This window comes from Tripterygium wilfordii, chromosome 1 (assembly GCF_013401445.1).
Source record: "Tripterygium wilfordii isolate XIE 37 chromosome 1, ASM1340144v1, whole genome shotgun sequence".
Classification (NCBI taxonomy): domain Eukaryota; kingdom Viridiplantae; phylum Streptophyta; class Magnoliopsida; order Celastrales; family Celastraceae; genus Tripterygium; species Tripterygium wilfordii.
Genome location: NC_052232.1, coordinates 2,286,127 through 2,353,596, shown reverse-complemented (window position 1 = coordinate 2,353,596; position 67,470 = coordinate 2,286,127). Strand labels below are relative to the sequence as shown.

The following is a 67,470-nucleotide window of genomic DNA, read 5'->3' as shown; positions in this document are numbered from 1 at the left end:
TGAATGCCTTAGATTAGAATGAGATTTAATATCAATATTGTGAATTTATAATATGTGAAATTCAATGTCATATACGAAAGTATGTATTAAAATTATGAATTATCATAAGAAAAATAAAGAAAGTCACAAGAATGACATTGACAAGGATTTTAGTTGGATAGGATATGTATCCATAATGCTCCGACAAGATTTGACGAGAAAGGAAAAGGCAAGTAACTTAACTCTGCGACTCTAAATTCTCATGCATAAGGCAAAAGAGGTAATATATACATACATACATATATATATATACACACACACAAACATATATGTTGCTTGAGTATCAAAGTCTTTATCGAATTGAAAAAGAAGAAATTACATGTGGATGGAAAAAATTCTATGCTTAGTTAGCACAATAGGTGGTAGGGAGAAGGAAGAAATTTTCCCACCTTAATCACCTTAATCCAGGATATTTTGAATTCTAAAGGATTCAAAGTCAAAGGTTCAAACCAATTGAGATTAAGATGAATCGTTATATGCGATTCAAAATTCAATAACGAGATCATGAGATAAGAAAATCTCAACAAACACACTCCGTATCAGCTATAGAAGAAGTATCCGACTTGTAAACGAGGTACGCACTAAAAAAAATTATGACTGAAGCATCTTGTCTTGCAGGTGCAGAGGTTCACCACCCACGTCACTCCTTGGAATCAGATGTCTGCATAATTAGTCGTGTAGAAAATCGCATCGACATGACACTACAATTAATTTGTTTCATACAAGAAGCATCAAAAAAAGGGGAAAAATTAATGTATAATATGCTTGTGCTTGTGGTTGCAATTTTATTAGTAGTTGCAAGAATGAGACTTTTAAACTAGGCCCCTTAACCCTTAACACACCAGCACCACCTTCTCCAATCCATTGCCCACCATCCTTTAACTGTTATTCTCTTTTTTCTTTATGACATTTATAATTTGTGGTTACTAATATTATTTGCACAACGTGACAAATACTAATATTTTTTTTTTAAAAAAGCTAGTTCTTATGTTCTTTATATGATTCCTTATGAATTGAAAGATAAGATTCTCAAGTTCAAAATACAATGCTATAGCAATTGATTAGTAGTAAACTAATTAATAACACATTAATTAAACTAAGTACGAACTAAAGTTATATATAAACATTGTCCTGTAGATGGAATTAATTTCTATGTAAGAATCTTTTATCTGAATTTTGGCCTATATTCAGCTCAGAGGGACTCACTCATTATGAGATTATTTTCCGAATGTATGTGTTTGGGTTTGATTGAATTGGAAGTATTAATTTGTAGGTGGGGTATGTATCACTGAATTATGAGTTGTACTTTTCCCTCTCTCTTTTTTTAGTAATAGGTATTCTTACCTTTGTTAAAAACATAATACTACATTGGTTGCGTAAGTGCCAACCGAGTGGTATATATGGACTTATATATCACTGAATTATGAGTTGTATTTTTTTCTCTCTCTTTTTTTAGTAATAGGTATTCTTACCTTTGTTAAAAACATAATACTACATTGGTTGCGTAAGTCCCAACCGAGTGGTATATATGGACAAAGTCCATCCTTTACATGCAACAAAGACTTTTTCTTAAGCCTAGTGAGTTGGGTTTTGACCTGTAGCGGTTGAGATTGTTCAATGAGTTGGGTTTCGGCTTGAAATAGTTGGACTCATGAGGAACAAAGTCATGCAGGCCCAATGTATATATATCCACGGAAACCGGATAAGCCAAAACGCACAATATTATTGATAGTGTATGGTAGTGTGGATTTTTGATATGATATCAGAGTAATTTGGTATTTTATATATATATATGACAGCTATGCTTAGGGTGAGCCCAAGCCCACCTTAATTTTTGAAATTTTTTTTAGTACATATATATAATATTTACAATGTGATATAAACTACACCTTTCTAAAAATACATGTAATCACCAAAAATGCTTATATTTTTCTAATAAATATTAGTATGGTTAATATAAAAATTATAATTATTAATTGATACAACTCATACACGAGAATGAATGTTGATTGATACACACTTATGCATGATGATTATGGTAGATGATTGTTTTTTTGTTATCTTGAACATCTTATGTTTTAATTTGTAATGTGTAATGTAATGACCATATAGATATCTACATAATTTAATGATTATATAGATATTTACGTATTTTCAATCACTATTCAGTAAAAGCTTTAAAAATTAAAAAAGAATAATGTCATATCTATTTTTGGTCTTTTTCACAAACTTACACAACCACATGCAATAAATGAGTTTGAGTCTCTTTTAGCCACAATAAAAAAGTTGATGCGACTGAGTTTTATATTATAATAATAAAGCATACATACTTCTTTTTCAATTAGACGCCATTAGCTTTTCCATAAATAAATTGTCCAAGCGAATTGTGTTTTTTCTAACCGTTTTGGGTGATAGTTTATTGGTGAATTTCTAAGAGGTCAAATTGTATGAAAAATTCTTGTGGTCATGAGTTAGGTTTTGCCCTACCTTACCATGTCATTAGGTAAAAAATTATGTACGCGCAAATTTGATGGGCAGAATTTAGGCCTATATTACTCAGTTTAGACTCATATCGGATGTTTAAATGATACATTTGTATGATGTCGTTTTCGATTATTAGAAAAAGTGTGCGTTTGATCAGATAAATTAATTTTTCTGGACACAAACAAACGCAATCCAATGAATTTACCTACAAAATTCTAAGTTAATATTATACCATCTTTGAAGATACAAGAAAATATAATTAATGGATTACACGCATGCACGCCAGTAATTAAGAGACATTGTTTTTGGTTGATGCAATATCCATTCAAGGATTATAGTAAATGCAATAATAAAAGGCTACAATTTTCTTTTATCTTGTAAAGAGCTACAATTTTAATGGAAATTTGACCTAGAAAGGTATATATCTCCATTGATTTTCCTTCTTTTCTTTTTTTTTTAATGAGTGAAAGGTCTCCAATTTCATTCCGAAATTAAAAATAATTGTTTTAATAGCCCTAGTGGAAACTCAACACAAACACACTTTTATAGTTCAGAAGTGGAGTTTTTATTTTGTTATTTGTTGTTCTTCCACTGTTGTCAAACCCCACCCCTTCTATCTCTTCTTCTTCTCTCTCTAAAAAATAACCTCTCAACTCTCATGCCATCGTCAAAACCAATTGGGGAAGAGGAGAGATCTAACTCTTTTCTTCCTCCCCACCTCTTCCTCCTCCTCCCATGGGTGATCTGCCATTTTTCAATCTAGATCTGTTTCATTTCTTTTAATACTTTTGTGTTAAATAAGAATTTTACAGGGTTTCTCTTCTTCGGTTGTAGATCTCTTCCATCCGACGAGAATCTTCAATCATCAGCGTTTCTGGTGTGCTCTGACAACATATATCATATTTTATAATGATGAGATTTTAAATATGAGGGAGATCGACCTCTCTTGTTGGAGGGGAAGGCAAGATCATTGCAGTAAATCCAAGTTGTAATCTATATCTCGATTTTTCTGTTCAATCTTTGTTACCCGACATAGACTAGTGGAGTACGAAATCATTCAGTGGTCATCCAGCGATATCTAGTGTAATAAGGACGGTGTTGTCCGGGAGTGTTTGGCGATGGTCGTCTTTGTATTTGTGTTTTTCAATTATTTTCTTGTATTTTTAGTTATTTTGGTTGTACTTTATCTTTATGGTGAATGCTTATGAATCTCAATTACCTAATTTATTAGGTAACTTAATACAATCACGTCTATGACCTTTTTTTAAAAAAAAAAACTACACAAAAATATGAATCTTATGCAAAGAATGGGGACATGTTATCTAGTAATATCTTGTTGCTCTCGATTAAGTTCCGGGCGCACATCGATTACCATTAGATATATCAAGAATTGTCTTGTAGAAGTTATTCTGTTAAACATTAACACCGATTCCCATAAATTGCAAAAAAGTTCTACCTTATTTGTGGATAAATATTATATAAGATATGTAAGTATTATCCACTTCAATATTAGAGGCACTTCGTACGTACGTACCCACATGTTCCTTAATCTATATGGTTTTTTTTTCTAATCAAGTAAAGTACAGTCCCAAAGCTTCACATTCTCATTAATATTCCCACTAATGTGCACAGCATATTGAAATATATATTTTCTTTAACCTTGAAACACACAAGTTGGCTGACGATCGACTACATCATGTGAAAGAAAGTCTTCAGAGGACTCCTGCAGCCAGCAGTATCCCATTATATAATTGCCTCTCCGTAGTCGCTAGCAAGGCTTTAGGTGAGTTCGAGAAGGGGCGGTGAGGAGGAGAAGAACGGCGAGACGTTGGATGGCTGATATCGCCATCGTATTCACAGGTGAAGGAGGCGGATTTGGTGAGAGCACCTTCGCGTTGTACTTTTGGGGCTTACGATATCTGTTTTGGTATTTAAAATCTCAGCCATTGGATTGAGACCCTAAGTTCATACCGCATGTGAGACCCCGTGTGTGTGAGAATTCATATATATATATATATATATGACCCTTGAAAATGTTCATTTTGATGAGTTTCCTTTTCCATCAAAAAATTAAGAGGTGACACAGAACATTCCCTATAACCCTAATAAAATTGTATGTATGCATGGACTTGTGGTGGAAGATATTGTTCCAACGTCATGCACACTCAAATGAGAAGATAACATTTTGTATATTCATCAGCAAATCGCACTTCTACCAGTGTTTTATGTTTTTATTGTCTGACTGTAGTAAACAACTTGTAAACAGTAGTAGTGTAGTACTTTGTCTCAAAAATGATATTCGTCCCAGTAGTTATGATCCCAGTTACTGAAGTGTATGGACCAGAGTGATCCCCTCTCAAAAATGATATTCATCCTAATAATTGCGATCTCAATGATCATAGTTGCTGAAGTGTATGGATCAGATTTAAAGAACATGTGATGGGCTCCACACGTACCTCAACAACTGATAACAGTAACAGAAGTTGCTCTCTCAAACTATATCCTCCAATACACTTATGGTAACCCTAAAAACTGGTAATTATAAAATTATATTACTCAGTCTTTGTAAATTAGCTCCACGTGGAGGCCAATATATATATATATATATGCAGACGCTCTCACTCTCTAGTTATGAATTATGATGTGCCATCACTAATCACTTTACTTCTCGCAACCAGTTCCTTTTCACTTGCATAAGCTACAAGATTCCATTTTGTTCCCTCAAAAAATTAATAATATAATTCCACATAACATACATCTATAGAAAGGAAAAAAAATCACCATATGAGACTAGATTTTTAGGGCTGTAAGAAAATAACCGAATAAGTGTACCTGACTGATAATCAAATTGATCGGTATGTTATTTTCTGTAATAGGCTTAATTATACCCTAAAAAACCAGTTTACTAGTGATAGGATTGTCCAATCTTATAAAGTACTTTGCGTCAACTCATTTCTCCGAAGTGGGATATGTGACAAACCATCACGCTTCCGACACCGACTGCACTAACTAGGCCCCTCAACAGGGACCATTCATCAAGGGGTCTACAGGTCCCACAAAAATTATGTGGTCCCTACTTTTGTTGTATTTTATTATAATCATTGGATTTTGTGTTAACAAAATTGGTTCACATAAGAGAATTTTTATGTACACAGAGAAGAGATAGAGAAGGACATGCACTAAACCAAACTGACTAATATTGTTAATGTTGTGCGTCCATTATCTGGATTTTCCTTTAATACAACAAAATCTTTGATAGGAATATTCTCTGAATTGATAAGTACTTAGATACGATGATTTATTTTTTGGGTTCATAGTGGGAGAGGGAATAACACAAGATTAATTAAATACACACTTCAGGGGCATTAGTGATTAATAATTATATGGAGCACCATCCACTAATTTAATTATGCCAATGCTTGTTAGGGTTTAGGGACCGGCTCAACCACCTATATATAATGTAAGCTCAATTTTATCCTTGTGGACATGCACTAGACTTTACCTCTACTTACCTTGTCGTCAGGTAGAAAATTTCGGTGTGTGCGGGTTTGAATACTCTAGTTTAGACTCATATAGGATGTCCAAAGAACAAACTTGCATGGTGTCGTTCTCAGTTATAAAAAAAAAAAGTTTAGGGATAGGCTTTTTATATTGTATTCAACAGTAAGATTTAAGAGTCAGAGTGTGTTATATAATTGGCCTCTGGCTCCTTTGAAATACATTAAAATGCCCTCATGATTCATAAAGGTTAAGTGTTAATCCATGAAGGTTATCCATTAATTAAAAGTCATCCCTAATTGGCTCAATTACACAATATTTTTCATGTGCTTATTCTCTTGCTTATTGTGTATATATTTTAAGGATTAAAATTTATTTTTTAATCTGATGAACCAAGCACATGATATGCATATGCTCTTATTTAATGGTAGTGTGGTAGGGCGAAAAACAACCCAAATCAATTTCATTTTTGTTTTTATGTTTTCATTTTGTTTTCCATATATGATTTCTTTGTAACGTTCAGGGTATTAACCCAAAAAATGTGTGGATTTTGGGTTAAATTTCAAGTATCCATTTGTAATATTGGGTCAGATTTTTTTTTATTTTTTTTTTGTATATTCTATGTAGTTTTAAAGCTGATAATGTTAATGTTGTATGGACGTTTTTTATTCAAATTTTCAACCTATTCAAAATCTAAAAAAATTGTGGGAAAAAATTTCCACGATCAAGAATTTATTATAGGGGCCACCGGCAACCTTGCAAAACTCACAATCGATGTTAGAGATTCCTTGATCGAAAGAGTTACGGCCAAGGAAGTTTCAACGATCAAGTCAATCATCTATTCTTGAGAGAAAATATAGTGTTTATAGTCCAAAAAATAAATAAATGATCCTACCTATGTCTGAGCCTCCATTTATAGTGAAAGATGGTTCGTAACGCTCAAGATAGAGATCTTGGGAATTGATTGGATTCAGAATTTTATCTAATGGATTTGATCTTTTTCCAAAGAGAGAGTAGTTGTTACGGATATGTTGTCATAAATAGTGGGTGTCTCCAGAAAATTATGAGGTGATTGATGAGAGACAACCTTTAAGGGATATGGACCAAGTAAACTAGTGAAGTCGGGTTGCGTCAGATGTAGGCAGATTAGGGATAAAGTTGAAGTAGAGGAGATGACCTGACTTATATTTGAAGGTATGGGGGTCTGCGTTATAGGCATAATGCTCGATGTCATCGACGTGGGGGGTATGATGTTGATATACTGTTGGGCCGTAATTGCTCGTCTGGGGATACTAGAGATTAGTAACAGATAATTAAAAGAGGAATCAATCGTGATTAGATGATACTTGCTATTGATTTGTGATCATCGTTAATTACTGTGAATGACGATTTTTGATCCTAACAAGAATTAGTGGATTAGTGGATTTGATTGTATTAACGAGTTTGACAAAGATATGCATGGATGGCTTTACACAACTAAAAATTTCATAATTATAACAAAAAAAAAATTAAAAAAATTTTGAGAAGGATTTGACAAAAATACCCTTCCAAAAGAGAAGCCATATCAAGCAAAGTCCAATTTCCACTTCTTAGGCAAAAAGTGAATGCAAGAAGAAGAAACAGACAGAATTTTCCCCATTGTCACTAAGCAACCTCTCTCCATTTCTCCACACGACTCTTTTTCTCTCTCTATCTCCATCTCTCAAACATGTATGTATGTGTATATATGTATTTGTATATATATATAAACCACTCTAGTCCCCCTCACAACCTCTCTAAGCTCCTCCCTCTCCCTCTGTCTCTTATTCTCTCTCTTGTTTTGCAGTGCAGAGAGGATTGAATTGAATCAAGATGGTGAAGTTCTCGAAGCAGCTGGAAGCTCAATTGATCCCGGAATGGAAGGACGCCTTCGTCAATTACTGGCTACTCAAGAAACACATAAAGAAGATCAAACTCTCCAGAATTCCCAAACTATCTAAACAATTAAACCACGACTTCACTCGCTCCATTTTCTACACCGTTCGCTTCTTCCTCTCCAAGAAATTCGTCACTAGTTCCGATAACAACACCACCGCTGCCGCTGCCGCCACCGCCCATGTCCTTCAGGTTTGTGTTTCAAATTTCCCAAAAAAATGAAAAACAGAGTGTTTTTTTTTTTTTGGGTCCATGAAGAGTGTGAGAGAAGCGGAGTAGCCGAGTTTTCGCGATTCAGAGAGATTTGGGCGTGTCAGTTTCCGGTTCTTATGCATACGTACCGCCGCATCTGCCTTTAGCAACAAAATTCAGGAGTTTGTTTACATGGGCCCACTTGTCAAAGCCTAAAATCTTGCGTCATAACCGAAACTGTTACTCATATTAGTCATATGTACAGTGGGTAAATAAGTGGGGTAGGAGATTTGAACTTGGGTATATCACCAAGTCTAATATAAACCATAACTACCTTGGTTGAGGGGTCGTTGGCGTTTGTTATTATAATATTATATAGTATGAATACATACAAGATAATCGAATATTGGGAAAATTTTGAATATTAAGCAGAGTTTAGTTTTAGACTATTAAGTGTATTTTTTGGGAAAATTTGCTTTAGTTTTGCTTTGTTTCTTGGGATGTGGCGTGGCTTATGAATCACGATACTATCGTGCTTCATAAATTAAAGCTACGCAAAAATGGATGAAAAAGTGTGAGAAGTTAGTTGTTGAATAAATTGCTAAACACCGGCCGTTCTCTGTAACTGATACAGGTGACGAGTAAAAGCATGGATAGTGATGATACGGAGGAGGACGATGAAGAACAAGGGTGCCAAACCGATCGCCTGCAATTATTGTCAGAAGAAGACGAGGTAATAATACTAAATCAAATTATATTAAATGAAATTCATAATTCTTTTACGGAAATATACCATTTCCAATTCTGTTATGATGAGAGACATGAGTTGGCACCATCGACTTGTAGAGATGTTGTCCGGTTTTGGCTAATGCTCTCACCGTTTGTTTTTTTCTTTACAAAAGACCATCTATAGTTCATAGACAATAATATTGTCCGCTTTGAATTTATCAGTTCATTATTGATACATCGGACTTGCATGACTTTGTTTCTCATGAGCCCAGCTATTCAAAAAAAGTGTCAAATCAAACCGATCGATTGATTGATTATTGTTAAACATATGTTAGTGAGGACTGTCCGAACAACCCAAAAAAACCGACCAAACCGTCAATAACTAACCGATTGGTAGGTTAAATTTATGTCAAAAATTTAGAGAAAAAAACGACCGTGAACACATACCCCTAGCTACTATGGGCCAAAACCCAACTTGCTGGCTCAAGAAAAAGGCCTTGATAGTTGTAAATGATGGACTTTACCTATATATACCACTCAATTGGGATTTACCCGAGTGATGTGGGATATATGATCTTTTAACACCGATATGTGGCATTTTATATTTCTAACAAATTCAAGTGATTTTTGTTAAGGTGAAGGGCTTCTTAGAGAGCTTGGAGGATGAGCTGAACAAAGTGAACCAGTTTTACAAGACTAAAGAGGGTGAGTTTGTTGAGAGAGGAGAGATTCTACAGAAACAGCTTCAGATTCTTCTAGACCTTAAGCAGATTCTCGACCAGCAGCCTCGTAAGCTCATACCGGGAATTCTTCCTCCATCTTCGCCTTCCTCTGATTTTTCTGGTGAGTCTTCTTCATTTTCAAGGCAGGATTGATGGTAATCTTGTAATTTCACATGAAAACGAGTTGCTAATTACCATACGTGTTGAGATACCGTTGGTTCAGCAATAGTTTTTGCTCAGGATTGTCATTTTCGATGAGGGGAAAAGTGAATTTTTCGGGGTTCAAATCGTATATATTAAAAAGGTTCTGGGTTTGATTATCACGGGGAATAATACGTTATGGTCATATGCTGAGTTTTGACTCAATTTATTTTATTGTCATGTTTGAAACTTCTGTGTACATGGACCTAACTGTCCGAGTTTAGATCCATATCAAATATTTAAAGGACAAACTTTGCCCTTTTTGTTAAAAAAATGGAAATGAAATAATTAAATCTTTTGCCTCAATTATCTTTTTTTGTTTAATCCGTATTGGAAACTCTAATTACAGTTGGACAATACAAGATATACATCCACAGAAAACATCCAGGAACCCAAGTAGGTAGACAACATATTTGTAGTTATGCACCATAAAATGTTTGTGCACACGTGGCCCTCACAACCCTTATTTTTCCATAACTGGAAAGACAAAGACTCACGTAGGGGTGGCAAAACTCACTCCGGTTTGGATGATTGAATTTGTCCGACCCAAATTATAGTTTATACATAAGTTATATGTTCGAAATATGAGTCCAAACACAAAAATTTTGTCCAATTTAAAATCGAGTATGGGTTCAAACACAGAAATCTTGTCGATTTACTTGTTCAAACCCTAACTCGGATTAGGTTGTTGTTCAATTACTTGTCCATATTTAAACCAATCTAGGTTTGATCAATTAAGAACATCCGAAATCCAATCCGGGTTACGGTTGAGACATGTAAATATTTCGTAAACACATGTAGTTACCCGATCTGGAACCGACTTGGAACCCTTTTTTTTTTCCACCCCTAGACTCACGTAAGTAATTCAAATTTATCAGAACATACCAAAAAAAGGAGTATCAAGATTGGAACAATATAATTATCTTTTTGGAACATCGGTGACGTCTGCTGACGTCTTAGTATCAAGATTGGAACAATATAATTCTCTTTTTGTATAACGAGAATTCTCCAATTTAAAGAAAAAAATTTCATTAATATATACTACGTTAATTAATTATGTAGAGAGTCCTAGGGAATCAATTGATCAGGAATCAACAGAGACAGATGACATAATATCAACATTCGAGAAGAATGGATTGAGCTTCATCAACTCTGCCTCGACCAGGACTAAAACAAAGAAAGGGAAGCCTAAAATGGCTATGAGGATTGACATTCCATCGACAACACCGACACGGACAATCGCAGCATTGACATCAATGCTTTGGGAAGATTTAGTGAATAATCCCAAGAAAGAAGGAGCTGGAGATATTATTAATAGGAAGAAAATACAGTGTGCAGAGAAGATGATTAGAGGAGCATTTGTTGAGCTATACAGAGGTCTTGGTCTTTTGAAAACTTACAGGTAATGCTAACTTCCCTGTTCTCTTTGTTTGATATGAGAATAGCTGCTCTAAATTTTAATTTATTTGCTATATATGTTTGGCAGCTCATTGAATATGGTGGCTTTTACAAAGATACTCAAGAAATTCGACAAGGTAAAGACGAATTAACACAGATGGCACGACAAATACTTGAATGAATTGAAAGTTAATTCACATGTATAATGTGGAAATTGAAAGTTAATCTTACCATGTACAGGTAGCCAACCGGCAGGAATCCGCGAGTTACTTGAAAGTAGTCAAGAGATCTCATTTCATTAGCTCTGATAAGGTAATGTGTTAAAGACAACTTATTTTGGAACTTTTGCGTTCTAATTAGCATTGCTTGGTCTTATTCTAATCGGGTTTTTCATGAATATCATATGTCGAATTTGATATAGGTTGTTAGACTAATGGATGAAGTGGAGTCTATATTCACAAAGCATTTCGCCAACAATGACAGGAAAAAGACCATGAAGTTCTTAAGACCACAACAGCAGAAAGATTCACACATGGTCACATTTTTTGTTGGTAACAATCTCTTTTTTCTCTCATCATACACAGGGAAACTTCATCGATACTGGTATAATTTATGCCAATTGTTTGCAGGGTTGTTCACTGGTTGTTTTGTATCATTGTTTGCCGTTTACGCGATACTGGCACACTTGGCTGGTGTTTTTTCTCCTAGTAGTGGAATAACGTACATGGAAACTGTCTATCCTGTTTTCAGGTGCAGATTCTATATAAACTATCTGTCAGTCTTTCCCATAACACTTGTAGCTTAATCAAAAGATCGATTCGTAATACTAAAAGTGGACTAATCTGTATGTATGTGCAGTGTTTTTGCATTGTTGAGCTTGCATTTGTTCATGTATGGATGCAACCTATTCATGTGGAATACTATGAGGATCAACTACAACTTCATTTTTGAATTTCAACCAAGCACAGCTTTGAAGTATAGAGATGCATTTCTCATTTGTACAACTTTCATGACTTCTGTGGTTGGGTCAATGGTCATTCACCTCCTTTTACGTGCTCACGGATTTTCCCCGAGCCACGTTGATGCCATTCCTGGAATTCTTCTCCTGGTAAGTGCCATTGCAATTCCATTCACTATTACTTAATTCACAGTAAAACTTAGAAAATTTTGCAGACTAAATGGTCATTGATTTCATTTTCAGATTTTTCTTGTGTTGCTTGTATCTCCATTCAATGTCCTGTATCGACCAACTCGCTATTGCTTCCTCCGCATTATACGTAATATAGTCTGCTCTCCATTCTATAAGGTACAATAACTTCAGTGAATTCAACTTAATATTCATGATGTAGCTCCTAAATTATTTTTTCCATCATTTTGTGTGCAGGTTTTGATGGTAGATTTTTTCATGGCAGATCAACTTACTAGTCAGGTGAACATTCATATAGCTGTGATTTTTCTACATTCCTTGGTTCACAATCAAATTAGAAAATGAGTCGATTTTCGAATCTTCCTATGCAGATTACTCTGTTGAGGCACTTAGAATCCACAACCTGCTATTTTCTCGCGGGAAGTTTCAAGACGCATAGCTACAAAACCTGCAACTCCACAAGATTATATAGAGAACTTGCTTATGTAATCTCTTTTATGCCATACTATTGGCGAGCGATGCAGGTAACACTCCTTAGAGATCTATTCACAGTAATTTGATCAAGTGAACTTATCAATTCAACTAACTCATTGTCTTCTAATGACAGTGTGCGAGACGATGGTTTGACGAGAATGACTCGAATCATCTAGCAAATATGGGGAAGTATGTTTCGGCGATGGTAGCAGCAGGAGCCAGAATTACATATTCTAGGCAGAGTGACAACCTATGGTTTGCTATAGTGTTGGTGACTTCTGTGGTGGCTACTATTTATCAGTTGTATTGGGATTTTGTCAAGGATTGGGGTATTCTCAACACCAAGTCCAAGAATCCATGGCTTAGGGATGATCTAGTTTTGAAGAACAAAGGCATTTACTACATGTCCATTGTCAGTTTTTCTCTCTACTTATAGTTTTGGTACTGATATAGTTCATGAAAAATTCTCAGTTTTAGAAGAAAAGATCTTGAATTCTTGATTGCAGGCAATGAATGTAGTTCTTAGAGTGGTTTGGGTGGAGACCATCACGGGGTTCCATTTTAACATGGTTGAGTCGCGATTGCTGGACTTTTTCATGGCGTCGTTGGAGATCATTCGACGAGGGCATTGGAATTTCTACAGGTATATACATTGTGTTTTTGGTAACATAAGAGTCATTTTTTAAGGCTCAAAGATTATTTAACCAGATTGGTCTTAAAACAGGTTGGAGAATGAGCATTTGAACAATGTTGGGAAGTTCAGGGCAGTGAAGGCAGTGCCATTACCATTCCGCGAGACTGATTCCGATGGCTGAGATGAAATGTGGTTGATCGTATAGAATTGCCATGGATAAGCTCATGAAGAGGAGCAGCATTCGATCAGTGCTTTCTACCACCATTGATGAAGGGATCTACATTTTGCTGGAGCTATTTGGCAAAGATTTCCCTCTGCATCCATCGAATTGATCCGTGCTTTACTCTGCAATTGTAAAGCTCATAGTTTGATGAATCTCATTACTTTGGATCTCTCTTTTATGTGATGTAAATGTACTCAATGCAAACAATATTGCATTTTTTTTACACGTTTTGCAATGATTTCCAAGTTGCATGTATGGTCATTTGACAAGAATGTAGAAATGACAACAAATAAAAACTGGATCCCTTTTTCCTGTTTCTTCTTTTTGTTGAATTTTAATTAACAGAAACCTAACCCAAACAGAGATTCACCTTTCTTGCTGGCTTGGAGGGATTGAGGTAAAGGAGCAATCCCTCATTGATGCAAATAGGGCGCACACGCCTAAGAGAGTTTCGTGGGCCTAGGCCCAAACAAGCCCAATCACAAGGAATGAGCCTAACTATCATTGGAAAATCGGCTTGTCAATGTGAGGATTGCCCACTCTTATAAACTAGACTTGGGACTCATGACTTTCCAATGTGGGGTTCACATCATTCACACCCCCTTAGAACATGCACGACCTCATGCATACAACCCATCCCTCCACATGGAAAATGCATACAATGGCCCCATGACAGTACCTCCACCCAGTATACGCCTCTTGGGGCCCGGCACGTGGCACGCATCCGCGAGCACACGCCAACACGGAGTCGAAACCTGTAACTGATGCAAATAGAGCGCACACGCCCGAGAGGGTTTCGTGGGTCTATGCCCAAGCAAACCCAACCACAAGTACTTGACCTAACTCATAATTGAAACACAGACTTACCAATGTCAGAATTGTCCATCCTTATAAGCTAGAGTTGGGACTCATGATTTTCCGATGTGGGATTTACATCACTCATTTTCCTTACTTTTTATGCAACCTTAGTAGGTCTGAACTGCTATTAGTTGGCTTACTTCCTATCATAACATGAACAGAATACGTTTTGTCAGCGCAGGAAAGGACATGTTTGATCAGATAAAGGAAATGACAATATGCAATTGTACAAAAAGTCATTCAATTTACAAATGACAATATACAAGTGCACAAAAGTTAACTTGTTCATCAGGGAATTGCATTTCTTGAGGTTGCATCTCTCACAACTATGACAAGAACTATGAGATGACAAAAACCCTGAGCTCGCTTCTGTCTCCTCTGGTGATGCGGGTATCGTCATCAATATAAGTAACTTCAAATTCACCACTTCCCCTATTAGATGGAGGCCTCAAGGCATCTGGTAGTTGAGGTATCTCTAGTGGTGGAAGTTGTGATAAGTTTCCAGTTGTTTTTACCGTGGTTTTCTCAAATGTTATTTTCACATTTGCAGATCCTGTTCAAAGCATTATCATGACGAGTAATCTCCAGTTTTACAGTGCAGGAAAATGAAGTAGTAGATTCTGAAGAATATATCAGAATTAGAGAGGCACTAACCTGTGAGTTCGAATTTGTGAGCTAGGGTGGCAGTCGCCTCAACAGGTGGCAGGGGCCATGGTGCACCTAATTGAAGTTCTACTATATTATCAAAATCTTTGCTTAGGATGTCGATCCGTTGAAAGACCTGGTACCAGAAGAACAAGAAAAGTGTTCACATAAAAGAAAACTGTTCATTTATCTTGTGAACATCACTTCAGAGAAATGCACTCAAGTGATAAACCAAGATAGTTTTACAAACAAAGTTCGGCAGGCCTGATGATGTACAAAAGCTTAATTTGAAGTAGCTACTATTAGACTGCGAGCATCCAAGAACAAAGTCATAAATGGAGGTTATTTATCACTTATATGAACAGGTGTTAAGGTAAGGTACTCAAGGAGAGACATTACCCTCAATTGAAATCACAGCACAAATTTCCTTGGCTGTCGAAAAATATGGCAATTTGTAAATAGTATTGGTGAAAAAGATTAACAATGTCGTGGATGTATAATAAATGAAAATTTCTGACGCACCTGACCGAGAGTAATAGGAAGTAGCCTCCCCGTGGGAGGTCCAGGACGGCTCCCTCCTAGAGTGCGAGATGAAAATGCACTGCTATATATCAATTTCCATTTTCCTTGAAGTTTATCAAGGTCAGTTGAGAGGTCAACTGTTCCTCCAACAGCTTCAATTTCCTTTGCAGCATCATCTGCTTTTTGTAGGTCTTCCTCATTGGCAGCAAGTCCTCTATTCAGCCCAGATACCACACTCTGCTCATATGATTGATGCACATGAGGTTAGATGTGAAGGTCATTGATATAACAAAAAAAAAATTCATAAATACAAAATCAAAGGAAAAGATTCAATTACTGACAAAAACCACAATGGTGACTTGCACAATAAAAAATCTGTCTAAATTTCAAAAGGAAGTTTGATATAATAGTATAAATTCTAGATGGTTTCAAACTCATAAAGTTATGTTGTTAAGATGGGAAATGTAGATGAAAATTACCATTCAGTATGCTCTGCGTGCAGGGTTTAGGAACAATGAAAAAATAGAGCAAGAAAGAAAGAAGATAAAGCATCACAGCGATCATAACCAAAGCATTAAATAGCATCAAATTGCATTAGTTTCAACGCAAGGTCTCATCTTCCACACAATAACCGTAGTTATATGTTAGTAGCTGAATATGATATCACTTGTTTTGAGAATATCTAGGTGCTGTCTCTAATTCTTAGACCACTCAAGAGTTCTTATGTGTTTTCACGCCCCCTTGAAACCCCAAAAATGGACAAAGTTCCCAACACGTATTGTGACTATCATTAGCAGCCTTTGTTTGCTCTTTCACAACCTTTTGACTCTCATCAGCTAGCCATCAACACTCGACACATCATTCTTCTCCTCCATCTACGGAAACTAATCCCCAACAAAGTGAAGTAGCATGCTTAATTTACTGTAACAATTTAAACTTTCATGGATAGTTTTCATCGAATGACTTAATCTTCAATCAGTACACATGGCCTCTAATTATGCCTAGATATTGATCTCAAGTCTTGTCCCCTCTTACCTACTACCAACTTTTAACATTCAACGGTATCTTTATCTGCCAAAACAATATCATCATGAAACCTTCCAATAACTGCCATTGGAATTTTTTTCCATGATATCAGTAAAGAAATCAGGCTTTTAATTTGGAATGGGCGACCCCAACATAAATTTTACAACTTTATTGTTTCCCAAACCCATTAATAAACTTATAAAATCAAACAAGTCTCACTATTTGCATTTATGTGGGAGCCATCAGAAGAAGAATCCATTTTGATGATGCAAATTAAACAAGAAAGGAACCCATCCAAATTTATCAACTAGGGACTCACAGAAAGATGCGAAGCGCACTGTCAACTATCAACCAGTTGATTTTAGTGTCATAAGCAATAAGGAAAGTATGCAAGCCACCCCACTCCAACCTCCCAACCATAATCAAATACAAACACGCAACTCGCAAGTGTTGTCCTTTGCATATTCCCTAACAAGATTAAAGATCCGATTTATTGAATTCATTTTGATAGTGTTACAGTGTATCAGAGAGTCAAAATATACATTTAATCATCTGCAATGAAAGCGCATACAAAACACCCGCCAGCACTAACCAAAACTTCTGATCAATCCAGAAAGAATGATCTTATATTGCCGTCTATTGCAATAAAGAAATGGAAATTCAAGACTCAATTCACTGCAGAAACCCATGGGCAGTGGAGTATAAACAAAGAAACAAACTTCAACGAACAGAAACAGCTTAATTTCAAAGCAGCAAAAGCAGGGCCTAATAAATTCGAAGTTCATAAACACTTAAGCAGGCACCTAAGTTATTGAATTGAACCAAAACCTTGAAGCAAGAAAAGAAGGATTCCACAATATCTGGTGGACATAGATGCATAATTGACGGTGAGAGCGAAAATTAACATAAAACAAAACCAGGAAGATAAGCCAAGAAAAGGCACATACTTGACCACATAAAAGCGCTTAAACACATAAGAGCAATATATAATTCTCGCTCCCGATTAAAATTGGGAAAAATGGACGATAAGTGATCAACGAACCAGTAATTTGATTTTCAGAGAAGCTAGTAGCTCGGTCTTTGCTTCTTTGGATGGAGGAGGAGGATCAATTACGGAAACCCCGTCCAGAGCTGACTTCAGAATAACCCTTCTCCTAGAGGACCCATCTCTCCCACTGAAACCTAATCGTTTTGCTAATTGTAGACTGAGACTAGCATCTCCTTCCGGGAAAACTTTTCTGGGAACAATGCAATTGACAGGACAAGAAGAATAAGAGAGAGAGAGATAGCTTGGAGAAGCCATGGCCATTGCGTTTTGTGCCATTTCCCCTCAACTGCCTCTGTATTCCTCAGTCGTTAAAAGAGGAAGAAATCAAAAAACAAAAGATGGATGGAAATAAATATCAATAATATACATATGCATTACAATAAATCGGAAACCCACACTCAGAGGTTGTGGCCACTGGCCAGTGGCCTTGTGGCGCAAGCCTTTAGAAGGCTCTAGTCCAACTAAATCTCCACCATACAAAATAGAATACAATAAAATAGCCAGTGTCTTATGCTTTGCTTTGACCATAACCCAACTATGGAATTTCTAGGAAGAAGAATAATGCTTGGAAATTATTAAATTTTCTTGGTTTTGATTTTCAGGTATATTTATGTGAAAAGTGGTGAAAATGCCTTGTGTGATCATTAAAATTTAAAAGTGTTGGGCTAGTTTTGGGCCTAGGCATGGACATTTTTAACTCTACAAGATTACTTACTACTTAGTATGGTATTTGTTGTTGGGTTTGACAACATAAAGCCCAAGCCCATGAGGGGGCAAACTTTCTAAGCCAATCAAAATAGCCACAATAAAAAAAAAAGGCAGCTTAGAGTTGAAGGAAGACAAAAGTGGCGTGTGATTTTGAAGGAAAGGAGAAGACTTTTTGCTAAAAGGAAAAGTGAACCAATGGGAAGCAAGTGGGACCGGAAAGAAAAGAATAAAGAAAGAAAGAAGCCTTAGTGCAATTCAAAAGTTTCATTAGGATCACAACTACAAAACTTCTCTGAGAAGCTTTACAGGGAAAGATTTGGAGAGAAATAGAGAACGCGGAACGAAAGGACTCCAAAAAGGAAAAGAATATCAACAAGAGAAAGGAGTCTCATAGGGTTTGAAGGAAGTTTTTGTGGACAATATAAAAGGGAGTGAGAGGGCCGCATTCTCTAGAATTTTTATTTTGGTGTAAACCTTTTGATGTAGCCGTTTTGATTGTGTTTAATGATATTGGTTTGATTATTTTTTATTTTTAATTATATTGGTATGATTAATTATTCATTTCTTTTGATTTCTTTAAGCTATGTCAAGTGTAATTGTTATGCTTAATTGATGATTGAACTGTGATGCTTAGCTACCATCTATATTTGATCATTTTGATGCAATTTGTAGTAGATGCTCATACTCAAATTGAGAACAACTTCTGCAATTTAACACCATATTTGTTAAGACATAGATGTCATATACTAGAACTTACGTGATCGTGATATAAGTTGTCATTGTCCTTAATGCGCTCTTGTTTGTTAAACTAGTCTAGATGTCATGAATACTTGCAAATTAAGAATAAATGTATTAAGTTAGATGTCATGATTATTACATGAAGTAGGGGACTTGGTCTTTGACATATACGTGATGAAATTGATAATTGACAACTAAAGGATTTAAGTAAAGACGGTGAAGTCGAAACCCTAGTACTTCCATCAATTTAATTTCTCTTTTTCAATTTCATATTCTTTAAACGATGAACAATCTTTTCTTTTTATTTGGTGATATTTATAGTGAATTTTGAAATTATGAAAGATTAATATTCAATCCTCGAGAATTCGACACGTGAAGCAGCTGCCATCAATTGGACTTTTTTTTTTTTGAATACCGCAGAAGTTAAAATCAAACTTTGGGCACACATACGCCTAACCTAATCGATCACCAACTGAGCAGCTACTCGTTGGACCTTATGGCATCGTCTTTTATAGTTTATGTATTTCTTATGAATGTCAAGGGTATTTTGTCTAAATTAATATGAGTGACCTATTGATAGGGGTGTCCATTCGGTTTTTAACCATAACCGAAATGTCCAAATCGATTCATATATGATATTTTAGAATCCATAATCGAACCATATATGTTCGGATAACCAAACTGAAATAACCATATTTTTCGGATCGGTTTTCGATTTTTAAAGAAATGGAAAAAGTATGAATAAATCTCAAATAGAGTGAGAAAATAGCCAATGATCGACTCCGACTCCAACTCCATCTAACAAAGTTTGATAAAAATTCATGATAATGATAATAAATATATTATTTCATCACAATTAAAGAAAAATAAATTTACAAGACCGAGAGAAATAATGTGATCAAGAAAAAAAAAAGAAAACATACATAAAGATGTCCCCACACTTTCGCTTTAGCAATAATCAATATTAATTTATATGAATTTTAAAATGATAAATATATTATCTCATCACAATTAAAGAAAAATAAATTTACAAGACCGAGAGAAATAATGTGATCAAGAAAAAAAAAAGAAAACATATATAAAGATGTCTTCACACTTTCGCTTTAGCAATAATCAATATTAATTTATATGAATTTTAAAATGATAAAGCCACCATGAGTTTCAACTAATCAATCTTAATTTATAATTTGTATAATGATTAGGTTAATTGGTATCTAAATTTATAATTTGTTATGAAGATATAATCAGAGTTTTACAAATACTACTTTACCTCTCATAGTCTTGTATTCCAATCTGTAACTTATATATATATATATTTATATATATATATATATATATCTAATCTAATCTAATATATATTTATATAATATATATATTAATATTATTCTGTTTTTTCGGTTATAACCATAATCGTAACCGAAAAACCCATAACCGTAAAAATATCCAAACATTTACTAAAATCATAATCATATCCAAAACCATAACCGAAAAACCGTATTCGAAAATCAAATAACCACGGTTACGGATCGATTTCTCGATTGTGGATCGGTTGTGGACACCCCTACCTATTGATATGTTGGTATATAAGTTTGCAATAAGAGACTTGCAGGAAAGGCGTAAATTACTAAGGTCCACCCTCATGAAAAGAGTGGACCATTTACCCCTTTTAAATAAGTCTATGAAGGTCATCATAGTCTTTTCACAAGTGAGCATCTAGAATGTATTTTTGAGATCCAATGATATTTAATAGGGATGGACGGAAAGGTGGAGCTCAATGGGGGTGGACTTAAGAAAGTCCTAGGAAAGGCAGGGATTTCCCATTATTTTTTGTTTGTTGAAAGGAAAATCTGTAATTTATTAATAAGAAAGACAGAGTATCTCTCAATACAACTTCCGTGAGCCAACTAAGCTTCAAAGGTGACCTCCAAACACACATGGGGAGGACCTTGATAAAGCAAAATGAGCAATAGAAGAACATAGAGAAGTACACATTTGGCCGAAAAGACTGTAAAAAAGCATGGCATTTACTAGGACCCTCATTAACGGTTTTTCATCTGGTATTCTAGAATGCTTGCTTGGTAAGTTGGTATTCTATAATTAGAGACCCTTTGTGGCCTGTGAGGTATTATGCTTTCTCTCCAATTCAATCTACAAGTTAGGGTTTTTCCTCAATCCCATGGAAGCATCACGGGCTACCAAACAACCCATGTCGAATTCATGCGACCATGGCACTGAAGAGGTTGATTTCTATTTGGATCTTTCTTTCGCTTTTTTATTATTTTAACTTGTGTGGTAGTTTTGTTATCATATCAACACAGTCAAACTATTTGCCTTCTTCCCCCTTTTGGTGGGTGAAACCCACAAAATTGAAACGAAAAAAGTGTTGGTATTTTTGTGGACTTCCTATTTTCTGATCATCATAATGACTCATGACAAGCCTTACACTCCCAGCATGTAGTGAAAAATGGTGGAATAGAATATTCTGACAAAAGTTTTTTCTTTTTCTTTTTCTGGGAGAATCTTTGATTTCATGGTTCACTGCAATTTTTTTACTAAAATTGTATTGAAAGCAGATTTTGTTGTACTTGGCAGAAACCCAATCCCATAATGGTTGCTAATTATTTTATGGCATTATCAAAAGAGCCAAACATGTGGTCATAGAGTATTTAGGGTGCTATCAGCTACGGAAGAACTTCAATTTGTTTCTGATTAGATATGATTCCTGTTTCAAGACTTTCTTTAAGTTGCATTGAATGGATCTAGTTATGTGATAAGTCTGAATTCATTGCATATTTGCAGATTTTTGGTGAGTCAAGGGTTTTGTAAGCACCTTAGACCCTTTATGTGATGATTTTTTTAATTTTTTTTTGTTTTAGGCTATATTTTTTATTGAAGCAGTAAGAAATGAGTTTCTGTTTGTATTTTTGCAGTGACACATTTGCAAGCTTTTCTTAGGCTTTGTTGGGAGAGTGTATTTTGCATCCATTTTTTTTCTTAAGCCCTGGATACATGCCACTTTGAAATATGGATTTCCAGAAGCCAATATGATCTTGTCCCATCTATGCGATGTATTGTACTTATGTTGTAGACTGCTGCTGTTGCTGATCAATCTCTTATTTGCTTCTTTGAATTAATTTTCCTTCTCTGCTCCATTCATTCTATGTTATCTGGTCAAAGTACGTGATCACAGAGAAAATTATTTTCTCTAATTAGCCTCTAGGAGACTGTTTCCTGTTTGTTTTGTGTAAAGGAAACATGGTTTTAATTCATTCAAATGGATGCTCTTGTGGCACTTAATTTAGCTACTCTTTATGAATACTCTTTTTTCAAATGTTTGCAGATAAGTATATATTTTAAGATCGTGAAAACTATTGCTGCAAGAGTTAAGAGATCTGATACCATCAACGATGTCAAAAAGTATTTGCATGAGAAGGAAGGTATTTCTGAAAATCTTCAAGAATTCTTCTTTGCAGGCAATAGGCTCAGTGGTAGCGAAAGGCTAGTTGATTGTGGTATTCACGATAACTCCACTGTCCGACTTATTCTCAAGCATGTTGTTCTGTTGAAACTATTTGTCGAGATACTATCAATTCAGAAAACCATTACTGTGGAAGCAAGACCTCAAGAAACTGTCCAAGATGTCAAGTCTATTATTCAAATGAAGGAGGGTATCCAGTCTGATGCGTTCACTCTTTTTTATGATGGAAAACTGCTGGAAGATGATAGAACTTTGGCCTCCCTCAATATGAAAAATGAGTCAACTCTCTATTTAATTTTCAGTGTGAAAGATGAATTGACACTTCATGTGAAAGCACCAACTGAAGAGACAGTGAAACTACGAGTTAAGAATTTGTTTACCGTTGGTGATATAAAAGCGATAGTTGGGAGCATGACAGGCGTCTCTTATGCTGATCACTATTTGTATTATTCACAAAAACAGCTTGAGGATTGCAAGACCTTGTCTTGTTATAACATCATAGAGGAATCCATGTTGGAGATCATGCGTCCTCCATTTCAGATATTTGTCAAACCTTGGAGTGGGAAAACCTTGACTATTGATGTTTCGTTCTTTGATACCATTAAAGATGTGAAGAGCAAGGTTTTGAACAAGCTGAAGATTCCTGGGATGTACCAGTCTCTTGTGTTTGCAGGAAAACGTCTTGAGGATTGCAGGGATTTGGCAAGCTACGACATACAGAGGAACTCCACCCTGAAAATGGTTTTGGAACCCTCAGCAGTGGTGCGTAAGATAAGTTTAAATGACATTGGAGTTTCCCGAAAAGATAGCATTCGTACTTTAAAGGCTAAAATCAAGGATGCTATGGGTGTCCCAGTGATTACATTGTTGCACAAGCAGGTACAATTGGACGATGAACGTTCTCCAAAATTTTATGGTATTTCTAAGGAGGAGAAGTTGTTGGTTTTCTTTTAGCGGGTGCGATCTACCTTCATTTCCATCACTGCGAGTTGCACATAGGTCTTGAATTTTCTACTTTTGTTTTGTCATTGTGGTTATACGTTTTACATATTTTGGGAGATCTATATAATTATGAAGAATGATGCTTGAAAATTTGTACATTCCTTTTTGAGTCCGAACTTGTGTGTCACTGTCACGCAATATATGTCTTTATGACTGAGCATCAGAGGCATAATATTTGGCACCTCTTTAGCCATTTCTGTGTTTCACTTTGTTAAGGGTTGCAAGGTTACTTCCTTTATATGTATTTGGTGTCTATGCATGGCTGGTAACTCAAGGTTACTGTTAAGGTCTTTATATGTTTTTTTTTTTAGGTCTACTTGGTCAAGTTCCCTGTAGAATGTTGTCCAACCTTATTTTATTGTGTTATATTATTGTTGTGGCTGTAATGTAAGTTCCAGGGTCTTCTAAAAAGATGTAATAGCCCTAGTCTTGCTGTAATGGTGTACCAGATGAAGTAATTCTTCGAGTTGTTTTCGTTTGATTTATGCGGCGCTCGCACGAGTATCCGATTTATAACACGTGATCCAATTCTCAAATTCTCTAAACAATGATATTGAAATTTTACAAAATGCAATGACATGATTACTAGCCTTATGTTTCCTTATGAGAAAGGGAAAGGGAAATAGAGGAGATTCTTTCCTCGTTGCTTTAAGAAAGTCTAACATGATTTAAGGTTCTTTCTAAAATTCATGCTTCTGTCATAATTTGATACTCATTATGGAATGATTCCTTTTATCAAATCAATTCACTCGTCTGTTGTTATTGGATATGCAAGAAATCTTGTGTTCTTTGGTTTTGTATCCTGAAAATTGCTTTCATTGTGCATGTTTGTGAGGTTTTGGATGCTTCATCTTCATTTATAAATATATATATATATATATATACAATAATCATGGAAGAATTTTAGTCCAGTGACATGGACAGGACTACGTTCAATCTATATAAATTTTTTTTTTGGACTCCTATCACTTCTCTTCTTCATATGTTTCCAAAACTGAACTTAGTAGGTCCTCTTTGCTTTTCAATCCTTCCACAGATTCAGTCACAGACCCAGGATCCGACGTTTCAACCGGATTCTGTCCCTTTGATCTTGATGACCTAGACGACCCTCCTGATCCTCCCTTGGATTTTTTCCGACGAGATTGTTTTGGTATGGCAGGTTGTTCATGAGAAGGTGATTCCAAGCCAAGACTTGAAGTAGTCTGCTGCCGTCTTGAGATTCTGGAACTACCAGATGAGTCTCGAGACGGGGAGTCAAAGTTGGAGTTGTGATTGCGCCTGGAAGGTCTTGGTGCATCAGAGCTCCGTCGCGTTGGAGAGTTTAGAGCTGAGCCAGTAGTACTGTTTGTCGATCGCCTTGATCGATGCTTTGGCCTCTCATTTCCATTCTGGTCTATTTGATGCACATCTGTTCAAAGATAGCAGCAGCATCAGCTTCAATACCATTAACAAATATATAGTTACAGAAACAAAAAAGGCAAACCTTCAAGGGACAGTTTATTTGTGAAAGGGCTCTTAGCTTCTCCGATCAAGTTCAGCGGTTCAGAAGCCGAGAACTCTGGAGCAGATTTAAACCCATTCATCTGCATAAATATCAGAACTGTCATGCCTGATGAAATTCAAATGAGATGAAGCCATTATCATCCTATGAGAATGAACGGAAAACGATGTCAGATGATTGTGTAGTAGTACCCAGCTCGGTGTATTTGCAGATGGTCCATCCCATCCAATATGCGCTACATGCTTTACATCGGTGGGAAGACCGATTTGCATCTCTGGTTCTTTTTCATCTGCAACAGTTTCAATAATCCGATACAAAATTACCGTCTTTCGATCACTTGTAGATAGGCATTGCAATGATAAGAATGATGGAAGTGATGAAGTTGACAGCATGAAATCATACCAAACATCTGGGAGATGTATCTAAGGCCTTTCAAAAGACCCTTCACTTTTGTTCCCATTATAAGGCAATTTCTTGGCTATTTGCCCCCACAAATCTTCAAGTGTAAACAAGCGAGGATATAATCGAAAACCTGATGCAAGAAAACATGAACAAATTTTGAAGATTTGATCATTATTTGCATGATTCACACCATTGAAGGCAAGAATACCACACCTTCAAAACAGAAGCCAAGATAAGACCATGACATATCCTTCCATGTATTCATGCCATCTGCCTTGGTCGATCATTCGAAATGATATACGATTGCATCAATCTAGCAGTGTCATCTATCTCTGCAGAAGTATTCGATGATTAAGAGGAAGAATTTAAGAACCAAAAATGTAGATTTGTTTACTCATTACAATTCTTGATTGAACGAAAATGCAAACGGACAATCCGATGTGTTCAATCAAGAAAAGAAGAGTGGAGACTGGATTTGGGAAATCTCGAAATTGAAAATTGGGTACATTGGAGACTTTTGTTTGACTGATACGCGTTGTCTGTTCAATCAAGACCAGTAGCTCCTCGATATTTCAGGTTTAAATCAGAAAAATTAAATTAAAGGGAAAATAAAAATGCCAGAGATGTGAAACCAAGAGAGCACCCTAAGTTTTGATGGGTTTTCTTTCTAAGGATCGTTATTTGATGAACATGCGGGAAAAGCGGTTAAAGAATTAATGTACGGCAACGGTTACTTTGCCATTTAGGTTCCTAAATTAAGGACCCGTTTGGAAGATTTTGAATTCTAAAGGCAAAAATGGTCCTCATTTGTTATTCATGACATGTTAATGTGTAGCGAAAATGATTATTCTCTTGCGAATAGCAACTCACAAGCATCACTTATACATAGGGTGCGTATAAAAAAAATGTTTGACCAAGGGAAGCATTATGATATCACCGCAATACAATGAGTTCAAAGTTGAAACCACATAGAGTTGCTTTCACTATTGATGCAACTCGATTAACTGCATTTTTAACATCAAAACACAATTTTTTTCCCTAATTTTGCTCTCAATCAATTTTGTTAATCCATTTATATTTTTACAAAAAAAAATTCACCAAAAATTAATTGATATCAATAAAAAATATTCCATTTTGACATCACCCCACCCCAATATTTTAAGTGACGCGGTAAACACTTTTTGTCACCGCAAGTCAACTAACCTCACCTCATCACAAGAGGTCAAAACAAAACGCACTCACAATCGGACCCGTAAAATCAGAAAGGGTTTGCATTCCCATCAAACCACAAAATTAACTTTAGGTTTTGGGACAATCAAGGAGATACAATCAGTCAAATATCACTGAAATAAAATGGGGATAACATAAAAGAGATTGGCGTCATGGATAGGTCACTGCTGATATTATCAGTGATTTCGGGTTTTAAGGGAACAACAAAATGTTTAACAGTTCTAAATTAGAAAAAAGAGGAGAAAGAAAACCACAGGCATTCTCAATGCACCTCTCCAGTTATGAAGCTTTGAGACCATCCAAACCAACACTAGCCTGCATTAGAATAATCAAATTGGTGAGGCATAACGACAATGAATTCAGCGTTCAAACACAGTTAATAATTTATAATTATACTCTGTGAATTGACGATATGTAAGCCCCAGTATTCTCACCAAGTGCGTTAAACATTCAACCTTTTACTTCCTTTCTACGTCTAACAGGTGAAATTTTGGCTACACAGGACACAGCTGAGCTGCTGTTCCATCCACATTGTGACATAAGAACAACATTTGAGCCCCAGTTGTCTCCGACTCAGGTCTATTAAATCTTTTACCCCCACATTATGACTATACAGTGGAGCATAGATCAAGAAAACCGACTTTAAAAAAGAGAAATGCGTCCAAGTTCCAACAGCTTCCTTCCCAGCATTTTTTATAGTTGCCAGTGATTTCACGTTATGGAGAAAATAGTCAGTGGTTGACTCAACACAATAGCAATACATAGAACTCTGATCCAGTCAAGTAAGCTCTTGCACAAGTTCTTACCAGAAATTTGTGATTCTCTTCCAAAAATGGCGGAAAGTCAGAGCAAAATTTCTCCATATCAGCAGCAATATCGCCAGAGCCAGTAATAACTTCCATGAATTTCTTCCTATCCGGAGCAAGCTTCATGGCAACCTACAAAGGAGCATTGAAAAATAAGTCAATTCTCAGTGGTGCAGGTAGAGGTCCAGGTTCCCAGGGCAAAGAACTTGATAATTAGCAGGAAAGAACTACCAAAACAGGAAATGACTTCATTCCTTATATGCCGAATACAAGAAATAATTGTAGGTGGACTTCTTTTACCGCATTAAATTTCATAGGTCATGGTTTCTTGAGGAACAAAATGACAGGCTATAAAAGTACATAACATTTTCCTCGAGTTTCCTTATCAGAAGGAAGAGTAGAAGGGGAAAAGACGGAGTGATATGGCTCTCTTATTATCATTTACAGCTTTTTGAATGGTACTTCCCTGGAATCGAAAAAAGGCAGAGGGAAGACACAGTTGATTTGATAAGAAGTCGTTTCAATGCCAGCACAATAATATTTAGTTTGCATCAAAAAAATATGAGAATTATCAAAAGAATAATGTGGAATATAAAGCATATATGCGCAAAAACCTAACACCGGTAAGAGTCTAGAAACTCTAGCACACAAAATGTAGGGCAACATGCTGCAAGTTACCATAGCCAACGACATCAACTATTGTGAAGCAAAGAATGTTAATGAGGTACAGGACATTACAGTGAAACTTGAACTTGCAAGCCAGCCATGCCATTTTTTCAGTGTCTTGCCATAAGAATCTGTACAGGCTTGAGACATTGCCCAATCTGGATGCGCAAGCAAGTTACGGAAAAGTTCCACCAGAAAATCCATAGCTCTGAAATATCAAAAGGACACAATGTATAAGTTATTTGTCAGAATTTGGAAACATTATATGAAATTATGAATCATAAAATAATTTATAATATCACCAAATTCTCTTGCATTACTTGCTTGAATATAAAGAAGATCATGTAAAATGTCCTATGATATCCTTTTTATGTTCATGGAAGCACACATCACAAACACTCCAATTATAAGTTTATTCCACCTGTTAAAGTGCCATAATAAAAAAAATGTCCAAACAAACAGCCATATGAACCAAAAGTTGTGAACATGCGAAACAGATATCAACAACAATATGTACCTTGTTAACCACAGAAGACCATTGGTACAACTAGAGGATGATTTTGCCGTTTTAGCCTCAACCTCTTCCTTCACCATACTATACAAGTGTTCGTATTTAGATGGATTTGATTGATATTTAGATTCTAACCTCTACAAGGAAAAAAAAAAAAGAACTGTTGGCACACAAATGAAAAGTGAAAGGATGGCCATACACTATTTCAATTAGATGTAAAAGGTATGGATGTCATTCTGTAACAAACTTATCCTCAGAAAGTAAGGATACACAAGGCAAAAACTTAAGAGAAAAAAATTATTACCGATATATTGCCACCAATATCAGACTTTACAAGAGCCATAGCAGCTCCAAACTTATCTGGCAAAAAAATAAATAGAAGAATAGTTTAATAATTTAAGTCTAGGCCTGTAATTGTAGCTATATTGAAAGCTTAATCATTGAGAAGAAAGATCTAACTTGCAATGGCATACTAGTACATAACCAAAAATATCGTACTGGTCTGAGGTCAAGAACTCAAGAAATGGAGAATGTAAGATGTAGTGTGCTATAGCAAACTAAGGACAGTTTTCAGACTATAATAGTGCAGCCTCTTTCAAATGACTATTTCAATGTGGAGTAGCAGGAGTAAATATAGTTCTGTTTGTTATTCGTGAGACATAATGTTGCATCCTCAGGATTCATTGATACACGGTTCTACTAAGGTACCATCAACTATATATAAATCCCAGCAATTAATTTACTGAGCAGATGGTGGCTCAACTATATCAAGACAGATGCTTCTAATTAGTTCTGTACCTTGGAAAAATATAAATATCTAAATGACTTGAAACTAAAGCTTAGATTTTGAAGAAGTTCTAATCTAATTTTGGATAATGGTCGAGGGGAGACAAGTTAGACACCATGTCAACAGTTCCAACTTTAATTTTCAGCTGTTCACAAGTGAACATGTGGCCAAGTGGTAGAGTTGTACGGGTGCAACCTAGAGGTCACATGTTCAATTCTTAAAAACAACCTCTCCACCTATTATGTGGGGTAAAGTTTGCGTACATCTTGCTTGTCCCCGACCCCGCCCAATGCTGAAGCCTTGTGCACGGTAGTTGTTGACCTTTTTTTTATTTTTTTTATCTTTTTATTAGCTAAATCAGTATTGAGCAAGCTAAGGTGCCTTTTTATCTACTGAATTCTGATCTCTAATGTGCATTAAAATAATAGCATAAACAGGATATAATACCCATTTTTAAGAAATCATTTCTATATACAGTTATCTGAATAAAACATGTGAAGAGGCAGGTTATCATGGGATATATAGCAAATAAAATGTTCCAATGCAGGCCCACATTCTAAGACTCAAGTAACATCCACCACTAACAAAAGAACAATGGAAAATGTCCTTATGCATATGTGAAGAACCAGGGGAAACAGATCCAATGCATTGAACATGGCCCCCGAAGGGCCCGAACTAAAAATCACTGATATAACTCGCATCCCCAGAGAACTACAAAAACAATAACACGGGCGTTCTTGCATAGATCAAGTAGAAGTTGTTAGCTAACAGAACCAGGAAAACACACCGATAATAGGCAATATCATCTTGCACACATCCAAGAAAGGCTTAGTCAGCATTTCCCCTTGTTCAGATTTCACATGCTTCATCCCATCCAATGCCGGGGCAAACACAGTCCCCTCCATTTCTACTGTTCTCTGCAATAGCCAAAGCACCCCAAAAAATCATTTAAATTCTTAGCGATCCAGACATCGGAGTAAGATCATCCATAGTTTACCAGATCCACACAATTTCATATAAAACTTAATTAGTTAAGATTTCGTTCAAACTACAGAGAAATCGAAAAAAATTTGGTCAAGATCGGATACAAGTTATAATCAATGATGTAAATTAACAGAAGGAATGAACCGAATTTGATCGGATCTATCAAGAATACAAGATCAATAAATACCAAACGAAATGCTAAAGAGATAAAGTGAGAGATCCATACATGGAGAGAAGATTCGAGCACTTCACAGAGGAATGAAAGAGATCAGAGAAAAAAAAGCTGTTTGAATAAGAAGATATCTCTAGAGGATCAGATTCTGTTCTGTTTTGTTCGATAAACGATTGAGGCGTTGAGCTTTCGAGGCTTTATTTTACGGAGTAGTAAAATAACAAAATTAACTGCGGATAAAGTGGTTGTATCGGTTACCGGGTCCCGGGTTTCTGATGAAACCTTGAAAGCCTAGATAGTTTTTTTGTCTAATCTTGCGAAAAGATAGAGAAGATTTGAAACGTATCTCAGGTTTTTTTTTTATTATTAATATTCGATACCTTCATGACAATACTAACCAAACTTATACAGCTTGCAAAACCTAAACATAATCAAATTATGACTCCTACTTGTACATAAAGTTATATAGCAAACAAACACGTTATTAAATATCAAATATATTTCCTACTATAAATATAACTGTGCTTCCTTAACCAAACTCAACCACTTTGACTTATAATTGCTTCTGCCTTATTGCCCAAACTATCGTCCATGCAAGTATTCTGGGCTCCAAGCTCATTAGCTGTCTGACTTGACTGGGCCCGATCAATCCTCAACCTATACCTTCGAGCCCGATTGTATGCATTCTTGAGTCTACGCCCTTGATCTTCATCATTCTCATCCCCTTCAACAACTTCTTTGTCCTCAAAGCTGAATTCGGAAATTGCAACTAAAACATGGCCTGATCTTCCTAGGTAGCATCCTCATCAACTAATGACTTCCATTGCACCAACAACTCTCTCTGGAATCTATTCCCCCGCTTTACCTGCTTGCTATCCAGCACCTTGCAAGGCTACAAGATAACGCACCCATCAGAATCCATTAAAGGTAACTGATGTTCACTTACAACCGACTCTCTCCAAAAATTGCTTAAGAAAATCCGATCTCTATTTGAAACAATAGATCGTGGTTGGCCATGTAATTTCACCACATTAGTTACAAATAACTGGGCTACTGACCTAGTCGTATATGGATGCACAAAAGGTATGAAGTGGGCGTACTTTGATAATCTATCCACCACTACGAAAATCCTATCAAAGCGTTAGACCGAGGTAGTCCTTCAATGAAATCCATAGATATATCGTCCCATACTTGCTCCGGAATAGGTTGTGGCTGTAATAAACCCCCTGGCCTTCGTGAGTCACTTTTGATACGTTGGCATGTATCGCAACTAGCTACATATTTGTGCACATCTTTCTTTAAACCAGGCCAGAAAAATAAGTTGGAAAATTCTTACCCATGTACGATAGATACCAGAATGCCCACCAACCACTGAGTCATGGAAATGACTAATAATTTTTGCCCTCAAATTCTCTTGCTCGAGAACCACTACTCGATTTCTGTAGTACGGCAACCCACCTTTTGATTCAAAATCCAGCACTCTATCATCTCCTTCCTCTAGTTGCTTCATCACATTAAGACACTAAGAACATGATTTGGTGTGATCACGAACCTCCTGCCAAATTGCCCAAACAGGGCCCGATATTGCACATAGCACAAACTCCCGTATCCCTCCGCGATAATGCATCGGCCACCAGATTTTCCTACCCGGTCCATACTGAATTTTGAACTCAAACCCCGACAACTTCGCCACGAATTTTTGTTGGTCCATCGTAATTACCTGTTGCTCCAACAAATGCCTCAAAGGCTGATGATATATGACAATTAGGAACTTCTTACCTAGCAAATACGGTCTCCATAGTCGAACTGCCTCAATAACTGCAGCATCTCCTTTGCATAAACCGACCACCCTTTCTTTTTCGGTCCAAGCGCCTTGCTTAGGAAAGCTATTGGCCGACCTTGCTGAGACAAAACTGCACCAATTCCCCGCTCACAAGCGTCTATATGTACCTCAAATGTTTGCTCAAAATCCGGCATTGCTAACACCGGCGTGGAAGACATTGCCAACTTGAGGTTTTCAAAAGTCATCTCCCCCTTAACGGTCCAATTGAAGCCGCCCTTTTTGAGCATATCTGTAAGTGGTTTCGCTATCACACCATATCGCTCGACAAACTTTCTCTGATATCCGGTCAAGCCCAGAAATCCCCGAAGAGCTGAGACAGACTTTGGATTCGGCCAAGACTTCATTGCTTCAATTTTTCTTTGGTCAACTTGTATTCCATGCAGCGAAATGATATGCCCCAAATATTCCACTTCTTCTTGGCCGAATGAACGAAATGATATGCCCCAAATATTCCACTTCTTCTTGGCCGAATGAACACTTGGAGGGTTTGATGTAAAACCTATGAAAAGTTAAAATTCAAAACACCACTCGCAAATGCGTAATATGATCCTCCCATGATTTTGAATACACAAGTATGTCATCAAAAAAACCAATATAAATTTTCACAGATACGAACTAAAAATAGAATTCATCGTGAATTGAAAAGTAGAAAGAGCGATGCAAAGGCCGAAAAGCATTACCAAATATTTATAGTGCTTGTGGTGCGTCCGAAAAGCTGTTTTATTAATATCCGCTTCTCCTACCCTAATCTGATGGTATCCTGCTCCAAGATCAATTTTTAAAAAAATAGTGCCCCTCCAAGTTCATTAAGCATATCATCAATAGTAAATAATTTCTTTGCTTAATCTTGAGAAAAGACAGAGAAGGTTTGAGAAGAATCTCAGGTTTTTTTGTTATTAATATTTGATACCTTCATAACAATACTAGCCAAGCTTATATAGCTTGCAAAACCTAAACATAATCAAATTATTGATAGCTGTATAGCTGTGCTGATAGCTGTATAGCTGTGCTGTATAGTTAGTCAGATATGATAGCTGTATAGCTGTATAGTTAGTCAGATATAGCTGCTGTTAGTTAGTCAGATATAGCTGCTGTTAGTTAGTCAGATATGATAGCTGTATAGCTGTATAGTTAGTCAGATATAGCTGCTGTTAGTTAGTCAGATATAGCTGCTGTTAGTCATAATATTAGGCTTGTATTATGGAACAATATGATATTTAATAAGAGGTACTCTCACAAGGAGAGGGGGAGCAAAATTGACAGCAATATTGACATGGTATCGGAGCAAGGTTTCTGAACTACTTTGCTCTCTGATTCTTTGGTTTTCTTGGCCTTTTCTTGTGTTTAGCCCTTGATATCTGGGTCTCTTGGATTTTGGCTTGTCTAGGCTTGCTGTTGGAACGATCCTTATCTTTCTGTTCAACAGCTCTTTGATTTTTAGATCTACTGCGATTTGTTTTCTTGGTACTCTTGGTTCTTTGGTTTTCTGATTTTCTGGGTGCTGGCATAATTCCAAGCTTGCATTATTCTTGTGTTGTCAAATCATTGTTTCATCATGTCTACAAGCAACAATGATTCGTTCAATATTCGATTCACTGGTAAGAACTATTCCTCCTGGGAATTTCAGTTTCAATTATTTGTCACAGGGAAGGACTTATGGGGTCTAATAGATGGAAGTGATCCAGCCCCTACAGATCCTACAAAGTTGGCTTCTTGGAATGTCAAAAATGCTCGTGTGATGACATGGATGTTAGGGTCTGTTGATCCTCTTATTGTCCTCAATTTGAGGCCATATAAAACTGCGAAATCCATGTGGGAATATTTAAAAAAGGTTTATCATCAGGACAATTCAGCTAGACGTTTTCAATTGGAGTATGAGATTGCTTGTTACTCTCATGGCAACCTCTCCATTCAAGATTTCTTCTCTGGTTTCCAGAATTTGTGGGCAGAGTTTACTGACATTGTTTATGCTACAGTACCCGCTGCATCTCTCTCTGATGTTCAAAAAGTTCATGAGCAAAGTAAGAGAGCTCAATTTTTAATGAAGTTGCGATCCGAATATGAGGCCATTCGCTCCAATTTGATGAATCGTGACCCACCTCCATCCTTAGATGTTTGCTTTGGAGAATTACTTCGTGAAGAGCAACGTCTTCTCACACAAGCCACTCTTGAGCAGGGGAGGTTGGGTACTAATGCTGTTACGGTTGCTTATGCGACTCAAGAGAAAGGCAAAAATAGAGATATGCGGAAAGTGCAGTGTTACAGCTGCAAAGAATATGGACATATTGCTCTCAATTGTAAAAAGCGATTCTGCAATTATTGTAAACAACAAGGGCACATCATCAAAGAGTGTCCTACTCGTCCTCAAAAGCGCCAAGTCAATGCCTTTCAAGCTGTAGTTGGCACTCTGCCTGATGGACAATCTCCAGAAGGGCACAACTATCAATTTATTGCTCCAGCAGTGTCTACAAGCACTCCTACGGGTGCTGGGTCAGCAGTTCTTACTGCTGATATGGTACAACAAATGATTGTTTCAGCATTTTCAGCCTTAGGGCTGCAAGGTAAAAATAATACATCCTCTCAACCTTGGTTTCTTGATTCTGGTGCATCAAATCATATGACTAGTTCATCTCATATGCTTCAAAATGTGCGTCCGTACAATGGTTCATCACATATTCAGATTGCTAATGGAAGTCATTTACCTATTGTTGCTGTTGGTGATATTACTTCATCTTTCAACAATGTTTTTTTGTCACCGGGACTTTCTACTAGTCTTCTTTCGGTTGGTCAGCTGGTTGATAATAACTGTGATGTCCATTTTTCTCGTGATGGTTGTTCTGTGCAGGATCAGGTGACGGGGACGTTAATCGCGAAGGGGCCTAAAGTTGGGAGATTGTTTCCACTACATTTTTCCATTCCTAGTGTCGTATCTTTGGCTTGTACTACTGTTAAAACTAAGGGTGATGTATGGCATAAACGTTTGGGTCATCCAAATTCTCTTGTTCTGTCTCATGTATTGAATTCTGGTTTGTTGGGCAATAAAAATCATTTCACTTCCCACAGTCTTAAATTTGATTGCTCTACATGCAAATTAGGCAAGAGTAAAGTCCTTCCTTTTCCTTCTTCTGGCAGTCGTGCTAAACACTGTTTTGATATTATCCATACTGATGTTTGGGGCATTACACCTATTATTTCTCATACTCACCATAAGTACTTTGTGACATTCATTGATGATTATAGTAGATTTACTTGGGTATATTTTCTACATTCCAAGTCTGAGGTCTTCTCTGTTTTTAAGACCTTTTTGGCATATGTTAATACTCAATTCTCTTCAGGTATTAAAGTATTGCGATCTGATTCTGGTGGGGAATATATGTCTCACGAATTTCATGAGTTTTTGAAACAAAAAGGCATTATCTCACAACGCTCTTGTCCTTACACGCCACAACAAAATGGCGTAGCGGAACGCAAAAATCGTCATCTTTTAGATGTTGTTCGGACATTATTAATTGAGTCTTTTGTTCCATCTAAGTTCTGGGTTGAAGCTTTGTCTACTGCAGTTTATTTAATTAATAGACTGCCATCTCAAGTGTTAAACTATGATTCTCCATACTTTCGTCTTTTCCACGAGCATCCGAGTTATCATTCTCTACATACTTTTGGTTGTGTTTGCTTTGTGCACTTACCATCTCATGAGCGTCACAAACTTTCTGCTCAGTCTATTAAATGTGCCTTTATGGGTTATAGTGTTTCTCAAAAAGGTTTTGTTTGTTATGATCCATGCTCTAACAGATTTCGTGTCTCTCGAAATGTTATTTTCTTTGAGGATCAATACTTCTTTCCTACTCACGTTGAGTCATCTCCTACAGCAGCACTTCTTCCTACTTTTGATGACTTGCCCTCTCCTCCTGATCGATTCAAGCCTGGCTTTGTGTATAAACGACGTCAACCAACTTTACCCCTTCCGGAGATTGATCCATCACCTGAGACTGTTCAGACAGCTCCGCGACGATCTACCAGAGTCTCGCATCCTCCTGATAGGTATGATTTTTCTCACACGTCTCTCACCGCTACTTTATCCAATATTTCAATTCCTTCATGTTACTCCGAGGCTGTCAAACATGAGTGTTGGAAAAGGGCGATGCAGGAGGAACTTCACGCTCTTCAGGAAAATCATACATGGGATATCATTCCTCGTCCATCTACTGTTAAGCTCATTGGGTGTAAATGGGTTTACTCAGTTAAACTTTGTTCTGATGGGACTTTGGATCGTTATAAGGCACGGCTGGTTGCTTTGGGTAATAGGCAAGAATATGGGATTGACTATGAGGAGACATTCGCTCCTGTGGCAAAAATGACTACGGTACGTACAATCATTGCTATTGCTGCTTCACAGAGTTGGCCACTTCACCAAATGGATGTCAAGAATGCTTTTCTACATGGTGATCTCAAAGAGGATGTTTACATGACTCCTCCACCTGGTCTATTTTCTACCTTTACTTCAGAAGTGTGTAAGTTAAACCGGTCCTTGTATGGATTAAAACAAGCTCCTCGGGCATGGTTTGAAAAGTTCCGGTCTACCTTACTTAAATTTTCATTTGTGCAAAGCCAATATGACTCGTCTTTGTTTATTTGCAAGACCTCCGCTGGTGTTGTTTTCCTACTCGTTTATGTAGATGACATCGTGATCACTGGTACAGATTCCTCCTTGATTGCTCACCTTCAACAGAAACTTCAAGACTCTTTTCACATGAAGGATCTTGGTCCTCTTACGTATTTCTTGGGTTTGGAGGTTCATACTGATACTTCTGGGGTGTTTGTGCATCAACATAAATATGCCCAAGATTTGGTTGCTTTGGCTGGTCTTCAAGATTCTTCCTCGGTGGATACCCCATTGGAAGTCAATCTTAAATACCGTTGTGAGGAGGGCGATCTTCTCCCAGATCCTAGTATGTTTCGGCAGTTGGTTGGTAGCTTGAATTATTTGACTATTACACGACCTGATATCTCTTTTGCCGTTCAGCAAGTTAGCCAATTTATGCAGTCTCCACGACATCTACATTTGGCAGCAGTTCGTCGTATCATTCGATACCTGCGAGGTTCTTCGAGTCGTGGTTTGTTTTTTCCTGTTGATACTCCTATTCGTCTTGATGCCTTTAGAGATGCTGATTGGGCAGGATGTCCTAATACTCGTCGTTCTGTTACGGGTTGGTGTATGTTTCTTGGAGAGTCCCTAATATCTTGGAAAAGTAAGAAGCAAGATCGTGTTTCCAAATCTTCGACTGAATCCGAGTATCGTGCTATGTCTGCAGCGTGTTCAGAGGTTGTTTGGCTTCGTGGGCTACTCGCTGAACTTGGCTTTCCTCAATCTGATCCCACTCCTCTCCATGCTGACAACACCAGTGCTATTCAAATTGCTACTAATCCAGTATATCATGAGCGTACTAAGCACATCGAGGTGGATTGTCACTATATCCGAGACGCTGTGGATACTCGTGTGATTTCTCTTCCGCATGTTTCCACCAACCTCCAGATTGCTGATGTGTTTACCAAGGCTATGACAAGGCAACGTCATCAGTTTTTGGTTGGCAAATTGCTGCTTCTTGATCGCCCAGCATCAATTTGAGGGGGGATGATAGCTGTATAGCTGTGCTGATAGCCGTATAGCTGTGCTGTATAGTTAGTCAGATATGATAGCTGTATAGCTGTATAGTTAGTCAGATATAGCTGCTGTTAGTTAGTCAGATATAGCTGCTGTTAGTTAGTCAGATATGATAGCTGTATAGCTGTATAGCTGTATAGTTAGTCAGATATAGCTGCTGTTAGTTAGTCAGATATAGCTGCTGTTAGTCATAATATTAGGCTTGTATTATGGAACAATATGATATTTAATAAGAGGTAGAGAGGGGGAGCAAAATTGACAGCAATATTGACAATTATGACTCCTACTTGTACATAAAGTTATATAGCAAACAAACACGTTATTTAATATCAAATATATTTCCTACTATAAATATAACTATGCTTCCTTAACCAAACTCAGCCGCTTTGACTTATAATTGCTTCTGGCTTGTTGCCCAAGCTACTGTCCATGCAAGTATTATGGGCTCCAAGCTCCTTAGCTGCCTGACTTGATTGGGCCCGATCCATCCTCAACCTATACCTTCGAGTCCGATTGTATGCATTCTTGAGTCTACGCCATTCATCTTCATCAGTTACACTAAACACAGTTACACAGAGTAAGAGGACTGGCTTTTATTGTATCTGTATTCTGTATGGGGTGATGGAGGAGTCACAGGCTTACAACGCATCATGCCCATACATATGATTACATGTGGCGAGATCTTACTTAACGGGACTCACCAACACAAGATATTTACATTTTAGAGTTAGGCTTGGAGCAAAAAGTAAGCTAAAATCATAGGGGTAATGTAACTTTGTGTCAACAAAGTCAACTCGATCACCAAATATTTGTTAATTTGAGAATTTAAAGTTGAAAATTATTTTAATATGCATATTTTGATAAATTTTTGACTTTTTGAACAATTAAACTGTTAATGTGACACAAAACACAACAATTTATTTTCTTGTTGGTGTGGAGCAAAAAGTACACTAAAAAATAGGGATGATGTAACTTTTGGTGTCGAACAGGTCTAACTCTGACCGAATGCTTACTAACTTGAGAATTCAAAGTCAAAAATTTATCGGAATATTTATCAATATACATATTCCGATAAATTTTCGACTTTTTGAGTAGTCAAATTGTTAATGAGGCACAAAAAGTCAACAACAATCGATTATTTTGTTGGAGTGGATGGACCATGGTGGCATGGGAAATAAAGGAATTTTTTTTCAAAAAATTGAGATGAGAGGAATAATCAATCAAGTCAATCGAAGCCACAAAGGAAACTGTCCAATTCTTGAGTGAGATTTTTTTTTTCTTGCTCTCTCTCGCCAGCAAGTCAATCCAAGCCACGGAAGATACGTCCATCACTTCCATTTAACCTCTCCTTTGTTAGAGAGTGAGCAAAATAACTCCCAATTAAAAATTAAGAGATCTTAGCATAATCATATATCAAGATGAAAACACTAACACAAATAATTGTTTTTTTTTTTTTGAAATAAGGTCATAGATTTGATTGTATTCATATACCCAATAAATTAGATAAGAGAAGAGGCCCGTAGGCACTCGAGCCACAATAAAGATGGATTACAATCAAGAGGACTAAAAAAGAAAAAGAAAAGCACAAACACAAACACAAACACAAAATTGGTCATCGCCGGATATCCCTGGATGACACCGTATACCACTGGATATCGTCGGAAACCAAATGATATCGCCGGATCAAACAAACAAACATGAAAAGAAAAGAAAAAACGACATGAACAAAGTAGATATGACCGTTTGAGAACTCCTCCAAATAGATATGAAAGTAGATCAATTTCAAGATCCAAATCCAACTCCACGTATAGTTCACTGCAACCTCTCAGTTGGGTGGAAATTAAACATATTGTTTTTCCAAACTCATATAACAAAATTTGGTATAGAACTAAAGAAAAAGAAGGTTCTCTTCTCTTAGAACATCTTTGGTGGCCGGGTACTTGATAGAATTCTTAACAATCTTTTTAATGGCAGCATCAGCAAGATCAATGCCACATATATCAGCCAACCTAATAAGGTATAATAGCACATCAGATAACTCTTCCCCAAGATGCTCCTTTTCAGATTCCTCCCAATTGGCCAACCCTTTCTCCACCTCTCCTTTCCACTGGAATATTTCTGATAGCTCTCCTACTTCTCCAACCTTACATAATAAAAAAGTGACATATTAATGAGAATATGAAGATAATTTTACTGCCGCAGATGGATGGAGTAATTTACTACTGCTGCAGATGGATGGAATAATTTACTACTCTGCTGCCAAGGAAGATTAATTACATACCATGGCAAGAAGAAGATTTCTGGGGCTGTGATACTTCTCCCAATCTCTGGCCCTGGCGAATTCGTCGAGCTTCTTCGACAGATCTTTGAGACTAATGTCTTCTGCGTTCACTTCTTCATTGATCTCCTTTCCCTCTCCCATGCTTAGCTTGTTATAATATGCTTAGTATAACAAGCTTAGTTAGAGAGAACAGAGAGAGAGAGAGAGCTCTTACCAAATATATCCCACAAAGGGGAAGAATTTATAAGTGCAATCGTAGTGAACAAATGAAAGAAAACTCACATGCATGGTTTACTACCTTAGATTCCTTAGCAGTACCCACCGTTCAAAATGGCCAACATGATCAAATATTTAACTAATATTCCATTTCTAAGATTTGGGTCATGCTTATCTTTTGGTACAAAAAAAAGTTTTGAGCAATTCCTAGGATTGAACACCACTAAAGCTAGCTCATTCATATTGGGAAGAAGTCACATTCATCAGGTGATTCAACTACTGTTTTTCATTTAGGTGGCACATATGGAAACACCCAACTAAAATCTAATAACCACATAATTAACACGCATATACTTTCTATGGATATGATTTTTGCATCCAAGGTATTGTGCGCTCTAGTGTACCTCTACGGCCCTACGAGTACACTCTCCCCTCAAGGTTTTATTCTAGGAAAATATCTCGTCTCCGCTACTCGAGCTAATAACTTCTTTAGATTGGTTACTTGGATACTCACTTTCTCAATTTAATTAAAGAGGTTATATATGAGTACGAGCTAGTGGGGGAGATGAGATACTTTCTTGAAATATATTCGTGAGGGGAGAGTAAAAAGCCCATAGAGGTACCCAGAGCAGGTGCAATTCCTTGGATGCAACACTTTCTATTGGAGTCCACATAGAACTAGCATGCTTTGTTTGCCACTGCTCAGTGCAAAACTCCATTATTGTATTTGAATCTCCCGGTAAAAAAACATTCATTCCCATCAAACTCTTCTACCTCTGACCATGGGTAGTTATAATAAAAACTTAAACCATAAGAGTGGAGCATATAAAGTGGAAGACTTTGCAAGTCCTCTTTTCTTGGAGATAATATAAATTATGTTTGTGAATTATATTTTTTAAGCACATAATATCATAAAAAATCAATGCAATGATTCCAAATAAAATTCCTCAGATTTGTTCATGTATTCTATAATCATAAGTCCCTCACAATTATATTCCCTAGACTAATTCATATGTAATCACAAGTCGATCCAAATGTAATGAACAAAATGAGCGTTAGTTTAGATTGATAAGGAGGTTTAGCTCCATTTTTTTTAACCGAGAATGACACCAAGTTTGCCCTTTTGAAATTCGATGCGGATGTAAAATTGAGCCATTAGGTTTACGTGCACAGAAACTTCTTACCTGACAACGGGATAAGTTAAACTAAAGTCTAATGTGTGGCACAATGATATTACTCCCAGTAAAAATTGAACTCAATGCCTTCTGAGTCTAAATGGCTTGGCCCCAAGAGGTTCTACCTCCACTCTGACATATAGGATTCAAAATGTTCATTTTGATCCGAATCCTTATAAAAACTATTATTAAATGTAAACAAAATGATACATATTTGAAAGCATCCACAGTGAAGGCTCTTATGCACACTCTGCATATGCCTCTTAACTTGTGCACACATGATCATATCAAGTGCTTGTTTCCCTCACACCCACAAACTCATTCAACTACCAATTACCAACCTAGAAATGATGGAGGAGTGGGTCCCGCTTGTACACTATTCCCTTTCTAGAGAGTACTTCTTAATTGGTGGAGTGTTATCTAATTTTTTAACATTTTTCTAGTGTCAAATTATCCTCATTGTGGGACTCTAGCACTAAACATCTCCATAAAATGCAATTTTCAAGTGATTAGATATAACTCTCACCGTGGATGCTAGGTATAACACACATTTTAAGAAAATAATTGAATATATTAAGAAGATTTTGCTTTTAATTGGGACTCTACATCCACTATCTTTGTACTTTCACTAAATAAATTTAGTTGTGCATACAGCTCACAAAGAAATTAATTTTTAGACTTCACCTCAAAGAGGATTGAAGCATGATGGGACAACATGACTAATATACTCTTAACTAATTAGACCATCATTGAGGCCGCACTAAGAGAATTTCTAAGATCTATTGTCGCCCTAGTGAAGCAATATGTATACAAACAATTATTATATTTTTTTAGTGCAAAAATACTGTGAAATTAACAAGAAATCTATTTTAACACTTTAAAAAAGAATCGATAATAGTAATAAGTAGGGTTAATTATCCTTTATAGTACCGAAAGATATGAGTTGTTACAGTTTGGTCATCGAATTTGCATTTGTTTTAAAATCATCATCCAAAGTGAAAAATGAGACAAAATTATCACCCGACAGCTTTCAAAATAATAATAATAAAAAATTTATTGGGCTTGCAGTTAAATTTAGCGCAAACAATTCCCCTTGATTTGGCAGCCATTCCACAGTCCATGTTAAAGTTGTTACAAAGTAATCACTCGAAGTTCAAAAAACAAACAAAATTTTCATTCATTAACATCCAAATTAGCATTCACACCATTGAAAGTGACTAAGCCTTTACCAGAAACGTAGCCTAGAGGAAGAATCAACAGTTACCTCACCACAAACATATACCAGAGAAAGAAAAGATTTTGGTTAAGCTTTGTTCTCCGTCACTCTTTCTTCAAAAGTCGTTCCAGAGAAAATATTTTCAGATTGTGGTTTGTTTCTTCTAGAAGATTGATGGGTTACCCTAGAAGCCACATAAGCATGTGCTAACATGGAAGACAAATAAGTAACCAAGTTGGCATATTTTGACCAACATACCTTGACTTAGTGTTGCAAAAGTCGACCTAGTCGGCCGACTTGGTGGTGATCGGCGCTGGCCGCCGCGCCTAGGGTGTAATCAGGTCATTTAATCGCTGACACGATTAAGCCCTGACTAGTCTGCCTAGTTGGGGCTGGGCGATTTTTTTTTGGTAACTTGCATGTATTTTTTTTTAAATCATCCAAAACGACGTCATTTTGGATGGATTTTTTTTTAAAAAAAAAAAAATTCATCCAAAATGACGTCGTTTTGGATGATTTAAAAAAAAATACATGCAGCCCTAGACCTAAATCACGACAAACAGCTGAATGTTCTTCTTCTTACTCTCCATTCTCGCGACAGAACAAGCAGGGCAGCAGTAGCAGACGAACACAAATCGATTTGTTTTGTCATTAATAAGTGGCTTAAGATCTCAATTTTTTTGGTGATGGAAATTTCAGCTTGAAACATCTTAGGAGTTCCAAAAAGTTGCTAGCAGTGACGAACGCAAATCATTCATTGAAAAGCTTGATGAGGTTAGCCTTTTCTCTAAAAATGAAGTTATGGAAACTCCACATTTGCCTGTAATAATCGCTAATATTTCCTTTTTATTATCCTTGACAATTGAAAGCACGGTTGCTACTTGCTAGGGCTTGGGTCAGTAAGTGCTTCTTTGATGCTCTGTCTTAAGAAAACAACAAGACCAAATAGCAGAAGTTAGCAAGCATTAATATCTTTAAAGTAAATTGTTATACTGCATTATCATTATATATGTTGGTCTGACATTTTGGGCATATCTAAGACTGATTATATGTCGTCCAATGTTGGTGAAGCAAATCTTCTGGCTCTAGCTTCGCAAAATCTGTCTTTGAAAATTGAAATTCTGCTATTTTGGTTGTGTATTTTTAGGGATATGGTTAGTTCATTAGCCGCTGCTAATTCCAATGCTGGTGAAGCCACAAGTGATGTGAACATTCAAAATGCATTGAAACGTGCATCCGGTGATATTGGTTGGGAGTTTGACGAACTTGTTGATGCTAGTGCATTAGATAAAATCAAATGCAAGTTCTGTTTGAAAGTTATGTCCGGAGGCATCTATCGGCTCAAATGTCATGTAGCCGGTAGGTCAGGCAATGTGAGGGCTTGTCATAAGGCCAATAAAGAGGCAATAAAGGCATGTGTTGAGGCACTAGATGGTAAGAAAAAGAAAAAGACAGAGAAGCAAATTGAAGAGTCTGAACTTAGAAATGAAGTTTCAATATCCGATAGTGCTACGGAGATGGATGAGGATATGAAAGTCACGGGATCAAGGAGGAGAAGATGTGATCATGGGCCTATGGGTAGATTTGTGGAGATTAATTCACAAGCAAACAATGATTCTACAAAGTTTACAAAGCAAGCTAGTTTGGTTGCCTTGATGGACAAGAAGAAGGTGATCGATACGCAACAATACATAACACGGTAGGCCATTGAGAATGGTATTGCTTTCAATGTCATTCAAAGTGACAGTTTCAAGCTAATGACAGAGGCTATTGGGTAGTTTGATCCAGGACTACCTACGCCGAGTCGGTATCGCTTGGGTGGTCCATGTTTGAAAGCGGAGGTTGTGAGAGTTAAGAACGTCCGAAGAAGATGATGGATGTGACTTTGAGTCTGATAAAGAAAGAGATGTGCCTCTAGTGGAGGAGCAATATGAGATTTTTGAGAATGATGATTGATGAGTGATGCTTGAATGGATTTATGATTTCAATGGATTTATGATTTGTAATTTGTGTGTACTATTGGATTTGAATGGATTTATGATTAGTCTTGACTTGATTTTTAATTTGCGTGTACTATTGGATTTGATGGAGGAATGCCCCATTTGTGATCAGGGTGGAGAATGTGATCTTCAGGATCAGTGTATGGCATTTGGGTCTGAGTAATTGATACATCATACATTAATTGGATTATCATGATACATTGATTGGATGATTTTTTTCATTTATATTGTGTTTTTTACACATTTATATATGATATGTATTGCATATATATATATATATGTATATCAGTGGGTCTCCTATGCGCAGACCCGTAATTGGCAAACTATGCGGGCTTTCAACTCATGCCGTTGGATCATTCGAAGGGCTTAGATTAACATAGCTAATAAATAAATAAATAAACCAAAAGTTTAATTTTGCTTCCGTCTTGCACAGCTTTGCGACTTCTAGATAAGGTTTCCAATCTAAAGTAATGAAATGAAAACTTAAAATTGATTTCAAAGCTCAAACCTTTTCTTTCTTTCTAGGCAACCAAACACACAAACAACACAACTATTGAAATACTACATACTCTTGTGATTTTCAGTTGCAAACAAATGAAAGACCCAGACGAGAACCGGACGCGAGGAAGACAAAGGCAACCAAGACGAGACCCAGACGAGAGAGTTGAAATCGCAAGGAAGACCATGCAAAATTAGTGGGACGATGTGATTTCGAGATGGAAGAAGCTTCGTTGCAGAGTGTGCGGGAGATGGAAGGAGTTTCGTCGTGGAATCTGTGGGAGGCGGAGCTGCCAAAGTCACAAAGCTCTGTCTTCTGTCGAGATGTGTGTGGGAGACATAAGAAAAACGAGATTTTTTGGGTTTTTGAATTTTTATTAAAACTGAAAATTCCAGCCGTTGGATTGATCTAACGGTTGGTGTTGGAAGCCCGCATAATTTGCCGAAGACGCAGACGCGCACTTGAGAACCCTGTATATACATATATTTTAATTAAAAAACTCAAAACGATTAATCCAATTAATCTCCGATTAATCCCTAGTTCCCGTGAACCGTCTAGCGGCCGACTAGCGATTTTTGCAACCTTGCCTCGACTAAGTGCCACATCAGCGGCCCCCTAATCAGATTTGTGCGAAAGTTGCCCAAGTGACATTTTTATCTCATTTTTTCACTTTGGATGATAACTTTGTAACAAATGCAAATCCGGTTACCAAAATGTAACAACTCCTATCTTTTGGTGTCGTAAAGTATAATTAACCCTAATAAGTATTAACAATATTACACCCAAGCCACTAGTTGGAGTGGTAAGAATGATATGCATCACCTGGTAACCAGGGTTCGAATCCCCCATCGTTGTCTAAAAAAAAAATACCAATATTAAAATAGTAATTTATTATGGGTGAAATGTTAAAAAAATGAATAGGATTATTTTATTTATTTATTTGATATCTATTATCCATGTTGAAAATTTACTTTATGTAGAAAAAATGTTTATAAATTATTCCTTCGTATCCTGTTTCTTCCAGAAACCAGGCTAGAGAGCAAAATGTACGGGCGGGCCAAAAGCCCAAAACCGCACTCAAGGATCCATTAAACACGGGCCACAGGCCCACAACGGTTCAAGCCCTCCCCCAAGCGAACTATAATTATAATATAAAACCCTAATTTCTTCTCCCCGTTCCATCTCTGCAAACTCTCCGCCTCTGTCTCTCGTTACACACTCCCACACACTTCACAAGATCCAAAATGGTGAGTTCTTCTTCTCTCATTTTCTGTAACTGTAGATTTCTCTGTTTCGATCTCCCTGCACGCGATTTTCTTCCCTTTTGGGTCGATTGGGTTTCTTTTTTGTTTTATTTTTACCAAATTTTTTTATTCTGGTGCAGCCTTTCAAGAGGTACGTGGAGATCGGGCGGGTGGCACTCGTCAACTACGGGAAAGACTACGGCAGGCTCGTTGTCATCGTTGATGTCCTCGATCAGAACAGAGTAAGTCGTTCATAGATACATGTTTTTTATGAATCCGTTAGTATTCGTATCCATTTAGTTGTATATTTATAAAGAATACTATATAAATTCCATATAGTTGTCGCGTTATTGTGAAAGTTGAATTTTTTTGTTCAAAAAATATTTTATTTAAGTAACAGGGGGTGCAGCCCAAATAGATTAATGGATGAGATTTATATTTTATACGATCAAAAACATTCCCGGATTATGAACTCCAAAACTTAAAGCACTCAATCCAGCTATCTATGAAACTGTCTATGGAGAATTCCTTGTTTTTGAAGACTTTTATTCCTTTAAATCCAAATCATCCACGTCACAGACAGTAGGATCAGCTGAATAAAGTTCATTTGATGCTTGTCCCTGCCTATTGGACTTCCAAGTCTATTAATTCCTTATCCAGTGAAGAGTTTGTGACCCAACAGATGCTCACATCATCTAAGCATTTACCCAAATTATTATGGACCATGGGCAATGCAAGAGATGACTTATTAATTCCAGGTATGCTTACATAAACAACATCTATTCACCAGAGAGTAGCCCTTTCTTTGCATATTGTCCAGTGTTAAAATTCTACCCCATACAATCTCCCAACAAAAGAAAGCAGATTTAGGAAGAGTCTTGGACTTCCATATCCACGGCCAAGGAAAGCAAAAATTACCAAGATGCTCTGATCCTTTAGAAGCTCCTTATAAAAGGAACTCACTTAGAACAAGTTGTTGTTTGCTGGCTTCCAACATAGTTTGTCATCAACCATGGGATTAATTTTTGTATTATAAACAAAGCTCTAGAAATTTGTGAACATCTTCACTTGCCAGTCTTGTGAACATCTCAGATGAAAATAATGTTCCATGAGGTACCACCTGCAGAAGGCTGGTGTAATTGACTGATGGAAGCCTCCTTTAGAGAATCTAGAGTGTATAAGTTAGGAAATGATTCTCTAATGGTTGTGACCTGTCCAATGGTCATTCCAGAAGCTGATTGAGTAGCCCCTACCAGCTTGAAAATGAGTTGGACCAAACCAAACATCCCACCTTTCTTGATGATTATCCACATACTACATCATATCTCTGTTATGTTTTGTGGTCCAGCCATTGTTTTCTGTGCCATACTTTCAAGCAATGACTCTTCGCCTTTTCCGTGGTGGCAAACCTCCATAACTATTTAGCAGTTAAAGCCTTGTTGAAGGTGATCATACATTTGATCCCGAGGTCTCCAACTTCTTGGAACTTGACACAGTTCCAATTCACCATAGTGTTACCTCACAAAAATCTGCACATGATTGATTCGGTTCTTGCCGTGATGATGGACGGGATGGGGAGAATAGACATCATATAAACAGGGAGGTTAGAGAAAATAATATGGAAGTTGGATTATTGATCTTAACTTATATTAAGATGACATGTAGAAGCTCCCTAGCTAGTGCTAGTTATCTATTGCTGTGTATGATTAGGAGCCCCTTTTGTGTTCTGCACTGAATCGTGTATAATGATAATTGAAGCAAATTTTATGCGGTCCACACAAAAACATTGATATTTGGAGATACAGTAGAAGTATACTCATCAGCTCCCCTTGGATTACTTGAGATTGTAGTCCATGGTAGCACCGTGATCAATATGCTCTGAAGTAATATGTCCCTCTTTATGCAGTAAGAAAAAGTAATATGCTCTCAAGCTGTATTAACATGTTGATAATTATTGGAGGCTGGGAGATGTCTGTGCATTGTGCTATGTACAATGAAGTGGTGCTTTTAATTAAATGGTACTCTATCAGCCATTTTTATGTTTCATGAGTATGTTTCTGTTGGCTCTATGTCTGTTCTGTCAGCGTTGCTGCTCAAAGATTTTTACACTACTTTTCTTTCCATGCTGAAAGTGTTTTTCATCTTGTCATGAATTTTATTTCCCGTCTGTTGACAGGCCCTGGTTGATGCTCCAGATATGGTTAGAACCCAAGTTAATTTCAAGAGGTTGTCTCTAACTGACATCAAGATTGAGATTAACCGGGTGCCCAAGAAGAAGAACCTGATTGATGCTATGGAGAAGGCTGGTTGGTCCAATTAATCTTTTAGTAAGATTTACATACATCTGTTTCATACTTCATATTTATTTGATTTTGCATTTCTTGGACTGCAGATGTTAAGAGCAAGTGGGAGAACAGCTCTTGGGGTAGGAAGCTCATTGTTCAGAAGAGAAGGGCATCTCTTAATGACTTTGATAGATTTAAAATTATGTTGGCCAAGATCAAGGTATATCCCTTTTGTGAATTTGCGTTGTAGAGATTTTTGTATATTTTAGGGTCTTGTACGCAAGCTTATACATCTTGTAAACTTGTGTGCATGTGCAGAGGTCTGGATTGGTGAAGCAAGAACTTGCGAAACTGAAAAAGGAAAATGCATCCTAGTCGACATTTATAAGAACTTCCCAGTTTTGTTTGCGGTGTTCCTTGAGATGATGTTTTTGTATCTTACTCATTTTTCTTGTTTAATTTAGAGAGACCATCAATCTGAGAATTTAGCAAAAATGAGATTTTGCAACCTGTTTAATGTGACCTATTCTGTCATGTGGTTCTTGCACTTCAACTTTATGTGGTGGTGATGGCCTTTTAGCATTTATTTTATGATATTCTTATTCCTCTTCAAATTGATTATTCAGCTTTGAAGACCTAGTATTTTGTTCTAATATATTTCCTAATCTTGATACTGCTCAAGTTCAGAAAATTGTGCTTTTATAAGTGGTTTAAGTCTGTTTTTGTTTGAATCCAAAGTTTGTCATTGCTATGGTGTGAATTTTGTGGAAGTTTACAGGTTATCTGTTTGGAGTTTGATGCTGAATGGTTTTTCTTATTCCCTCAGTGAGTGGGTTATCTAGTTTGTACCATTTTGGAAGCTGTTGTAATATGATAGTATAGCATTGTTACACTAGGTGTGATTTGTAAAACTTGCTGCCTGAAATATTATTTTACTTTGAAATTGGTATTTTAGACAAATTATATTACACGAATTAACCTTTTGAAAATGTATTCTTTGTTTTGCAACCATCAAGGTCATTAATGCCCTGCTTGTTGGACTTAATTTCGTTATTTAAGTTACTGAAGCTAAAGTCAATCTGCATACGATATGTAGAATCATGCTCATATAAATGTATAAGGTATTTCCAGAAGGAATGATTTTGAAAGTACATTGCTTAGAGTAAGCATGGTTCTATGTGACATTTATTTTAGAGAATTGTCACAGTAATGATTATTTACATTTAGGAAATCACTATTCATATCTCTAAAAAGAAAATATATTTTCACATCTCTAAAAATAAGATATAATCTCTCCTCTATTATTTTAATGATGAAGAGAATATGATAGATAATATGATGTAGTGTTGATTGGATAAAATATTTATAAATTCATAAAATAGACAACATTGTCATTATTTGAATGATGTATAGAATATAATATATAATCTGATGTTGTGTTGGTTGAATAAGGAATCTATAAAATAAAGAACATTGTCATTTCACCTAGGAAACTGATGCAAATGCTTTTAGATACAAAACATGTAAAGCAGCTACATATGATCAATATCCACTTAAACTTTTCATATTCTCTTAAACGGGCAGCTACATTTGATCAATATCCACTTAAACTTGAAATATCCTCTTAAAAGGCGCATAGATATTATCTATGTTTGAATTCCATCTCCTCTGGGCTAGTGTTACTGTTTTGTCACACGAGTGACATAGTTAACTTTGATGGGTTATATTCATTATTCACATACCAAAAGCTAAACCCTCACTAAGTAAATAGCCTGCTCTCCCCAGGTAAAATATTTGCAAACTCAAAATTCTTTGCCAAAATACATGGCAGAAAGACTAGTGAACTCTTCCATGTCAACATTCCCAAGTTTTCTCATCAAACTATCTACCGTGGCTTTCACATGTCTTTTTCCATCAGGGTCACTCCATAGAACATTAAGGATTGCTGGAGGAAAGACAGGGGCAGGGACAGCAACCCATCGTCTGCCATCCACTACCAGTCCATTTAATCTGGGCATAACGTCAAAAGCATATCAACGCAAGATACGAAGAGAAAAGTGTACACGGATTTTATGAAAAGGGGAATTCTATTACCTGTTAAGAATGCTCGACATGTTAGGCCATTCAGAAAGCTTGAATTGCACATCCACGAGGCCCTTGCCTCTCCAAAACATGTTTTTGACCTTCCCATGAGAATTGCAGATGAGCCGGATATTCTCAGACCGTTTTTTGATGTTTGAAAGCCGAATAACTGTTGTTCTAGGTACATCAATTCTGAATATAAAGAGCTGCTTTCCAAATACTGATATGGAATGTTCTACAATTGCCCTCTCCTTAGCATCTTCTGTCTGCCAAGAGGAAATCAAAAATAATTGACAGCTTTGTATTTATACGGACTATAATTCAATCAATCTTAACTTGTGGCTTTATGTTTGTATGTATGTATATTTTAGTTATTTTAGTTTTAAGTTTAACAAGCACATCCAACTCAAATAACATGCAATCCTATATATACGAATTAAGCTGCATACCCTGACCTAATAGAGATGCTTCACAAATCATGGTAAGAACAAGGGATAAAAGGCTCACCTCAAACTCCACATAAGCTACAGAATTTGAGGATCCCAGGATAGTTATACCACTCCCACAGAAAGAGAGAGCTTCTATCAGCTGATGTGAGCTTATATCACCAGTCCACTGCTTAATCTTAACTGTTTGTGTGGGATTCTTGACTAGTTCAACTGGAACATCAGGATCACCTATCAAATTGGGGATAGAAATTTTATTAGGGTTGCCTTCCAATGATGAGGGCGCTTCCATGAAGGCGTCTGTACTCCTCACCAACAGATCAGTTTTCTTCAGAGCTTTGCGCAATCCTTTCCTTCTCTGCAAAAACGACAATAGATAATTAGATAGACTCTCCACTATACATTCAATATACATTCAATGTTTTTCTATGTCAAAATCTGATTGCGCATCTCGCTTTCATGTCAGCGGGGTAATAACATACTTGTCATTTCAATTTCAGTGCCAGGGAAACATTTAAGTCCCCCTTTTTCAGCTTAGATTTTAGCAGATTTCTAACAAAATTATTTTTTCCCGCCGTAGGAACATGAAGAGACATCATGAACAAAGGAGGATTCCATGGTAATATAGTGAAAGGGCACTTTACCATTTGAACTATGGTTCTCTTCAACTAGTACCAACCTTGAAATATACAAAAGCATCCTTGAATTTGCTATCTTTGAAAGACCAAATTTCTTCAATCTTCAGGATGGGCCCACAATCTGTGAAAGCATTCATAATATCATCGTTTGTGACTGAATGGTGCAAAAGTCTGAGCAAGACTCTGTTCTGCATATGCCCTCCAGTGTCCATAGTCTGATTTAGGTTTTCTTTGGTAGTGGAAGAATGTGAAACTAATTCTTGTTTCATGAGATCATGAGCTCGAGTGTTCACATCTCCACCCTCATCACCCCTCTCAAACTGGCTAATGGCATTTGTGCATAGCTCCAAGGGTATTTTCACACCTGGTTCTTCTATAACTTTGTTCTCATTATACTGTTTATTCTCCTTGCTCTTAGGATGGCCGTGAAAAGACGTTTGTCTTCCTTCAATAACTGCATTATGCAAATCAATGCAGCTTTTGATTTTTTTCCCCAAGTCTTTTGTGCCAACCTGACCAGTTGTGGGCCTTGTGGCAACAATTCTGTCCTGAGACTTACGTGACGATTGCTTTGCAGGAAGTATCTTAATGCAGTCAATTAAATCTTTTATATTTTTGCCTACATCTCCCATTGACGTTTTACTGGAAGTTTCCAAAGAATCACTAGGTGTCACAATAGCACTGTTTTCATTGGTCATTTCTGCCAGATTTTGACCATTGGTTTTCCTAAGAAACAATTCCACAAACTCATTGTCCTTCTGAGAACCATCAGATGATAACAGTATTTCACCCTCGTTGGAGACAGCAGGAGCTGTTTGCGGCGAAGTGACAATTTTCTTTTTGAGAAGTTTCTCCATTTTAAATGGAGTAAACTTAGTCATACCTTCTCCAACAGTTTTAAAACCTTCGCGTGGTAGCTGGGCTGTTGGAGAAGACAACTTCTCAGCTTTCTTCTTCTGATTCCTGTCAACTTCCACTACAGCGCATGTCATTGCTCCCTCAAGCTGCTTATATCCATTCTCATTCTCATTCTCATTCCTGACTTCCAATGATTGAACAATACTATCAGGCTCACTAAGTTCAACATTGTCAGTATTCTTATACATCTTTATAACATCAGAAGTTGTATCATCAACTGAATTCTCAGAAGCTGTGGTATCAACTATATTCTCAGAAGCACATTTCCCCGTTAAATGTAATGTACTACTGGTTGTAACACACTCCTTGCTGTCTACAGACTGAAATACAGCATGGGACTTCCCATTACAAGTTGCATCTGGCTGATGTTGCATCATAATAACCTCAGATGCTTTTGAATCAACCTTGGACTCTAAAGTTTCATTTGTAATTTGCTTCTGAAATTGAGGTTGTCTCGTTATCTTCCCCTTCCATACTGTAAAAATACCTTTCAGAGAGTTCCAAGACCCAACCACTTTGCTTTGAACGTGTGTAGCTTTTGAGAAGACCCCTGAATGTATTTCCGAACATCTGAATTGAAATTGTAAAATATACAGCTCAAAAGACATCAAATCAGGAATTTGGAAGTATGACAACCATGAATATGACACATAGAACCATGTATGCTATAAAATTTAAAAAGTCAAAGTATTGGCACAACCACAAAAACCTTACACTCAAATTCTTATGAAATCATTGACAACAACAGCAAGAAAAAAAAAAAACACAGCAGAACACCAGATGGAAGGGCAATGATTGAATGTAAGCCATGCCAGTTCTCATCAAATACAGAGACTATAATGAACTAGAAGAGTGCCTTTAACAATGGAAGAGGCAAGTCAAGGAAGAAGAAAAAGGAAGAGGGTAAAGGGAAAGCTAGTCAGATGAATAAGAACATTGCAGAAAAATGCAGATATTAAAAAAGAGAAAGTCCACTACACTAGTAGAATTATTTATATTGTTGGTAAAAGGTAAACAACACCCATGCATAAACCTCCCGCAATGAGCGTGGTCGAGGATAGGCAGGAAGTATGCAAACCTTACCCCCACATAATATATGAAGATGTTGTTTTCAAAAATTGAACTTGTGACCTCTAAGTTGCACCCCTGCAACTCTACCATTGGATCACATGTTTGCCTACAATTCTTCATATTGGATCACCCTAGCTTTTGATTGACCTCCCAAAAAAAGCTATATTATGGTATGGGTACATCTCACTCATCAATGATAGCCATCTACTAGGCATCACACCGTGATGTGCGCAACTGCTTAAAAAAAGAGTAGAACTGAATGCAAGGAACCATTTGGCAATCACAATCATTGCAAAGGAACTCCGTTCACGCAGGTTACCCCAACCCACACTTTTTTGCTTTTCCTTTTTCATACACAATAAAATGATAGCCATCTACTAGGCATCACACCGTGATGTGCGCAACTGCTTAAAAAAAGAGTAGAACTGAATGCAAGGAACCATTTGGCAATCACAATCATTGCAAAGGAACTCCGTTCACGCAGGTTACCCCAACCCACACTTTTTTGCTTTTCCTTTTTCATACACAATAAACATAATGATGCAATGCAGCAGAATAAAATGATGAACAACTTAAGACTTGCAAATTGTAAAAAAGAAGCATGTCAATTTAAACTTTTCGTTTATTAGCAATAGTGGTTCTCATATATAAAAAGACAGTTCATTTATAGACCTTGGTCTCTGTTTCTTTCTAAGGCTTAAATGCAAGGAGATGACCTGCAGTATTTTTGTTCTTTAAAAATCCAAGAATTCTAGCTATACTTTCTCCTGTTTGATAATGACATTGAGATGGTAAAAGTGCAAATGAACTAATAGAAAATAGAGAGATGTATAAACTCATGCATGCTAAGTCTTTCAACCTTCTATTTAGAATGGGTAAAAATAAATTTAGTAAAAGGCACCAACAAGTTATATGCATCTGCAACATGGTAAATCAATCACATCCACAAGCATAGTTTCATCCACCTCACTTTCCTGCATGCCAAATTCGAAAAAACAACAACCATCTAAACCTGATTACCGAATCAGTGACTCCTTTCCACCAAAAAACCTTTTGTTTTCTCCTTCCATTGCCCCCTGTCCTTTCTCCACAAAAGAAAATTTTGTTTCTCCCTCTCTAGATTATCTACAAGATGGCTTTGGGAATAAAAGGAAATTTCTTCCTTGCTCCTTGTCTAAATCATGAATGACCAAGCACTAGCTCCATTTAGAAGAAACCAACAACCAGCCTAGACAATCCCATTATGTATGATGGCATCTTCCACAATTTTCTTTCCAACTACAAGTCTACAATGGAAGAGGATGTAATTTGATGACAGCTCTTCTCTTTAGAAAAAAAACACCAACAATAAGATCTCCTTTATTTTTAGACATTATCAATAATATAGACTATCTACCCTGATGCTTCTGCCAAGTTCACAAGAGAAAATTTTGCTCCACATTTCCAAATAGATTACAATAACTATAAAACAATCCAGGTATACTCATAATCATTTCGCAATTCTAAGTCTTTAAAGTTGATCAATAGCACATTAATAACAACAATTGAAGCACACAAACAAGCCGACAAACAAGACATTCCGAGATTCCCATATATTTGCATTCAAATTAACTTATCCGTCAAAAACATTTATCGAAATTGAAAATGCGTAGTCAATAGAACTTACTTCTTTGAAGACGAATCCACAGAAAACTCTCCCTTCTCCTCCAGTCGCTCCAAGTGATTGGGATTGGGCGCCTCAGTCCCGCCGCTTAAAGAAGAGCAACTTCTTGTCGACATTATAAGCCCTGAAAAACAACCATCAATTAATTGTACTACATGTTACAAATTGTTCACACCGAAAGCAAGAAAAAAGCACACAAAAATGACTTCGGTGAAGGATTATTTACCTCTCGTGTTGGAACGAAACCCTTGTTTTAGAAGTAGAAGACGAAAGAGGGCCATGCGTTCTCTCTTTCTGCGGAGAGCCGAAGAGGAGAAATGAGAAACCCATGGGGTTTTAGCGAGGCTTAATGCATGACTCTCTCACTACTTTTGTTTTCCTTTTTGTCTTTTTTCTCCTTTTAAGGAAATCTTACATTTTCTGGGGGCGTGAGATAATAAATAGGAAAATCTGGTAAAATACGCCAGAGTGAGGAATTTCTTCAATCCCACCCCTGTTGCACCCAATTTTTTAATTTTTTTTTAAAAAACAATTATAAGTGTGTAGTATTCCGACTAACTAATCGAAGGATGTATTTTTTTTTGTTAAAAAATCAAATTTATCTCAAAATATAAAATATTTTGAGTTTACATCCAACAATTCATTCAGAATTGTAATTTTTTTTTTATATTGAATTTGATTTTATTTTCAACAAAAAAAAATAATATTCATGAGAGCAACTCCAATATAAGCTGCTAAAACCCCATTTTAGCACCTTGAATTGTGTAATTGTGAGGTGTTATTATATATGAATTCCAACCATGGGTGCTAAACTTTTTTTTTTTGGGCCAAGCCCATTTAGATTAACTCATAAATATTATACTTTCTCTAGAGAGATGTTGGTTTTAAAATTTATATTAACCGTGTGTCTTTTTTAGGATTGTTATGGTATCGGTAAAATACTGAATACCGTATCATTATCAAGCTTTTGGTTATCGAAAATAATACTACAATAGTGTATCAATTTTTTGATATAGTATTTTTACCGCTAACTTCGATATTGGTACGGTAATCAAAATTCAGTATCGGGCATTTTATCGATTATCGAAATATATATTAAATATATTTTAATATTAATTTGGAATCTTTTTATCTATAACCGTTGGATGGATCATTTGGAAAAGAGATCAGACCATTGAGTTTTAGGGTTTTATTATTTGTTTCTTCACCTCTATGTTCCTCAGCCTCACAGCCTCTCAATTTATCATTCTTGCAAAAAGGATGTTCTTTGAACAAAGCCTCTCGTGCAGGCGCCATCAAATCTACAACCCTTGCACCTGATTGGCTGATTTTGCGAACCTCAGAATTTAACTACTGCAGTTTCTCCAATCTCTGATTGGTGATTTCGTGCCACCTCTGTAGGTTTTCGAACTTGAGTTCCTTCCTGCCTTGACTAGATAGATCTATAACTTCATGTGTTCTTTTGGAACTATTTGAAGCACATATTCTAATTCTCTATTGTTCACCCATATCTCTCGGCACACATCGGGGGTCCATAGCTAGCTAGTCCTTGGCAGACATTAGTGGATCCATAAGAGGTTTCATCGGCAACCTCCCTTGAAAAACCCCCTCCTTCACAGTCGTTAATCCGGTAAGAGCTCACCGCCGTTCCGTCCGTAAGAGCTCCGTTTGACATAACTTATTTATTGTTAAAATAACTTAACCTATAAGTTGTGAACAATAAATTTACTTATAAGTTGTGAAATAAATTCTTTGGTGTTTGACGAAAGTTAAAACATAAGATAGCTTATAAATTCTAAAAAAATCTATTTGAATTTAATTTATTTAAAAGATAAAATAAATATCTTATAATATTATATATAATATTATCTTAATAAAAGAAATGAAACAAAAAAAATGAAAAAAAAAAGCATAAACTCTAAAATAAGTTTCAATTTAAAGCTTATTTTGGTGTGTGTTTAACAGAGCGGTTATGTTGATTTAAGTTTATTTTTTTGGTATGTGTTTGGTAGAGCGATTGTGTTGATTTTCAATGCTAACTGTTAAGCAGTGAAAAAAATCTGAGCTTAAACCTCATAAATAAGTTGTGAGGCGTTTAATAAAGCTGTTAAATATTGTTAACGTTTAAGTTGTGTAAAATATATTTTGTTTGGAGCCTTTTCATTTAGGGAGTTAACGTCCTGTTTTGTAAGCGGTAACGCCCAACAGTATCACCATGTTTGATGAAGCAGGCCACGAAAACGGGTTCACTATGCAGCCTGCTTCACCAAACAAAGCCTTGGAGTTTATCAGAGCTTATAAACTAACTTATAAGTTAGCTCATGTGAGATGTTTAGCAGAACTTATTTTGAAGCTCATAAGTTAGTTTATAAGTTTTAAAATAAGTTTTACTAAACAGGCTAAAGGTTTCGTTGGAGTGTCGGGCAAATTGTCCAATTCTTTGGGCCTTTCCAAAGAGAATTCTCATGTCAACGCTGCTTCTAATTGGTTGGATTCATATGATTTTAAAAAAAAAATCCACATCATTAAGCCACATAAGCCAAAATGTTTAAAATAGAAAATCAAACGCCACGTAAGTAATTTATGGTAAATGGCTAACGGACTTTCATCGATTCAAATGGGTAATAGCACTTTTGGGTACTAAATAATCTGAATCTAATTCAACTCGGGAACTCATTTTTCAAATGATTTAAATTAAGTATCAAAAATTCAAACTTATTTCAAATTACCCACACGGACAGTCAAACTTGTGATATGGCATTAAAAAGTCCAATTTAACAGATTTTTATTGATGTGGTCTGACAAATTAATGACTTGGATATTTATTATATATTTTTTTTAAAAATAATGACACATGGAAAAAAATCCAAAAATTAACACATAGAAAAACAAAAATAGAAATCAAAACTGCCATCAAAGTCGTCGCCCATAGTCTGCAGCATCTGAAAGCAAAGGCATAAAGCATAATCAGATCATCTAGTTGCTAGGTACAAAACCATAGCAAAACGAAACTCACGCCAACGATCATAGCAAATCAAAGCTCATGCCAACGAACCATAGCAAATCAACCCGTAGAAAATCGCAGACACAGGGATAGGGAAGAATGAGATCGAAGCAGTTACAGACCTATATGCATGACTATGAAAGGGAAGACACACTAACTCATGAGATTGAGGGACAGATCGAACTACCAAACCTGCCTAAATCAAACCAGATCAAGCTGGAACCACCTGGGGGTGGATATGCCATAATGGGCTCCCTTGATTTGAGCGCAACAACAGTTCAATCGGCATTCTCGTATCTCTTTTGAAGTCCCATATGTGAATACCATATGAGTCTGAGTTTTCTTTTGTTGTTGTTATGGCTTCTTTGGATTCAGATCCTCCATTTAATGCCCTATTTTGGATCTGGGGAAGAAGAAAAAGAGTTGTTGAGAGAGAGGGTTTTGATACATTTTTTAATTTTTAATGTCACGTATTTTTTTAAAAAAAAATTTCAGTGCCACGTAGATGATATGACTGCCCAAAAAGGTAGAAATTTGTCCGTGTGAGTAATTTGACACAAATTTGAAATTTAGATACTCAATTTGAAACGTTTGAAAAATGAGTTCCTGAGTTGAATTGTGTCAAATTATTCATTACCCAAAAGTACCCCATAAAAATCTCAAAAATGAGTAATGAAATTGACTTTTTTGAAAGAGAGTGACTAAATTGAATTGACCATGGATCCGTTTGGTAGAGCTGTTGAGTTGATTTTCAATGTTAGCGGAAAAGTTGTGGAAAAAAAGCTGAGTTTAAAGCTGTGTAATATATTGTGAGATGTTTGGTGAATTAAAAGCTGATACTAACAGAAAACTATTAAATTAAAGTATTATAATATTATATTTTATGATTTTTGTATTAAATTTATTAATCTAATAAATATAAATTTATTAAAGTTAATTTATGCATAATATTTTCATTAATAAAATAAGTAAATTTATTCTATTATTAAATATCATATTTTATGAAGTATGTATTTTAAATATTTTAAAATAAATGTTAATTGGATGTCAAAATGTTAAAATTAATTAACAGGGAATAATGTTAAAACGTTTAAAAATGTTAAAACATTAACTGAATTATTTTTAGTAAAATTAATTAAAAATTGTTAACTGATTTATTGCCCAAACTTGGGCCATCTATTTTTAATCAAAAATAACTATTTAATAAAAAGGTAGGACCCATGCCCAAAATAAATATTAAAAAAGGGTGCTGCAGCTTTTTGGACATGATCCCACATCAAATGTTGTAGCCGCTCAAAGAAAAGCTCCTACCCTGAGCTTTTTTTCTGCTACTGGAAATGTTGACGTGTGAACATTGTTTCTGCTATTGATGTTGTGCTGTTTGGTGACGCGTCCGACGTTAGCGTGTCGTAAAGCGGAAGCGCCGACTGAGACACCTTACCAAACAAGCGGCATGATAAATGAGTGACTAAAAGTGATGTTAATTTTCTCTCAATAAATACTTCGTTGATGGGTTAAAAAGCCGCCCTTTGCGCTTCAAAGGCTACACAAAATATTTTTTTAGGGAAGAAGAATTCGCCCAAAAATCAATACATCCCGGAACTCATTTCTACATAGTAAATGTTGGAGACAGTGGTATGATTCAACATATATTTCAATTTAGTTGTAAATATAAATCTAAAACATGGAATCAAACTCGGGTACATACGCTTAACCTATATGTATCAAGCAGTGGCGAACTTAGGAATTTGAATCAGTGGAGGCACAAAAGTGTTGCGGGGGTCAGGGACACGCCCCTAGAAATTGTTTTTTAGGTTCTATGTGTAATCGATTTACGATTATTGATCGCAAAAACAAAAACACATTAATAATAGTTCAAAGCAATAAGAAGATACATTGTAATTATCACAATTATTTTCTACGACTTTTCATATTTTGAAAACGCAATATTACAACATAATTAGTAATAGTTCCAAGCAACTCATTTTCTATATAACATGCAAGACAATCATTCAAAAATTGATCACTCATTCGGTTGCGCGAGTAGAGTGGGGTGGGGTGGGGCACGCGGGCTTAGGGCTCTTATGCACAATGAGAGTGGTATTGAGAGATTGAGAGGATTTGTGGGGCTTGGGTGTAGGTGGGCTTGATAAATGACAAAATAACTTAGGGCCTAGAATTTATGAGGTTGGGTTGGGTCTAAATTAGTTAGTGGGCTGGGTAAAAATTGATGGATTGGGGGTATCAAATTTTTTGATTGGGGGTAAGCTTTATTTGGTATGTAATTGTAGTATATTTAGTACTAAATTATTTCTTTTTCACTGGGGGCACGTGCCCCCAATCCCTTCCACTTCAGTCCATCACCGATACCAAGATTCGCCCTACTACCCAGACTACTCTATGGGGACCACAAAAGAAATTCCTTACACGTTTAGTGAGAGACTGATACATATTCTGTGAGAGGTTGAGAGAGGAGAGGAATGTGAGTTTATCAGATCTTGAGAGATTCTAAATAATATCACAAAAGACAGTTATTGATAATAGTAAATTTATAATTTTTCAGACAATTAAAGGAGGAAGGGGTACTGAGTAGAAAATCATTTTCTCCTTCCATAATTAAGATATTTTCTTAAAAATTTATCCCAATGAGTTTTCTTTAGTGACAAAATAATTGTGTTTTTTAGGTTTCATATAAATAATGATGGATGGTTAGAGAGTAAGATATGAATATGACAAATCGCACTTGAATTATCCAACTAAAATGATTAGACCACCCAATTGGTTAACTAGTTGCAGTTGGGGATGTAGCTTAATGCACAAGAATCATTAGGGAGATGCTAATCAAATCAGCCGAAAGTAAAACATTTTTTAGAATCAAACATGTATTTTGAGAGAGCGTTTTGAAATTTCGTTTAATGTAGAAAGGTAATTTTAAAGAAATGATATTTTTTTTATCCAAAAGATAAATTTTAATTTTGTCCAGTCATATGGTAAGTTAACAATTGTTAAATAGACATGGGATTGTCAATTACTCCCATTCCTATTTCTCGTGAATTCCCACATACCAAACATTGGAATACATCGTTCACGCCACAATTCTTTCACCAACCAAACATTGAAATTCTTGGAATCCCCATTCCTATTCCCATTTCCATTTATGTTCACATTCTCATTCTCGTTCTTATTCCTATTCCTATGATGAGCCAAACATAGCGTTGGAGTTGAGACCTATTGGGTAGATCAAGAAAACAGTAGCAGCAGCTGCAACAGGAGCTGAATATGCAACACCAATCCAATGTCTCAATACCCAAACGGGAACTAAGTTACCATTCACGACCCATTTAACAAGCTACAACAAGTAGAAGAAGTGTAAAACAATTAGCTCATAATTAAGGACCGCCATTGTATAACCATTCATCAACGGATGCCGCTTCCCAGATTGGGTAAAAGTGCAAACTGATTGCTTGCAGAAGTAGCAATAAAAATAATGAAACAAAGACACAAATCATATCAAGTTTGGTGCCTAAAATGATGTGCCTTTTAGGGCACATACACATCCAAACTCTAAAGTTCTTCACAGAGATAGAGAGAGTTTCAAAGCCAAGTCCACCTCTATAGAGCTAGATCTGCTACCACTCTCTTCTAGGGCAGACGTACCCACAAAAGGGCGTTCCAGTTGTTGAATGAACAGTCTGGTGCCATCACTATAAGGCTCTTCCACCACTGCATGCTGGGTTTGTAGGCCAGAAATTGGTCTGGGTCTCAAAACACTCTGGTGTAGTTCTTGGTGCATCAATGAACCATACCCACTTGGACTTAATGAAGGAGACACTGACATAGCCGCCATAGGAAGGGTATTGTGATGGTAATTAGGGTAGCAAGATTGATGGGTTCTTGGAATAATTGGTGGTTGCCCCATTAATGTTGAGGTCATCCGATCAGTACCATCTTCTTTCATATGAGATTCAACATGGTTAATGAGAGCCCTTGTGTTCATAAAAAGATGATCACAAAATCTACAAGCAATCATGGGTGGTTGTGGTTGTAGTTGAGGCCTTTGTGATCTACCATGGTTGGATTCATGAACAATATTGTTACTTCGAAAGTTCAAAGGATATCCAACCATGGCTCTAAATATTGAACCCACAAATCTAGAGAATTTATTATGAGAGAAAAGATTAAGATCACCAAATACATATTTATATAGTGGATGATTAAGACTAATTTTGAGAATTAATTAGGGAAATGATTATTTTTGGCTCATTTAATCATAATAATCTTTCCAAACTATCAATGATGTAAAATTGAAATTTAAACCTTCCAGTTGTGACAATTCATTATAATAATAGCCAACTAGATCACTGCTGGGTGGTTTATTAAGGAATGAGTTTAATTTTTTTAAAAAAAATTCAAATATGGAATGAATGTTATTATTTATATTTAAAAAAATTTCTATATTTTAAGGATTGGATTAATTATTATGGAAGGTTTTAAGTAATTACCTATTATGATGAAAATATAATTTCTTGGACCACAACTGGGGTATCTATATATTCATATAAAGAAAACTGAGCAATGATATATAGAGGATGAAAAATTGTATAACTAATTTTTTTAATTTTTTAATTTTTGTTAGGTAAATGAATGGATAATATCTTTATATTGCCAAATTTTCTAACAATTTTATGATGTTTCTATTTATTGTTAATGTATTATATATTATTTACCTCATTTATTGTTCACATATTCTGGAATTAATATCAACAAATTAATAACATATGAATTGACATGTTTATATATCTCAATATGTTAGCATTTAATGTTTTGACATCTATTAACCACAAGATTGGTATTTTAATTAATGGAATTATTTATGGTTTAATTCGACTTTTTTTTTAATTAATTTGATAAGTTGAATATAGTTTATTAAACAAAATTTATTGACGATGATATTGTGTTATGTGAAATTGAAGAGGTGCATGGTTTATGAGGATTTGGGGAGAACCGGTGCACCTATGCGCATTAAATGAACAATTTAAACAGTGAAAAGTAATATTGATTTATTAAAAGTTTAAGCAAAAAAAAATCCCAAAAAATTAGAACAACTATATATAGTTAATTAAATAAAATAAACACGATTAACTCCTAATATAAAACTAATAGATCTACAAACATGTTATTTTCAATCCTACCTTACCTCAGTATATAGACAAGAGTCACTCTAGTGTCCGTTAGCACCAGTAGATTTTAATGTGTTTCGATTTTGTCAATGGGTCTTCTACGGTTTACCCATTTGGTAAAAAAAAAAATGGCCACTGAATGTGATACTCTATATTGGTTTTTTACTAATGCAATCAGGTCTTCTGAACTTCTCTTAAAAAAAAAAAATTTGAATAGGATAAAACTATTATAATCCAAATAAATAATTGCTACACATGCCAAATATGCCAAGAGATACTAGGCCGGTAAGCCCCAATTTTATACAAATACTTTGATTTGTAATTTATTTATTGTTATTATTTTTTTTATGCATGATTGAAGCAGATATAGGGATTGATTGCTCAACATTAACAATGATTTGTGCTGCATACTCTAATCTTCTTGCAGGCCTCAGTTACCCTTCTTCCACTTAATCCACACAATAACAAATATTACTGATTTTATCATTTATATGTACACAAAAACCTTTCATCCTTATCTCCTATCACACCCTAAAATGACTATTTTTTTTTTCTCTTTTGGCCATATTGATTATACATACACTCGGCTCTGCTTGTTTACAACTCTGTCACTAAGACAAACTAGAACCCTGCATGTACAAATCCATAACTACCAGAGTACACGCCCCTAATGTCAGAACAATGCGTCACTTTTGAAACCTCATGACTGTAGGACTCAATTACTTTCTCTCCTATATTTACACAAACAAATGCGTCACAAGAAAGAGAGATGAATCTTGTCCAAAAGTTACGGTGCTCGTGGAGCAAGAAGAGAATAGATGAATATGCAGTTCAACACGAGACAAAATGCTGCTTAAGAATTTGGAACCTCTCAGTAATAGCGCAGTCCAACCTTAGACGGCGAGCTTAAGTAACACCATCAGTCAATTTTTTTTTTTTAAAAGAAGACCAACCCCTACAACAAGAATAGAATGTTAGAATTACACCATAATAACACAGACATGGTCCAAACTTAACCAGTTCCATTAACATCATGACTCGTTGCACTCTTGACCAATGGCCAAGCTACAGCATGCTGGGTGACCATGAATATATCCTGTACATACACAGCGCCAAACTTATAATCGTGTCTGAACAACAGCCAGCTCTTCATTGATCGATGCACAGGTTCACTAACAACAACATCCTCCAGACACCTGCAATTAAAATGCATCAGTTAAGCTACGTCTAATTTGAGCTGCAATATCCAAAGAGTTTTTTCACATATAATTTGGATAAAGTACACTGTACACTTCGTTTTCATTAAAATTCACAAAACAACTAACAAGCCAAACAGTTTACAATTGCTCCAGTACTCTGTAGTAGCTCACTTTTTTCCTTCCCTTTTTGGATGGTTCAGTTGGGAGCTACAACAGCACAAGAACAGAAACAGAAACCACAAAGAAAGCACCTTCCGATAGCCAAGAAAACATCACACAGTGACATTGGCGAATTATTCAAACCATATATCAATGTGCTTGTGTCTGTGATGCTCTCATGGCTTGCTTGGATTGATGTTTTAGAGAGTTAAGTGAGGAGGGTTAAGGAGGGTGGAGTAACTTCACTTTGCTTGGATTGTAAAAGGGAGAGTTAAGTGAAGTTAAGTGGGGGAACTTTCCCCCTCACTTTAACTCTCCAACTCTACATTTTGTAACCTCTCAATTTGGGGGGTTTGTGAGGTGAGAGAAAATTTTGTTAATAATTTCCAAAATCAATGCATAAATTTTTTTCATTCATTCCAACTTAACTCTCCTTAACTCTCCTTAACTCTTACCTCCTATCCAAGTAAGGGTGAGTCAAGGTAATCCCCCTCCCATGACCCCCCTCACTTAACTCTCCCTCCATTAACTTACTCTACTCTTCATTTTACAATCCAAGCAAAGCCTCAGGATCCTCCAACACGCCACAGCGTCAATATTGCTTATGACGTCATATCTTATGCAGATTGCTAATGATAATTAACAAGAGGACTTTCCTTTCACTGGAAGATTCGGCATAATTCCTTTCAAAAATAAGAGTACAAGAACTTGAAAAATGCACGCAAAGAGTCTATTGAATGGTAACAAGAGTGACGACACATCTAAAGTATGAAATCACCATAAAAATGATTTGTTTCCTTTGCAAAAGATTAATCAAACTAGATTTTTAGATTTCCTTGGATAGTAACTCCGTATAACATACCAAATTCATTTAAAACGGTGCCTCAAGCGATTCATCCCAGATATCTCCACTTCCATTTGAAGCATCTTCTCCATCTTCTTCCATAGATAGTCTTATATATTCTCTATGTGCAAAACGATCCCATTCAGTCAAGGTAGGATTTTCTCGTTCCTGTCATTGCATTTCTTCTTACAATCAGCACAGCAAGAAGTAAAATTCCTCAACCCAATTCTCTCAATAGATAAAACAGCCACAACTCAATTCTTTCAATAAAATTGCAAAGTCAGAAGTTGCACTAACCTGGCGAATAAGAAAAGGATCACGGCTTTCAAAAGCAATGAACTTATTGAGATTGAAAAGAATATTGAAAACATTTCCCGATAGTTTGCAGCCTTTCAGATCATAAAGGGTGACGTAGCCCTCATTCTGTGATCAAGTATCAGGAAGTCAACGGCCATGATTAATAGATACAAAAGTTCAAAGCCAAAATGTAACCAACGTAAGAACCAAAAACTAACCTCCGGTCCAATCATGTCAATAATTTGGCATAGTATATCCTCAAAGAGCACTGGCTCTTGGGCCATGCATTCCATCCGGTGCAACTGCTCCTCATAGAAGAACTGTAATTCATTTAGTGTGAGCACCCCATTGCCATCCAAATCAATGCATCTGAACCTGACTCATCAATTAATCCAACAGATCACATATAATATTAACATAAATAACATACAGACTAAGGCCACTATTAAAGAGCCATAAATTCAATCCACACAAATTACAGATGTGACATAAAACTCAGTTGCCAAATGTCATGACCAACTTCTGGATTTTCATAAACAAGAAGCTGACTACGAAATATTTACAAACTCTAATAGATAACATTTTACAATAATTCTAGAGGAAGTGTTACGTTTAAAAATAAAAATAAAAGTTGGTATAAACTCTAATGACAACATTTGACAACTTTGTAGATCCTCTAGACAAACAGAACATATGCACATAAATTGTTTAAATTCAACGAGGAAAAAGTGTGAAATCAAAAACACCCGATGCAAAAGGCCATTGCAGTGTTTCAGGCGTCTAGAAAGGGTTGGCAGCATTACCCTTCC

At 36.2% G+C, this 67,470-nt stretch overlaps 10 protein-coding genes across 10 annotated transcripts in view; 4 read left to right on the top strand and 6 right to left on the bottom strand.

Moving 5' to 3' along the window:
* Positions 1-7,813: 7,813 nt before the first annotated feature.
* On the top strand, positions 7,814-13,972 carry LOC119996846 (phosphate transporter PHO1-like). Its single transcript, XM_038843638.1, has 15 exons — positions 7,814-8,127; positions 8,762-8,860; positions 9,492-9,699; positions 10,842-11,181; positions 11,266-11,314; positions 11,418-11,489; positions 11,599-11,728; positions 11,807-11,927; positions 12,036-12,285; positions 12,379-12,483; positions 12,562-12,606; positions 12,696-12,848; positions 12,932-13,210; positions 13,305-13,441; positions 13,523-13,972. The coding sequence occupies exons 1-15, from the start codon at positions 7,873-7,875 to the stop codon at positions 13,611-13,613; spliced, it is 2,334 nt and encodes a 777-aa protein (XP_038699566.1). The 5' UTR covers positions 7,814-7,872; the 3' UTR covers positions 13,614-13,972.
* Positions 13,973-14,680: 708 nt separating this feature from the next.
* On the bottom strand, positions 14,681-18,117 carry LOC119985278 (plastid-lipid-associated protein 6, chloroplastic). Its single transcript, XM_038829568.1, has 4 exons — positions 17,749-18,117; positions 15,681-15,917; positions 15,168-15,294; positions 14,681-15,066 (listed from the first exon to the last, which is right to left on the bottom strand). Exons 1-4 carry the CDS (start codon positions 18,028-18,030, stop codon positions 14,852-14,854), a joined length of 861 nt encoding a protein of 286 aa, XP_038685496.1. The 5' UTR covers positions 18,031-18,117; the 3' UTR covers positions 14,681-14,851.
* Positions 18,118-21,195: 3,078 nt separating this feature from the next.
* On the top strand, positions 21,196-23,792 carry LOC119995026 (polyubiquitin 11-like). Its single transcript, XM_038841387.1, has 2 exons — positions 21,196-21,439; positions 22,541-23,792. The coding sequence occupies exons 1-2, from the start codon at positions 21,377-21,379 to the stop codon at positions 23,630-23,632; spliced, it is 1,155 nt and encodes a 384-aa protein (XP_038697315.1). The 5' UTR covers positions 21,196-21,376; the 3' UTR covers positions 23,633-23,792.
* A 794-nt stretch (positions 23,793-24,586) lies between these two features.
* Positions 24,587-25,707, bottom strand: LOC120013316 (CRIB domain-containing protein RIC7-like). Its single transcript, XM_038865442.1, has 4 exons — positions 25,584-25,707; positions 25,373-25,470; positions 25,164-25,263; positions 24,587-25,088 (listed from the first exon to the last, which is right to left on the bottom strand). The coding sequence occupies exons 1-4, from the start codon at positions 25,639-25,641 to the stop codon at positions 24,646-24,648; spliced, it is 699 nt and encodes a 232-aa protein (XP_038721370.1). The 5' UTR covers positions 25,642-25,707; the 3' UTR covers positions 24,587-24,645.
* A 1,122-nt stretch (positions 25,708-26,829) lies between these two features.
* LOC119987410 (glycolipid transfer protein 1) lies at positions 26,830-30,952 on the bottom strand. Its single transcript, XM_038832352.1, has 7 exons — positions 30,794-30,952; positions 30,371-30,500; positions 29,101-29,156; positions 28,803-28,933; positions 28,358-28,493; positions 27,620-27,751; positions 26,830-27,128 (listed from the first exon to the last, which is right to left on the bottom strand). Exons 2-7 carry the CDS (start codon positions 30,486-30,488, stop codon positions 27,093-27,095), a joined length of 609 nt encoding a protein of 202 aa, XP_038688280.1. The 5' UTR covers positions 30,489-30,500; positions 30,794-30,952; the 3' UTR covers positions 26,830-27,092.
* Positions 30,953-34,137: 3,185 nt separating this feature from the next.
* On the top strand, positions 34,138-35,147 carry LOC119995165. Its single transcript, XM_038841577.1, has 2 exons — positions 34,138-35,072; positions 35,120-35,147. Exons 1-2 carry the CDS (start codon positions 34,138-34,140, stop codon positions 35,145-35,147), a joined length of 963 nt encoding a protein of 320 aa, XP_038697505.1.
* A 4,571-nt stretch (positions 35,148-39,718) lies between these two features.
* LOC120003148 (dCTP pyrophosphatase 1-like) lies at positions 39,719-40,686 on the bottom strand. The gene is made up of 2 exons (XM_038852069.1): positions 40,526-40,686; positions 39,719-40,387 (listed from the first exon to the last, which is right to left on the bottom strand). Exons 1-2 carry the CDS (start codon positions 40,664-40,666, stop codon positions 40,133-40,135), a joined length of 396 nt encoding a protein of 131 aa, XP_038707997.1. The 5' UTR covers positions 40,667-40,686; the 3' UTR covers positions 39,719-40,132.
* Positions 40,687-46,741: 6,055 nt separating this feature from the next.
* Positions 46,742-49,799, top strand: LOC120016915 (60S ribosomal protein L14-1-like). The gene is made up of 5 exons (XM_038869933.1): positions 46,742-46,878; positions 47,016-47,117; positions 49,052-49,181; positions 49,268-49,380; positions 49,479-49,799. The coding sequence occupies exons 1-5, from the start codon at positions 46,876-46,878 to the stop codon at positions 49,533-49,535; spliced, it is 405 nt and encodes a 134-aa protein (XP_038725861.1). The 5' UTR covers positions 46,742-46,875; the 3' UTR covers positions 49,536-49,799.
* A 1,117-nt stretch (positions 49,800-50,916) lies between these two features.
* LOC120015737 lies at positions 50,917-56,357 on the bottom strand. Its single transcript, XM_038868315.1, has 6 exons — positions 56,205-56,357; positions 55,982-56,102; positions 52,368-53,814; positions 51,750-52,046; positions 51,255-51,508; positions 50,917-51,170 (listed from the first exon to the last, which is right to left on the bottom strand). The coding sequence occupies exons 1-6, from the start codon at positions 56,257-56,259 to the stop codon at positions 50,963-50,965; spliced, it is 2,382 nt and encodes a 793-aa protein (XP_038724243.1). The 5' UTR covers positions 56,260-56,357; the 3' UTR covers positions 50,917-50,962.
* Positions 56,358-64,977: 8,620 nt separating this feature from the next.
* The window catches only part of LOC120003439 (probable serine/threonine protein phosphatase 2A regulatory subunit B''gamma), an 8,982-nt gene continuing 6,489 nt past the window's right edge, over positions 64,978-67,470 (bottom strand). Inside the window, exons 10-13 of the mRNA XM_038852434.1 lie at positions 66,880-67,036; positions 66,662-66,787; positions 66,383-66,532; positions 64,978-65,358 (exon numbers count right to left, since the gene is read on the bottom strand). Coding sequence (XP_038708362.1) covers positions 66,392-66,532; positions 66,662-66,787; positions 66,880-67,036 — 424 coding nt within the window. The 3' untranslated portion in view covers positions 64,978-65,358; positions 66,383-66,391. The remainder of the gene's footprint in view (positions 65,359-66,382; positions 66,533-66,661; positions 66,788-66,879; positions 67,037-67,470) is intronic.

Bases quoted from the DNA above. Each gene is read 5' to 3' on its own strand.
- LOC120003148 (XM_038852069.1), bottom strand. From the start codon at position 40,666: ATGGGAGAGGGAAAGGAGATCAATGAAGAAGTGAACGCAGAAGACATT. The intron at 40,388-40,525 runs GTATGTAATTAA...TTATTATGTAAG, and splicing joins GAAATCTTCTTCTTGCCATG to GTTGGAGAAGTAGGAGAGCT.
- LOC120015737 (XM_038868315.1), bottom strand. From the start codon at position 56,259: ATGGCCCTCTTTCGTCTTCTACTTCTAAAACAAGGGTTTCGTTCCAAC. The intron at 52,047-52,367 runs GTTGGTACTAGT...TCGTTTTTGCAG, and splicing joins ATGCTTTTGTATATTTCAAG to AGAAGGAAAGGATTGCGCAA. The intron at 51,171-51,254 runs GTAATAGAATTC...CGTTATGCCCAG, and splicing joins ATGTCGAGCATTCTTAACAG to ATTAAATGGACTGGTAGTGG.
- LOC119996846 (XM_038843638.1), top strand. From the start codon at position 7,873: ATGGTGAAGTTCTCGAAGCAGCTGGAAGCTCAATTGATCCCGGAATGG. The intron at 11,729-11,806 runs GTAACAATCTCT...AATTGTTTGCAG, and splicing joins CATGGTCACATTTTTTGTTG to GGTTGTTCACTGGTTGTTTT. The intron at 12,484-12,561 runs GTACAATAACTT...TTTTGTGTGCAG, and splicing joins TCTGCTCTCCATTCTATAAG to GTTTTGATGGTAGATTTTTT.
- LOC120016915 (XM_038869933.1), top strand. The intron at 49,182-49,267 runs GTTGGTCCAATT...CTTGGACTGCAG, and splicing joins TGATGCTATGGAGAAGGCTG to ATGTTAAGAGCAAGTGGGAG. The intron at 49,381-49,478 runs GTATATCCCTTT...GTGCATGTGCAG, and splicing joins TTATGTTGGCCAAGATCAAG to AGGTCTGGATTGGTGAAGCA.
- LOC119985278 (XM_038829568.1), bottom strand. From the start codon at position 18,030: ATGGCACAAAACGCAATGGCCATGGCTTCTCCAAGCTATCTCTCTCTC. The intron at 15,295-15,680 runs GTGCGTCAGAAA...TTCTGGTACCAG, and splicing joins TTCCTATTACTCTCGGTCAG to GTCTTTCAACGGATCGACAT. The intron at 15,067-15,167 runs GTTAGTGCCTCT...TGCTTTGAACAG, and splicing joins TCACAAATTCGAACTCACAG to GATCTGCAAATGTGAAAATA.
- LOC120013316 (XM_038865442.1), bottom strand. From the start codon at position 25,641: ATGGGAACAAAAGTGAAGGGTCTTTTGAAAGGCCTTAGATACATCTCC. The intron at 25,264-25,372 runs GTACTACTACAC...ATATTTATGCAG, and splicing joins CTGCAAATACACCGAGCTGG to ATGAATGGGTTTAAATCTGC. The intron at 25,089-25,163 runs GTTTGCCTTTTT...ATCTTTGAACAG, and splicing joins AAATAAACTGTCCCTTGAAG to ATGTGCATCAAATAGACCAG.
- LOC119987410 (XM_038832352.1), bottom strand. From the start codon at position 30,488: ATGGAGGGGACTGTGTTTGCCCCGGCATTGGATGGGATGAAGCATGTG. The intron at 28,494-28,802 runs GTACATATTGTT...TTGATATTTCAG, and splicing joins GGTCTTCTGTGGTTAACAAG to AGCTATGGATTTTCTGGTGG. The intron at 27,129-27,619 runs GTAAGAACTTGT...ATTCTAATGCAG, and splicing joins AAGAGAATCACAAATTTCTG to GCTAGTGTTGGTTTGGATGG.
- LOC119995026 (XM_038841387.1), top strand. From the start codon at position 21,377: ATGGAAGCATCACGGGCTACCAAACAACCCATGTCGAATTCATGCGAC. The intron at 21,440-22,540 runs GTTGATTTCTAT...AAATGTTTGCAG, and splicing joins GCGACCATGGCACTGAAGAG to ATAAGTATATATTTTAAGAT.
- LOC119995165 (XM_038841577.1), top strand. From the start codon at position 34,138: ATGTCTACAAGCAACAATGATTCGTTCAATATTCGATTCACTGGTAAG. The intron at 35,073-35,119 runs GTCAGCAGTTCT...TGATTGTTTCAG, and splicing joins AGCACTCCTACGGGTGCTGG to CATTTTCAGCCTTAGGGCTG.